The sequence below is a fragment of the Akebia trifoliata genome, chromosome 1 (genome assembly GCF_017979445.1).
Source record: "Akebia trifoliata isolate Shusen 1 chromosome 1, ASM1797944v1, whole genome shotgun sequence".
Taxonomy (NCBI): Eukaryota; Viridiplantae; Streptophyta; class Magnoliopsida; order Ranunculales; family Lardizabalaceae; genus Akebia; species Akebia trifoliata.
This window is the reverse complement of record NC_141375.1, coordinates 9,910,796-9,982,884: the sequence shown is the minus strand read 5'-3', so window position 1 is coordinate 9,982,884 and position 72,089 is coordinate 9,910,796. Positions and strand designations below refer to the sequence as shown.

Genomic DNA, 72,089 nt, shown 5'->3' with positions numbered 1-72,089 from the left:
TCCAAAAATTAAAAGTAAATCAAGCAGGACTGAGGTCAAGGTATTAAAGTCAATCAAGTGAGACTAAAGTCAAAATTAAAGTCAATTAAGCAAGACTAAAGTCAAGATATTAAAAGTCAATCAATTAAGACTAAAGTCAAAACATTAAAAGTCGATCAAATAAGACCAAAAGTCATAATAGAGTTCTAATTAAATAATAACTCAATCAAATAGAGTTCTAACTTAAAAACAATTCTACCTAAAACAATTCTAATTAAAACACAATTCTACCTAAAACAAGTCTACCTAAAACAAGTCTAACTAAAACACAACTCTAATTAAAAGAACTCTAATTAAATACTAACTCTATCCAAATCAACTCCTAAAAAAACCTATAAATAGAGGTGCTCACACCCTATTTTCGTATCAAATCATAAACCCTAAGAGAAGTACGTCTAGAAGCCCCCATAGCATCCCATAAACCCTAGTTTTGGAGTCCCAACTCCTTACCTAACATCCCTCCTTCAATTTTAGCCTAGAAAACACCTAAAAGTCTTCCAAAAACATCCCAAAATCTACAACAAACTTGAAGAGTTCAAATCCAAAAATAAGGAGATACCTTGCCTCGGAGATCCGAAATCAAATCCGGAAATAAAAGAAGCAAGAGAGTACAGTACAAGGAGCTGTTTTTGTCAGATCTGAGGGAACAAAATCCTTGCTATCGGAAAGGTATAAAAAATTTAATTTTTATTTTTATCTAGGTTTTTAGCAATGTGATTTATTTGGGAAGTTAGTAGAGACCGGCTTTGGCCGGGCGGGGTTGGTGCCTAACACCTTCCAACCCCGTAACGTGATCCCCGGACTCTTTTTCTCTTTAGTAGATTAGTTTGCCTTTTTTAGAGTCAGTTTGATTCCTAGACCTTAACAACTAGGTGGCGAATCCCAAACCTCAAGGGTCAAAAGCGGATACGCGCACCCCACGGATCGAGGGCGCTTTCAGTGGCGACTCCACTGCGCGGATCCGCTTTTGACCCTTGAGGTTTAGGAGTCGCCACCTAGTTGTTAAGGTCTAGGAACCAAACTGACTCTAACATGGATAAAAAGAACTAATCTACCATTAAAAAATCTGAATTCGGGGATCATGTTACGGGGTTGGAAGGTGTTAGGCACCAACCCCGCCCGGCCAAAGTCGGTCTCTACTAACTTCCCAAATATATCACATTGCTGAAAACCTAGATAAAAACAAAAATAAAAATTTCATACCTTTCCGATAGCAAGGATTTGCTTCCTCAGATTTGACAAAAATAGCTCCTTGTACTGTACTCCCTTGCTTCGTTCTGTCTCCGGATTTGATTTCAGATCTCCGAGATCAAGGTATATCCTTGCTTTTGGATCTAAACTCTTCAAGTTTGTTGCGGATTTGGGGGTGTTTTTGAGTGATTTTAGGTGTTTTCTAGGCTAAAATTGAAGGGGGGATGTTAGGTAAGGAGTTGGGACTCCAAAACTAGGGTTTATGGGGGGCTAGGAGAGCTTCTCACACCCTATTTTCGTATCATATCATAAACCCTAATAGAAGTAGGTCTAGAAGCTCTCCTAGCCCCCCATAAACCCTAGTTTTGGAGCCCCAACTCCTTACCTAACATCCCCCCTTCAATTTTAGCCTAGAAAACACCTAAAAGTCTTCCAAAAATATCCCAAAATCCACAACAAACTTGAAGAGTTTAAATCCAAAAATAAGGAGATACCTTGCCTCGGAGATCCGAAATCAAATCCGGAAACAAAAGAAGCAAGAGAGTACAGTACAAGGAGCTGTTTTTGTCAGATCTGAGGGAACAAAATCCTTGCAATCAGAAAGGTATAAAAAATTTTATTTTTATTTTTATCTAGGTTTTTAGCAATGTGATTTATTTGGGAAGTTAGTAGAGACCGGCTTTGGCCGAGCGGGGTTGGTGCCTAACACCTTCCAACCCCGTAACGTGATCCCCGAACTCTTTTTCTCTTTCGTAGATTAGTTTGCCTTTATTAGAGTCAGTTTGGTTCCTAGACCTTAACAACTAGGTGGCGACTCCCAAACCTCAAGGGTCAAAAGCGGATCCGCGCACCCCGCGGATCGAGGGCGCTTTCAGTGGCGACTCCACTGGGGACATTGAGGATCAAACTTGAAAAACCCCAAGTAGGGGAGCGTTGTTAAAAGTGGCCTAGAATGTTTTTATTTATTTATTTATTTTTTAGTTTGATTAGCTGGTTATTTTATCAATTTGTTTTTATTCCGGTTCGATTATTGCGTATGTGTTTGGACTTTGATATTTTGGCATATTGTTGTTGTGATTTGATCAAGCATTATTTATTATGTTTTATATCCAATTGAAGGTTGTTTACGGTAATTCTAAATGATGCAAAACTCCAAAAGGTTGAGGTTATTAATGGATTAATGGTGATTGAAGTAGGGAGATCGCCGATTTTTTTCTTCTTTTTAGGCACGCGTTGGTTATGTTTAAATTTTTTTTTTTTAATAAAAATAAAAAAAATCTTTCGATTAATTTTCGTAGGTGTGTGTAGTGTTTTTTTATTTATTTTGGTTTTTATTTCTATTTTTATTATTGTGATTGTCTTGCTTTGATAGAAGAACTGTGTTGTCCTTTGACAGCAAGGGAGATTATAAAAAAAAAAAGAATTTTTTTTTTTTTGGAGTGCTGTTGGCGACAGCAAGGGTAATTGAAGTAGGTGCGTTAAGTAAAATAAAAAAAAAGGTTTTTTTACTCTTAAAACCTTTTACTTTTAAAAGAAATTTTTCTCTTCTCTTCGTTCTCAACCGAGCCAGATCAGAGAGAATGGCTGAAACCCAGCCGATTGGCTGTGATTGTGCACGGCTGTGTTTGATAAAGCTTTGATCGATTGCTGATCTCTGAAAGGTACCATGCACCTTCGATGATTGAGCATGAAGCTCCAAGTCGATGGCTTCTCCATTGATTCGAACTTCGTCTTCTTCAACGAGAACCCACTGGTTCTAATCAGAAATCGATCGACTTACTCTCTCAAGCCTTATCGATTTGAGTTCTATAACTTCACACCCTCTGGCTACAAGAATCTTCGATCAATCGAGAGAACATGAGAGTTTTCTGCCGAAGGAAACATGTGTGGTATCGTAAGTTTCAGCGTCTTTTAAAATTAAAAAAAATCTGCAATGTCGTTTCCATGAGAGATTTTGTTGGTTTCTAACGATTTTCAAAGCTTTTAGAGGTTCGATTCAAGCTTTGCTTGAGCTTTCTCTGTGATTTTTATAAAAAAAAAAACAAACAAAACCCATCTGTTCTGCGTTTGGATTATCAGACATGTTCTTTCTGCTCGTTCTGATCTGGCAGAAGAAACTTGCTTTCTTATGTTCGATCTGCTACCAGCTGTTGCTCTAGTAAAATTTCTAATATGATTGAATCGCAAACAATGAAGTTTCGTGAGTATGTAATCACGGCTAGAGAGCCATTCTATGGACGGTTACCAGCACGGATTTTTTTTCATTGATTATCTCTTTTTAAAAAAAAAATTTCGGATTTTGATTATGGGATTGTTGTAACGATGCTGATTGTGAATTATGGCGATAGCGAATTTGACCGGCAATTGTTGAATAAGTCAAAAGATTGTGAAAGATTGATTTCCTGTGTTCCAAAGTATAAGTTGGTTTATTTTATTTTATTCTATTATTCTTTCATAATAAAATTGAAAATATAAAAGGAATAAAAGGATAAAAAATAATGGATTGACGAACAGACTTGAATTCGAATTTAAAGAAGTTTATTCATTTACTTATTGGGTTTATTTTGTTGACACACCAATTGCCACCCCGGGGCATTATGTTGAGGTTCTGTGTTTAATCCCAAACCCATGATTGGTATGGCAATAAAATTGTGATTGGACGGTGTTTTTGATTGGTCTTTAATAGTAGGTTTTTTTTTAGTTTTTTTAATTTGTTAAATAAAGGTCTTGGTTTTTGTTTGAAAAAATAAAAATCAATGTATTTGAAAAAAAAAAAGATGCATCGCCCCATACTTCAAATACCATTATCCTATTAGCGGCTCAATCTTGAACTATTTTAGATTACTCAAAATAACCTTTGGTTGGACTATAAAAATTACAAAATCATGCTTATTGCCACGATCAGATTTAATTCATTATCATATGCCATATTTATTAATTTACCATGATCTTGCTTGAAATACATGATTGATGTTGATCGTAATGTTAATGTGCTTATGTGATGGGAATAATGTGATCTTAATTGAATATTCATATGATTTGAATGATTTTGGTTTTGATTAAATGTATGATGGTATGATCAGGGCCATGGGCCCATTTGTTTGAAAAAAACCCCGGGCACACCCCACCCTGTTTCGCACACACCATATGCACGTTTACTGCTTTACTCACTTACACGTCTCATTTAGCCAACGTGGCACTAGTGCATGGCCCGGTCTCTTCAGAGATGCGACGTCATTCATGAAACCCACAACTCCAGTCACGTACCTTAGGGTATATCAAACTGGGGGCATCGATACCATTTGATCAGGTGATTCTGAGAAGTATATTGATGCACCCAGGCTGGAGCGACCTGAGCCTTTGACCTATTGTAAGCCACACAGTCACATGTCCCGATTGCCAACGTAGTACTAGTACGTGGTCGGTCCCCTCGTGGGATGCCAAACCATTTATGAAAGCTACAACTCTTGACTCGTACCCGTAGGTATAAAAGATAATCTAAGTATATCAATTGCACTTCTTGGTCAAAACCGGTGCCTAAGCAAGATCTTGCCCCGCTGTACCCTACTGTACGAGGGGGATAGACTACGTCTATTCTAGACGAGAGGTATTTAAGTGGGCCCTTGCTCAGCATTGTGCGCCACCTCTCAACTGGAGATCAAACTGGCTGTTTTTGGCTTCAGAGAAGTGAATTGAGGTTTTAGATTATCACCTATACGGTATATCAAACTAAGTCACCACGTATCGAAAGGTATATAGGTATGCTTGGGCAAGGGTGGCCAGATAAAAATGCATTGCACGTAGTAAGCTTAGAGTCTAGAAACCTTCCCTGTAGGTCACGACTCGAACTTATCGTGGGTGTTCCCAGGTTGTTTATTGAATGGAACCTTTGGATTTATGAATATATGTGAATGATGTGAATGATGAAATCAAAGTGTATGATTGTCCTCAAGGATCAAAAAAAAATTTTGAAAATTAAAATAGGTGCACCGACCCAATAAAGAATCCATTCTTTTACAATAATGACCCAGTCCATCCCGATCCAATAATCATGGTGGGTTGGGCCATTTAAATTGAAATAAAAATCAAATTTTCAAAGAAGAAAAATAGTTTACGAAGGGAAAGTGTTTTCTAGAAAAAGTATTTTTCAAAATAAGTATTTTCCAGAAAAAATGTTATTCTCTAGAAAATAATGTTTTCTTAGAAAAAGTATTTTCCAGAAGAAAAAGATTTTTCAAGAGAAAATGCTTTCCAAATAACAAACTATTTTTCAGAAGAAAATATTTTCTGAAAGAAAAGAAAATGAAAGAAAAATGATTTACAAAAGATCTATTTTTTGCATGAAAATTTTTTGAAATATGTTTTTTACCAAAAATCTATTTTTTGCATGGACCTTGTAAAATTATCAAAATATGTTTTTCTAAAAAGAAAATGATTGCAAAAAATAATCAGAATTGTGAAAATTGTTATTTAATAAAAACATTATTTTCAAGAGTGCAATAAAATTATTTTCCTTCTGAATAATCATTGAATGGATGAATTGTTTAATGGATTGGTGCACAAAATTCAATAAAATCTCAGGGTTCATTTAAAATGTTAGGAGGGGGTGACACTGAAATTGGTTAAATTCACCTTCAAAGAGGTTTAAGGGTTATCATTGTACCTAAGCTCAATCGTCCACCGTCTAGCTAGGGTTACTAGTCCAGTCAGTTGGAACGAACGTCAACGCCAAATCAATCCTTTAGAATTTCTCAACATCGCCCAGTTATTCCCTGAAGATCATAGTACTTTAGTCTTATCGATTATAAGCAATGTCTCAGTCCTCAGTCCTAATCAAGCCCGTTGTGGGTAGTTGTATTGAGTTTTCATGAGTTATTTGAGTTAGCTCGAGTCCAATTTTTCAATGTCATATTTTCTTTAGATCGAGTCTACTCTTTTTCTGTCGAGTCGAGTTAGTTTGTCGAGTCATAGAGGTGTCTGTCGCCCCTTTTGAATTTGATTGGCTAAAGGAAATATTTGAATATCTCGAGCGCATTAACGAATTAACTACTAATCTGGCTTCAAGGATAGATTTCTTTCTTGAGAAAGAAGATAAGAGTCAGGCTCAACGTTTAATCAAGAAAAAACAAGGTTATTGACCTCGGAACAGAAAATATTTCCTAAAGAGATTCAAATAGAAACCCTCCTATCCCTAAAGGAACACGATGGGATAATGAATTTACTCAGAAATTTCAAAAGACTTGTTCGTGTGATCTGATGAGGATGTGTTAGGTGCAAGCTTGGGTGTTGTTCAACACGGAATAGATACTCGCTTGATGAGATGAAAATATCGATAGAGATGTTATAAAATGTTTCAGTGCTATCCTCACTACATCTTGAGTTGCAAATCACATATTATCAGTCGATATGGGGGTACCATTTGAACTGATCCCTGATAATGGCTCGTACTTCAAAGCTTAGGTCATTATTCTGTGTACAAAGTTCAAGATCCGGCATCACAGATCATCCATCTACCATCCTCAAATTAATGGAACAGTTGAAGCAAGCAGCTAATATGAGTCTCAAAATAATCATCAGGAAAATATGTCAATCATACCAGGATTGGTCAGAGAAGTTACCATTCACACTAGGGGCATATCTACTTCAATACAGTCTTCCACTGGAGTCACCCCCTATTTTCTAGTGTATGATATGAAAGCAATCTTACCAGTAGAAATGGAAATTCCATATCTCAAGGTCTTCAAAGAAAGTCAATTGTTAGAAATAGATTGGGTTCGCCAACGGTATGAAGAATTAAACTTGATTGAAGAAGAACAACTTAGAGTTTTGTACCACGTGCAAACTTATCAGAGAAAAGTCACCCGCACGAAGGTCAAAGTTCACCACTTACAAGTTAAGGATTTAACCATCAGATTTCAAAGAGAATTGAGTACTTATTTTTGACCCTAGAGGGAAGTTCAAACCTAATTGGGGAGGTCCATACATCATCAAGGAAATATTACCAAGAAAAGCTGTCAGGCTTCAAGATCATGATGGAATCGAGTTGCCAGAACCAACCAACCTTGACCAAATCAAACGGTACTACATTTAAGGAGGCCATTTTTGGCCGAATCAATTTTCCTATTACCTAATTCTTTATCTCCTTTCTCAACCCCTTTGCAGTCTGTTCAAAAAGAGAAAAATTGTGCCTTTTATTTCTTAGCCTGATCACCTAACCTAGGGGAGGAAAAAATTTCGAACTATGTTTTGGTCTGATCCCAAAATTCTGGGGTACGTAGGCAACCTGAGAAGTTACTTCAGGCCCGATCACATCAAAATAAAAAAAATATAGTTCCCACACAATAAAAAAAATCAAGAAAAAAATTCAAAAGAAAAGAAAAATATCTTCAAAATGGGGAAGAAAATTTAAAGAAAAAGAAATAATTTAAAAGGAAATGCCACACAAAGGGCATTTGGGTTTTTGAGCCTCAAAATTCCTTTCTTTTTATACCCAGTCCTAAGCTTACCCATGAAAGTCCTCCTAAGTACCGTGTGAAAAGTCAAGGAAGATAGCAAAGCATGATCAAACAGCAACTCCAGAAGTTCAGAGGAGAAGAGAAAGATAAAAAATGATGAAGCCTGCTAAGTTGAAAACCCGAAAAGGGCGACTTAGGCAAAAATTAAGGCAAGCTCGCAAGGTTGAAAATCTGAAAAGACAACTTTGGCAACAATCAGAGTCAAGAAAAAAAAAGAGCTCGCTAGATCGAAAACCTGAAAAGGCGATCTAGGCAAAAGCTAGAGCAAGCTCGCTAGATTGAAAACCTGAAAAGGCGATCTAGGCAAAAGTTAGAGCAACAAAGAAAAACAGAAGAAAATCCCAAGCTGAGAGCTGTCCGAGCTAAAACATCAGAAGTCCGAATAATCAAGTTCAATACTTAGTTTAAACCAGGCATAGACTCATAAGCCACAAGTATCTTGTCTACGATCGATCTGAAAATTCTTACTTCCCCAAGTGAACCAAAGGAGAGAAGGATGAATTATATGATGAGTCTCAAAAGGAAATATTTTGTTCTCTTGAGCCTGACTCAAAATCTTTAATAAAATTAATCAAAATTAAAAGTTGAATCTTTATTGCGCTTGTGGTAATCAATTATTTCAAACCTTCATATAAGGGGCATTTTTTCTTAATGTAACTTTTCCCCCTTATACTAGGGGTATTTTTTTTAATTTTTGCATGATGTGTTCAATTATCTTCAATGCCATGTTCATTGTCAAACTAGGGGCATTTTGTTTTTGAGCAATGTTAATCCTAAGAGACAATAGGAACCCCAAATTTAATGTTACCCTCTTGATAATAGTTTTTTGAAAAAACTCTTGAGGTTCAAAAGAAATAAAAACTCAGGTTTTAAATTCATAAAACATTTTGATAAATCCTTGAGGTTCAAACAAAAACATTTTGGATCTCACATAAGGAGATATGACATTCTTTCGTTCTCCAGATTCTTTTCAGATCCGATCATTCTTGGAATCGATCATTTCTCTTCCAGATTCATTATCTTCCAAATTTATTCGTTCTCCGGTTCGTTCTAATCAGTTTTCTCCAAATTCGTTCATTATTTCCCAAAATTCATTCATTCCTCTGCCAGTTTTGCTCAGTTTCCGCCAAGGGCTAACTTGGATTATGCTTAGTTACCGCCGAGGGTTTTCTCGGAACTATCGAAACTATGCTCAGTTACCGCTGAGGGTTTTCTCGGAACTATGCTCAGATGCCGCCGAGGGTTTTCTCGGAACTATGCTCAGATGCCGCCGATGGTTTTCTCGGAACTATGCTCAGTTACCGTCGAGGGTTTCCTCGGAACTATGCTCAGATGCCGCCGAGGTTTTCTCGGAACTATGCTCAGATGCCGCCGAAGGTTTTCTCGGAACTATGCTCAGATGCCACCGAGGGTTTTCTCCGAACTATGCTCAGTTACCGCCGAGGGTTTTCTCGGAACTATGCTCAGATGCCGCCGAGGGTTTTCTCGGAATTATGCTCAGTTACCGCCGAGGGTTTTCTCAGAATTATGCTCAGATGCCGCCGAGGGTTTTCTCAGAATTATGCTCAGATGCCGCCGAGGATTTTCTCAGAACTATGCCTAGTTACCGCCGAGGGTTTTCTCGGAACTATGCTCAGATGCCGCCGAGGGTTTTCTCGGAACTATGCTCAGTTACCGCCGAGGGTTTTCTCGGAATTATGCTCAGATGCCGCCGAGGGTTTTCTCGAAATTATGCTTAGATGCCGCCGAGGGTTTTCTCGGAACTATGCTCAGTTACCGCCGAGGGTTTTCTCAGAATTATGCTTAGATGTCGCCGAGGGTTTTCTCGGAACTATGCCCAGTTACTGCCGAGGGTTTTCTCGAAACTATGCTCAGATGCCGCCGAGGGTTTTCTCGGAATTATGCTCAGATGCCACCGAGGGTTTTCTCGGAACTATGCTCAGTTACCGCCGAGGGTATTCTCGGAATTATGCTCAGTTACCGCCGAGGGTTTTCTCGGAACTTTGCTCAGTTTATGCTCAGTTTATATTCAAATTATGCTCAGATTATACTCAGATTTTACTCAAATTTATCTCAGATTTTAAATCACACACTTGCACAGTTGTTATATCAGTCAAGGAGAATTTTTTAAATTCAAGGATCTGACACTGCCAGTAAGAGCTCGCGCTCAAGGACTTGACAACCCTTTTAATTCGGGGAGAGCTTACCCTCAAGGATCCGAACACCTTGACGAATTGCTAAATCAGGCTGCAAAATGAACTGTCACTAGCTTTGGCATTCAGATATCGCACTATCTACCAAAATAGATTTGCTATCTAGTTTGTTTCAACCCTCTGCCAAAGAGGGGCATCTGTAGACACCCCATTTTTGCATCCGCCTGATTAATCAACTCGTCAACCCGATCGCAATGATTCCCAATGATAGATGTGTATTCCATTAATTTATTTTGTTACCAGATGTGTTTCAGAAATCCGGATGAGGTATCTCAAACTGACAAAATCTTAGAAACCACGCTACGCTAGGAAAATACGACCCCAGAAACATAGAAATCATCATCTTGCAGACCAAAAAGAAGCTTCACGATAAAAATCACTAAAAATTGACCAAATTACCAAAATACCCCTAACCTCAAAACAACCCTAGAGCCTACGTTACGCTTAGGAAAACTCTCTCAAACACATAAAATAACAAATCGAAACCAAATAAATCATTTCACTAATTTTAACAAAATTTGACGAAATTACGAAAATGCCCCTCATAAAGTTCACAACCATTTCACACAAAAAAATTCATAAATAACAAAAACTAAGGGCCTGTTTGGATACCAGGAGTAGAACTACTCTTCCAAAGAACAGGAGTTGAAGTACTCTATGGAGGAGCTGGAAAAGTAATTCTGTGCAGAAAGGGCATTTGGCAATCAGCTCTGTGAAGTACTGGCAGAAATACTTGTGTGCTGGAAGTTTGTTTGGGAACCATACTGACTTCTCATGACTTCTAGAAAAAAGACCAGAATACCCTTATATTATACTAGTTACTGTTTTTATCTTTTAGTGTCATAATATGCCTTCAAACCATACTGTTTTTGACATTTTAATTATAAATTTAATATAATATATATAATAAATATTAATATAATATAATATAATATTTTAAATATTAAATATTAATATAATATGTTTAAATCTATTATACTCAAAATTTAAAAAAAAAATTGACAGACGTCTTTTAGTGTCATAATATGCCTTCAAACTATACTGTTTTTGACATTTTAACTATAAATATTAATTAATATAATATAATATTTTAAATATTAAATATTAATATAATATTTTAAATATTAATATTAATATATGTGTTTAAATCTATTATACTCAAAATTTAAAAAAAAAATTGAACTGACTGTCTTTTAGTGTCATAATATGCCTTCAAACTATATTGTTTTTGACATTTTAACTATAAAATAATTAATATAATATAATATTTTAAATATTAAATTAATATAATGTGTTTAAATCCATTATACTCAAAATTTAAAAAAAAAATTGACTGACTGTCTTTTAGTGTCATAATATGCCTTCAAACTATATTGTTTTTGACATTTTATATATAAATATTAATATAATATAATATAATATTTTAAATATTAAATATTAATATAATGTGTTTAATCCATTATACTCAAAATAAAAAAATAAAATTAATATTAATAAATGTTTCTTTCATTTGATTTAAGGGTAAATGAATTAGGAATATTTTCATAGAAAATTAATAAAGTTAAGGGTATTTTGGTAAAACGAACCATTAAATTTTGACTCCCCGCAAGATGAGTTTTGAGAAATAGGTTTTCTCGACTTCTTCACAAAGAGTAATTTCTTGCTCTTGCGCGGAGTAACTCTTCGAAGGAGTTGTTTATCCAAATGCATCCAAACGACTTCTAACTCCCCGCAAGAGTCAGAAGTAGCCAAGGAGTCCTATCCAAACGCCTACTAATATTTCCATTGAATTCCTTACGAAAAATTGATTCTAAAACATCCTAGAAAATTAAAAATGGACTTAAAATGTGAAAAGTCCTCTCCGGGGGCAAAACGGTAATTTCATAATTTTCATAATTAAAAATTTCAAAATTAAAATATAAAATATTAAATAATTAAAGTGAAACATTGATGAAATTAATTTAAAATTTTGAATTAAAAAATCGATTAATCGGGCTTTCAAGTAAAATTGTCGAGGGTTCGTGAGATATTTCTTTAAGGACCCCTCCATTTGGGGGTCCAAAGAATTAAAGAAATAATGGAGGGGGGTTCTCCAAAAATTAAAAGTAAATCAAGCAAGACTGAGGTCAAGGTATTAAAGTCAATCAAGTGAGACTAAAGTCAAAATTAAAGTCAATTAAGAATGACTAAAGTCAAGATATTAAAAGTCAATCAATTAAGACTAAAGTCAAACTTAAAAGTCGATCAAATAAATCAAAAGTCATAATAGAGTTCTAATTAAATAATAACTCAATCAATAGAGTTCTAACTTAAAAACAATTCTACCTAAAACAATTCTAATTAAAACACAATTCTACCTAAAACAAGTCTAACTAAAACACAACTCTAATTAAAGAACTCTAATTAAATACTAACTCTATCCAAATCAACTCCTAAAAAATCTATAAATAGAGGTGCTCACACCCTATTTTCGTATCAAATCATAAACCCTAAGAGAAGTACGTCTAGAAGCCCCCATAGCATCCCATAAACCCTAGTTTTGGAGCCCCAACTCTTTACCTAACATCCCTCCTTCAATTTTAGCCTAGAAAACACCTAAAAGTCTTCCAAAAACATCCCAAAATCTACAACAAACTTGAAGAGTTCAAATCCAAAAATAAGGAGATACCTTGCCTCGGAGATCCGAAATCAAATCCGGAAACAAAAGAAGCAAGAGAGTACAGTACAAGGAGCTGTTTTTGTCAGATCTGAGGGAACAAAATCCTTGCTATCGGAAAGGTATAAAAAAATTTATTTTTATTTTTATTTAGGTTTTTAGCAATGTGATTTATTTGGGAAGTTAGTAGAGACCGACTTTGGCCGGGCGGGGTTGGTGCCTAACACCTTCCAACCCCGTAACGTGATCCCCAGACTCTTTTTCTCTTTCGTAGATTAGTTTGCATTTTTTAGAGTCAGTTTGGTTCCTAGACCTTAACAACTAGGTGGCGACTCCCAAACCTCAAGAGTCAAAAGTGGATCCGCGCACCCCGCGGATCGAGGGCGCTTTCAGAGGCGATTTCAGAAGAAGACCGAAGATTACTCCATCTCAGAAGAAGATTGAAGATTACTCATTCTGAAAAGAAGACTCGATAGAGCAATCAAAATATCGAGTTCCTATAACCTTGACCAAATCAATTAGCATTTCACCAAAGGAGGCAAATGAATCATTGAAGAGAGAGTAGTCAGTACATCAGTAAATCTATTATGTTCCCTTGATAGGTGTTGGAATAGGATGGTTTTGAACTTTCTTACCAAGTTTAGTAGATACTCATAATAGGGCTTCAAGTTCTCATCCCTAGTTTTCCATTCTTCCAACGACTGATATATAACCAAGACTGAATCCCTGAATACTTCAATTTTCATGATGCTTAGATTCAAAGTGACCTCAAGCCTGGTGATGCACACCTCATATTCAGTTGTATTATTGGTGTTAGAGAAGGCTAACTTAATAGCGATTAGAATGTGACATCCTTCAGGAGAAAATAGACCTGCCCCTAGTCCATGCCTTTTCTGATTTGCAGCTCCATCGAAGTATAGTTGCCATGTTAATTCTACAACTCTTCCTCAACATGCATGATGTTCTCATCTGGGAACTAATCAACATGCCATATTCCTTCTACTATTGGGTGATCTGCCAAGTATTCTGCCAAAGCTCTTCCTTGAATATACTTTTGAGTAACGTGAGTGATGTCAAATTTTGATAATAATAACAGCCATCGTGCATCTTCCTATCAGTATCGATTTTTTGAAGAGAAATTTGAGAGGATCCATCCGAGATATACAAGATAATTGAATGAGAAAGCATGTAGTACCAAAGTTTCTAAGTAGCCCACACTAGTGCTAGGTAGGTTTTTCTAAGGGTCGAATACTTTTGTTCATATTCAAACATATTTTTCTAATGTAGTAAATGGCCTTTTCTTTGCGATTGTCTTCGTCATATTGTGCCAACATACATCCATTAGCTTCTTTTATGACTGAAAGATAAAAAAGAAGAGGTTTGCCTAGGGTAGGTGGAACCAAGATAAGCTAGCTTCTTTTATGACTGAAAGATAAAAAAGAAAAGGTTTGCCTAATGTAGGTGGAACCAAGATAAGCTAGTTCGAGAGATACTCTCTGACTTGATCAAAGGCCTTTTGACATTGTTCATTCTACACTGTTGACTTATTCTTCTTGAGAAACTTGAAAATGGGTTTGCAAACATTGATGAGCTGAGCGATGAATCTACTAACATACTAAATTCTGCCTAAAAATCCTCGAATCTTCTTTTCAGTCTTAGGAGATGTCATTTCTTAGATAGCTTTAATTTTTCCAGGGTCTACTTCAATCCCTCTTTGATTGACCACAAATCCCAATGATTTTCTAGAAGTTACTCTAAATACACATTTCTATGGGTTGAGATGCAATTGGTACTTTTTGAATCATTGTGAGAAACTTTTCTAATGTAGCGACATGTCTTAGTCATTCTTCGGATTTAACTATCATATTATTTACATAAACTTCGACTTCTTTGTGTATCATGTTGTGCAATAAAGTCATAGTTGTTGTTTTGTATGTGGTCCTAGCATTCTTCAAATCAAAAGGCATGACTTTGAAACAAAAGGTTCCCCACTATGTGATGAGCGACGTCTTTTGCATATCACGAGGGTCCATTTTTATTTGATTGTACCCTGAAAATCCATCCATGAAAGATAACAAAACGTGTCCTACCGTACTATATATTAGAACATATATGTGTGGTAGAGGAAAACATCTTTTGGACTTACCTTATTTAGGTATTTAAAATCCCTGCACATTCTAACTTTTCCATCTTTTTTAAGAACTTGGACTACGTTAGCAATCCATTCAAGGTATTCTACTATTTTCAAAAATCTGGCATTAATTTGATTTGTAACCTCCTTTTTTATTTTCAGAGTCCATTCTAACTTCATACGTCGAAGCTTCTGTTTAACTAGTCGAGCATCAGGATGTAATGGATTTCGATGTTGAACAATGTTCATACTTACTCCCAACATATCTTCCTAAGACCACATGAACACATCTTTGAACTTTCTAAGCAAATCACTATCCTTTTGTGTTTATCAAGAGATAAGGTGACACCAATCCGAATCTCTTGAGGATTTTCTTTTGTTCTGAGGTTGATAACCTTTGTTTTTTCCGTTAGAGGTTGAGTCTGATGTTCATTTTCTTGTTCGAGTAATGTAATTAGTTCAGGGGGGAGGTTCTTCGTCAAAAGATTCTCCCTCCGAAGCTAGATTATTAGTTAAATTATTATAAAGTTCAGGGTAATTAGAATTATTTTTTATTTCATTAAAAAAAGATAGGGTGACAGGGCTCACTACAGACTTAATAGACTCAAACGACTCAACAAAAATAACAGACTTATCAGCCACGTCTAACTCAACAGATATAACAAGACTGACAAAACCAGTCTCGATATGAAACATAAGACTCATTACATGATAATTAGAAAAAAAACTCGACCATGGGTTTGATTACAGATTGAGGATTTGGGACCCCCTTCCCAACTGACAACATTAAAACACTATGATTTTCAATGAACAACCGATCAATACTAAAGGAGTCTATGCTGAGTTGCTAGTCTTCAGTTTTTCTTTCTCCAACCTGTTTGCTTGCTTTCTTTTCAGGCTAGTCCATACCAAAGAAGATTTCAAATCCTAACAGACGGAGTACCTGTGATGTGATCAATGAATGGCTCTAGGAAACCATAATGAGGAAAATTTTCCCCTATTTTCACGAAGTATCCATTAAGGGTTTTATGATAAAGCTCCATTTTAATCAGATTTATAGAGCGTCCTTGCCTTTTTGCATTTGCCTTATCCCATTTTGTCTTCCAATATTGGGCCCAATCTTCCTTGGTAGGTTCATACCCAAAATCAAATATGTTAATGACTTCTTTGATTACTGGTGCAACTTTAATACCTTGTTACCTACGACCTAGGCCCATACAAGAAAAAAATCTCATGTTCTTAAACATATTAACTATATAGTAATTAAATGTATTTTTGATAGGGAAATATTCCTTTATAGTATGGTCCCATTGAACTGAGCAGATCTTCTCGAATTCAAACCTGTTGAGCTCTACCCCCTGTTGTTATGTCTAAATCTCAAGTAACGGCTCACTTTTCGCTTTGATATATTTATAATCCCGACAATTCTGGCATCTCCGTAAAGGATAATCACTAGTCCATCTTTGATAAATTTGACCTTCTGGTGTAGCGTGGAGTGTATGGATTTGATTTGGTGTAGTCACGGTCTTCCTAACAACAAATTGAAAGAGGACTGGATATCTATGAGCTAGAACTCTACAGGAAAATCAGTTATGCTATGGACAATCGAAGGTGTAAAATTTTCAATACGTTTATTTTGGTGCTATCATATGCTTTGACACCCTGATTAGTTGGCTTGAGATCTTTAACTTTAAACCCAAGGCAAATAGTAGTCTTTAAGGGGCAAACATTCAGTGCAATCCCATTATCAATTAAAACAAGAGTTACCATCATCCTGTTGTAATCAACTGTAATGTGTAATAGTTTAGTATGGTTTATTCCCTCTTTTAGGAGGTCTAAGTCAGAGAAAGACAGAATGTTCTCCACATAAGTTGCCCCTACTATACTGGCCAACTGCCTAAATAGAGATATTGGCCCACGATCTCTTTAATTGCTTGATCATAGAGTCATCTTTTTCTATTATTTCTTTAATGGGATCTTTTGTCTCTTTTCTTGCTAAGGCAATAAGATTGTAAACATGGAGTTTTAGTGGCTTAAAGACTCTTCCCCCTCAAGTCATATGTCTGATTTCGTTGCAGGAGAGGAAAAAAGACTCATCATCTTTGGTCAACAAATATGAGTCTTCATCCATCAAAGAAATAGGGCTTTCTGGTTCATTTGAACCAAGATGTAACTAGTGAATGTGGGGCTACTGAAATGAGGTAGGGATAGATAGTATGACTCATTCGATACTAGATCAAATGGCTCATAGCTTGTGGTGAGGACTTCATTAGTAAAAGTTGTTCCAACAACATAGTGATTGGGTGGTTTTACGTGGATTAAATGGATGAGAGAAATAGGGGTCGAATGGTAATTGGATATTGGACACTATGTTCAAGGTTGGTGGAGGTAGATAGGTAGGTAGTGGATTAGTGGTGACATTTGGTGATGCTAGGCCAAGGATGGTAACCTTTTTGGCATCGATAAGATTTTTAATGGCATAGCAGAAAGTGATACATCGATCAGTGTGATGGTCAGAGTTTTGATGGAATTCATAGAATAAGTTAAAGTTGTGTGAGGCTGGTAGAGGGTTTGGTAAAGGTCGGGATTGGAGAGGGATAAGAAGCCCTTTTTCTTTAGTAGTTTCTAAAAAGTTACAGTAAGAATCATCCCTAGATTGGTAAATTGACACAAAGTTCGGGGTTGACTTGGATTAGCTTGATTATTAGTTCGGACTAAAGGTTGAGCTAGGGTGGCGGATGTGTGGGCTATATAAACATGGTTGGTACTGGGTTTGGAAGTGAAGGGTTTCTTGGACCTGTTGTCTGAGGAGTTGGAAAAAATCCTAGAGGCAAAAACGTCCTAAAGTTGGATTTCGACTTGTAATAGGGACTCAAAAGTAGGAAGATACTAGGCGACTAAGTGCTGAATATATCCTTGTGTAAGGCTTTTCAGGATAATTGCCACTTGTTCTTTCTTTGAGGGTCTATCCCACATTTGGGCAGCCTTGGCTCTCTAGTGGCCAATGAAATCAATAAATGTTTCTTCATTTTTTTTGCTCAGTCGACTCCAAATCGAGAAGTTTTGATCTCGATACTATACTTGTACTTGTGCCAGAAAGACTTTAACATATTTTCCTATGTTCCTATTGCATCTAGATCTTGAGACATTAGTCATCGCAGCGCTGATCCTAATAGAGTTTATTGGAATAGTAATGTTATCTATTCATCCCTGAGACCCATGATGCACATATTAGTGACATACACCTTGAGGTGTGTTATTACACAATCCACTCCACTGAACTTGTCCATCTTAGGCATTATAAATTTTTTTGAAAAATGAATCCTAGGGATACAATTAAGAGTTTCAATGCCTGCTGCAATTTCATCAATGCCCCTTATACTCTTCAAGGCTGACTCTAGCTGAGACTTCATGTTGGCTAACACAAGATTTTCATTGATGGGTTCTTCATCCCCATCAAGTTCAAAGACTTCTTGCATATTTCTTGTTGCACTTCCTTCTATTTTTTTCCCTTTGGATCATCAAGGGGATTTTCCATTGATTCTAAAATCTGTTCTAAGACCTCTACTTTGCTTTTTATATTGTTTATATCTGTAATAAAGACTGATAGAATCTTATGGATCTTTGAAAGTTTAGATTTTAAAGTCATTTCCAACTGTTGACTTGGTACTAACGTTCGTTATAACTGACTGGACTTACGACTCCAACTAGGTGATGGACGCTTGAGCTTAGGCGTAATGATAACTCTGAAACCCCATTGAAGGTGAATTTAATTAATTTCAGTGTCACCCCCTTAATAACATTTTAATGAATTCTATGCACCAATCCATTAAACAATTCATTCATGCAATGATTATTCGAAAGGAAAATAATTTTATTGAACTATTGGAATTATTGACAAATAATGTTTTCATTGAATAACAACTTTCAACAAATCTGATTTAAATTATTTTTTACATGGACGCTTGATTTTATTTTCAAGTCATCAAGATTATTAGAACAATCAGGCTTGCTTCTCTTGGCTCTATTAACTGGTTCCTTAAACTCTGTTGGTCCATTTGGATACCTTAAGATGCGTTTGTTCCAAACCTTCTCAATGAGATGTACTAACTTTTTAGCTAATGGCTCGGGAGGGAAAAACTCTTTATGTTAAGACAAAGAAAAATCTATAAGCACTCTATACTGTTCTAAGATAAAGTTAGGTTGGTAAAAAGATGTTTCCTCCAGTCCAATCAGATGGACATAATAAGACCCTTTGATACTTAAAACATGATAGTCATTCATCCAGCAAAGGCACCTCAAACAATATGACTAGCGAGGCGGGAATCCAACCATTTGCTTCAAGCCTTGATTGAGTTGTGACGCACTATTAGGTTTATTTGGAAAAATGTTCTAGCCCATACTCGAAGGTTGAAGGAAGGTCCACAATTTTAAAATGGTCATAAAGCCACATATAAATTAAGTATTGGCTTCCTTTGAAGCCTTTCCCCTAATTATCTTTCATAGTATCTAGACCCGTGAAGGTTTCAATTAGAATGAGAGATATAGGGTTGGCTTTTTCTGAGAATTGAGAAGCTATGTCAATAAAGGACTAAGGGATGGTTTGACAAACACTTTTAGAGGTCAATATGTATTGGGCTAAGATTTCTAAGCACAACTGATAATCTTTACTAGCTCACAAAGTTTTTGGTTTTACATCGATAGGATGACTACAGGAGTGGTAAACGGGCCCAAGAAAGGTACTAAATCCAATCTCTATTATGGACTAAGGTCTTGGCTTCTTCTTTTGAGATATCGAGTCTTGTGGCGAGGTTAATAGAATATCCTATCTTCAATGATGGCCTGACTAAAGGTCTTGAAGTAAATATTCCTATGATATCACAATACTCTTCATGAGTAAGACACAAGCGCATATGCCCAATATGAAAAATATGGAGATAAGGGTTCCAACGCTTAGCTATAGTGTACAAAAGGTTTCAATATATCTCAAAGTCATGGAAGTAAAAAGCACATCTCAACATGAATTTTTCAAAGTTGATTTTCTCTACGGTGCATCCCCATGATGGTTGTTTTGACGAACTGATCGATTAGGTTGTTGCCTACAGCTAGCATCCTGAGTTGACACAAAAAGGTATTTTCAGTATTTTTCCAAGGTCCATGTAAAAAATATATCTTTGTAAATCATTTAAAATATATATATCACTAATTTCCCAAGATCCATGCAAAAAATAGATCTTTTGTAAAAGTCTTTTTTTTTTCTTTTCTTTTCCTTTGGAAAAACATTTTTCTTCTTTTGAAATGGGGGACCCAAATTAGAAAAATGTTTGAATACCATTTTGATTTGAATGATTCGGCCCATCATGATTGTTGGATCGAGATGGACTAGGTCATTATCAATTATTGCCACAATTAAAATGGATTCTTTATTGGGTTAGTGCACCCAACGATATAATAGCCTTGAGTTAAATTAAACAAAAGTTTGATCATCTTGAGGACAAAATTGTAATTTTCTGAACTCAACATTTAAAAAGTATCTTTCCAAATAAGCAACTCGGGAATACACCGCAATAAATTCGAGTCGTGACATATGGGGAGTTTCTAAACTCTAGGTTTACTATGTGCAATCCAATTTATCTGGCTACCCTTGCCCAAACGCACCTATATACCTCTCAAGCGTATTCAATCAGACGGTACGTGGTGACTTAGTTTAATATATCGTGTAGGTATGAGTCTAGGGTGTAGCTTTCATAAATGGTTTAACATCCCACAAGGGGACCGGCCACGTACTAGTACTACGTTGACAATCAAGACATGCAACTTTACAATTTACAATAGGACAAAGTCTCAGGTCGCTTTAGCGTAGGTGCATCGATATACCTTTCATGGTCACTTGATCGAACGATACTGATGCCCCAATTTTATATACCATAAAGGTACATGACTTGAGTTGTGATTTTCATGAATGATGACGCGGTTCACGAGAAAATCGGGCCACGCACTAGTGTCACATTGGTTATAAGGGACATGCAAGCGTGCAATGCAGTGTAATATAAACATGCTAGTGGTGTGTGCAAAATAGAGTGGGGTGTGCCCAAGGCATTTTTCATATGAATGGGCCCGAGAGCCATATCAAGCTAACAACTTTTGGATGTATAAACATTGATATAAAATCCATAGCATCGAAATCTAGATCAACGCATGCACATAATATATATATATATATATATATATATATATGCATATCAGATGGATAATCAATTAGCATAACACAAAAAATAATCAATCAGAACTAACATTGAAATAGGCACAATTCCCCCCCCCCCCCCCCCTTTTTTACATGAACAAAATAAAAAGATTTTTTTTATTAAAAACAAATTGATTTTTGTTTTACCAAACAAAACAAAAAAAAAAACCCTGCTTTTATTGAATTTTTTTTATTTATATATATATATAGGGAAATGTTCAACACCCTAAGCTTTACCCTACACTTTAACAAACGTGTTTTGTCCTACATGGGTTAGAAGTTTTGGAATGGGCTGATTTTTGGTGAGGATGATCTCTATGATTAGAAGATCATCCTCACCAAAAATCAGCCCATTCCAAAACCTTTAACCCCATGTTTACCAGTTGAAAAATCGTGGACCGTCCATTTTTTGTAAACCATTTTTTATGGGGTTAGAAGTTTTGGAATTGGCTGATTCTTAGTGAGGATGATCTCCTCACCATAGAGATCATCCCCACCAAAAATCAGCCGATTCCAAAACTTCTAACCCATGTAGGACAAAACACGTTTGTTAAAGTGTATGGTAAAACTTAGGGTGGGGAACGGGACCCATATATATATACATATATTTTTGTTTTAAACTACTACTAATTATTTAAAGAATCCTAAAAATACTGCCAAATAAAAAAAAAAAAAAAATTCTACTGCCATACCAAAATTAAAAAAGAAAATTTTAGATTTTTTTTTATATATTTATATATACATATATTTTTGTTTTAAAACTATTACTACTTATTTAAAGAAACCTAAAAACATTGTCTATTAAAAAAAGAAAAATTCTACTACCACACCAAAGTTAAAAAAAGATTTTTTTTTATATGTATGTATATATATTATATGGTTTTTTAAAACTTCTACTAATTATTTAAAAAAACCTAAAAACATTGGTCCAATAAATTTAATAAAAAAAATTCTACTGCCACACTAATTTTTTTTTAATTTTATTTATTTATATGTATGTATATATATATATATATATATATATCATTATTTAAAGAAACCTACAAACACTGTCTAATAAAAAAAAATATACCATATATATATATATATCATTATTTAAAGAAACCTAAAAACACTGTCTAATAAAAAAAAAGAAATATACTACTGCTACACCAAAATTTAAAAACAAAGAATCTTTTTTATATAAAAAATACCATGGCTCCTCATCTTAATCCCATCATTCCATCATCAATTCATTATTATTTTTGAAAATTAAAATTATTATGAGTCACCAAACGTGACCCTAAAAAAATCACTGAAAAAGAAAATGTCTACAAAAAAGCAATCAAACAATTTACAACTATGCCAAAAGAATTTAAAAATAAAATAAAATAAAATAAAAAGAAAAAAAATTAAACCAATTTTGCAATGCACTAAGATTAGGGATTTTTCAAGTTTGATCCTCAAACTACCTCAGTGGAGTCGCCACAGAAAGCGCCTTCGATCCGTAGGTGGGGATTCACTTTTTGTTATTTGGGAGTCGCCATCTAGTTTTACGGTCTAGGAATCGAAACATAACTCTAAACGGATAAAAGGAACTGAATTACAAAAAAAAATGGATTCGGGGATCACGTTATGGGATTGGAAGATATTAGGCACCAATCCCGCCTGACAAACACCGGTCTCTACTTTTTCCAAAAAAGTTTTATATTACAAGAAAAAATGGCCTAAAAAATTACATTCTTTATCTAGGTGATTGCGATGGTTGATTCCCTCAGAACTGACAGAGAGTGTTTCTCGTATGAATCTTTCCACTTTTATCTCCATTATTAGACTTGCTTCCAATCTTCAAGATGAGGTTTTCTCCTCTTAAATCTGAATATTTTTTAATTTTTTAGGATATTTTTGAGAATTTCTAAGTGTTTTTTAGGTGAAAACATAAGGCTCAAGTGTTAGATATAGACTTGGGGCTTTCGATTTAGGGTTTTACAAAGTCTTGAAAGAGTTTTTGGCCTCTCTTTCCTATGATTTTTCTTGACTTGCGAATTTAGGTGATGGAAGCTTATTTTTAAAGAGCTTTTTGAGATATTAGGATTTTAATTTGGTCTCTTAGAGATAAAATTAAGTTGTATCAATTAGGTTTTATTTGAATTTGAATTTTAAATTTTGACTTACGTAAAATGAAGATTTTTTAAGTTTTTGGAGAACCTCCTAATAGATGGTTCTTTATTAAATTATATTTTTAATTTTTGAGACCCTCGATGGACGGTTCTTTTTTAAATATCATGTGACCTCACTTAAGTAAATAGGTCACTACTTAAAATTTGGCCCGTGAACTTAATTAATTGGTTTTATTTGTTAAAAAATTTTAATTTAATTTATTAAGATTTTACTTTACATTAATTAATGTTTTAATTATTAATTTTAAAATTATGTATTTTTAGGGTTGAAAAATTATCGTTTTGCCCTCAAAGAGGACTTTTGAGTTGAGAAATTATTTTTCGATGTTTTGGAATGTTTAGAAATCAATTTTTTGTAAGAATTTTATGAGAATATTGGTTTTTGTCACTTATGAGTTTTCGATGTGAAATGATTGTCAACCCTATGAAGGTCGTTTTCGTAATTTTGTGAAAATTGGCGAAATAATTTATTTGATTTTATTTTGTTGTTTTATATGTTCAAAATGATTTTCTTAAGCATAATATAGGCTTTAGAGATGTTCTAATGTCAGGGGTATTTTGATAATTTTGTCATTTTTTGATAGTTTTTCTCATAAAACTTCTTTTTCTCTAAAAAAATGATGATTTCTAAGTTTTTAGGTCATATTTTCGTAGCGTAACATGATTTCTAAAGTTTACTTATTTAAAATATCTCATTCGAATTTTGAAAACACATCTAATAATAATAAAAAATATTGGAATATTCATCCATCATTAGGAACTGTCGCAATCAGGTTGACGAGTTGATTAAATGGACGAGTGTGAAAATGGGGTGTCTACACCCAGAAAGAAAAAAAATCTACAAAAACCTCTGCAAAAGATCAAGCACAAGCAAATCTAGTGTCCAAGCAACTTTCTCAACTGATAAAGTGTGAAGCCTGGAGAAAAGGAAAGTTACATACGTCATCTTTTTGTACTTGACTGTTAATCAAAGGAAAACATTGAGATTTGTATTCTCATTTTTATCAAAATCAATAAAATTATTTGTGATGTTATTTCACGAATCTTGAGGTAGATTTGTTCAAATTTATTGTTGACAATTACATGATTCAAATTCATCAAAATTAATTAAAAATATGCAAAAATATCCTAATTAACCTAAAATCATTAAATTAAATTAAGAAACCTATTCTAAGAAATTATTTATAAAAAATAATACTTTAGGATGGATCTTTTGATAAGTACCCTACGAATTGATATTAAATTATATATTTTATAGAACTTAATATTTACTTTTAAACTCTATTCAAATTTTTGCAAAAAAAAAAGCGATAATTGTTCCCTCACACTTTTTGATCGATGTTAGTGATACCCTTGTGATTGCATCCCTTCTACTCACTGAACTTAAAAAAAAAAAAAAGAATTGGTTTTTTAGCTCCCCATATTTTGATCGATATTAGAGGTACCCCATATGTTTTTCAAACTAGCAACACACATCTATTGACCCAATCTTCCCAGACTAATGGACAATGACCTAAGGGACCTCACCTTTCACTACTATTTAATCTCAAGAAACAAAGTAACAAAGTAACAAAGTAACAAAGTTAGGGTTTGGTAATTATTCGAAGGATATTCAATTTGGTTAATTTGGATAAAATTTTGTAAAAAAATTGAAATTTTTTTGGGGAATATAAAAAATGATGTTTTTATGTTTCTTGCTAGAATCCATCATCTTCAACTCCTTAAAAAAACACTTTTACTCTTGAGATTTAGTATCGAAGAAAGTAAAATTTTGAAATATTAAGTTTAAGCCAATTTTTTTGCAAACCATAATATCTATGGCTTTAGTGGGAATCTTTGATTAGTCTGTTACTCTTAGGGAGAAAATTTTTCAACCATCATTCATTGTGACAAGTTCTAACATTTTCATAAAATGAAACAAAGATTATTGATTGACGATCATCACTACTTAGCTTTCACTAAACAAAATCCTGGTTGCACCCTTGATTGGGACATGCTTGGTACAAGACCCGATCTAATTAATTTGATAATTAGACCCTTAAATAGAACTAGAGTTAGGGGTGACAATCTTGACACTACTCGAAAACAACATGAAATTAATGGATTTGGGTCATAATTGTGTTAACCTATCTAACACGATTATTAAATGGGTTGGGTCCAGGTAAGGGGTGTCAACCCACTTAACCCATTTTGACACGTTGAATTATTCTCTCATTAACATGTAGTTTTAAATAGATCAACAATTATTTAAGAATTTTTTAAATTACCAATTTTTTTTCTAGATTTTCCTAGAATTTTTTTTTTTTTTATAATTTTTTTTTCAAATTCTATAAAATATAGGGGGTGTTTTAAGATAAATTTTAAATAATTAATGATTAAGGTTTTAGTTTAGGAAAGAAGAAACACTTTCATTTCTAAGTTATTTATATTTTTTTAATCTATTTTTTCATTGATATCTAGAGGCATGTAATGTTTAATTCCTAATATGGTGATCCATGTGGACAAAACGACCATCTGTATGATTTAAGGCTAGTATGTCCATGTGATAATGAAATACACTTTGCTTAGCAAAAAAAAAAATAAAATAATAATAATAATAATAAATACTTTTCTTATTAAGTTAGTAAGGAAAGTTTTCCGACCACATCACCTTATGACATCCAAAAGCATGATTTGATGCTATATGGTTGTAAAGGAAGAAATTATACGAACTTTGAATTTTTTTTTCGAAAGAAAGTTACTTTTCACTACTGAACTTAGTTTATGGTTGTGACTTTATTTTTAATGGTAGAAATGAAACTTATTTTTTTTAAATAAAGACTATTAAACAAATTATATATGAGTTGGGTCAGGTATACCTATTTATAAATGAGTGGGTTTAGATTTAAATTTTTGACACGGTTATTAAATGGGTCGAATTTGGATTTGATAAATTTTCAAAATACCTTTACACGACCCGACCTGTTCCATTGCCACTAATATTGGCACTAGGTCGGGTGAAGTTATTTCCACATCCTTACCTAACTCTATATCTTGTTATCCATATCTGATTTTTTACCTACTTATGCTAAGGATGGATATCCATATCCAATTACTTACCCACTTTTTTAAAGGATATCTGGATATCCAAATCAGATGTATACATATCATTGTGGAGATGATGGAAAAACCTTAATTCTAAGTATACATAGATTTTATTTTGAATTTACTGTATTAAATTCAGATAAACAAATATTTGGATTGGATAGGATGCATATCCATATTCGACCCTAATACTACACGGATAAAGATAATTCCGGATGAGTTTACCTGAATTCTCATTCAGATAAATTTTTTTTCCATACCCAAATAAGTCGGGTAGAATGAGTTAGGTAAGTGTATATTATTTGACCATTACCAGCCCTAATTGTCACCCCTAAGTGAGGTTATTAGATTCTAATACTCAAAATTCTTTCCAAACAAATCTAGAGGAGCTTCCCAAATCCCAGCCGAGTGGGACATGGGAAATGTTGCCGTTTCCCTAAGAACGATTATCCAAAATACCCCCTTCTAAGTCCCATGTGTCCGATTACCTGGACAAAAATACCCTCCTCTTTGGAGAAAAATTCTTCCGCCCTATTTATTCACTCTCTAATGCCAATAGAGCTCTAAGTTGCCCTTTCTGCAAGTAAACATCTCTCTCTCTCTCTCTCTCTCTCTCGTGTAAGCACAGAACTTCTGCAAATATGCCTACAGGTTAGAGACATCAAACTTATTTTCCTTTTTTTTTAGTATTTCTGAGTTTCCAAGATTATTGAAGACACACTTATTTCATTTCTAATGATCTTGGTGTGGTTTAATTTTTTTTCGATGATTTAGATGGATTTCTTATTTCTAATTGTCACCATTCACGTATTTTTGATCTGGGTTTTTTGGGGCTAATTGATTCCAATCTTGAACATTTCTGAACGTGGTCGTTGGTTGATTATAATAAACGTTTTTTGGGATCGAGATTATTGTTCAGTTGGTTTATGTGCTTTGGATTCAATCTGGGCTTGCAAACTAGAAAAAAAAACAAGATGGATGTTTTTTTCCTTTATTATTTCAAAATTTATGAAGATTCATTTATTTTCTTGAACCACATGGTGATGGATTGATTGCTTTTAATTATGTTCCATGATATTAAGTTTAATTTAGGACATAAATGAACGTGGATTCCTCTGTATGGAGATGAAAAATAGTTTATCTTTTTAGTGTGAAGTACCAAAGTTGAAACCTTGAACTTAGTGTACATATACTTATTTTCCATAATTTTTCTTTGTAGATCAAACTATTGATGGAGAAATCAGCAAAAAATATATAACTATCATGTGTGGTGGTTAAGCAAGAATTGATCCCCACAACCTCATAGTTGGTTTGAAATATATGTCAACCAACTGAATATAGGTCCAAGCCCTAATGATTGTTGAAGTCTGTCAGAGTTAGTTAGTAATTCTTTGAATAATTTGCAAATTATACCCGAATTTTTCGAATGATACACAAAACGATTAAAACTTCCGTCCAATTCAACTTCTTGTAAAAATTCACGACTTTTTGAACTTTTTTGAATCATTCATGATTTATTCTTTTCCTGAATTAAACAAATTAAAAATACTTTATGCAAGGAGGGTTAAAACACAAATTAACCTGTATTTTTGTAAAACAAATTATATCTCAACATCGCATAATAATATTTTCATTATTCTCTCTTTACACTTAAAGGTTTCATAATTAGACAATAACTACCCATTGTTTGTTATAGAATATCATGGTTATCGATCAACAATTAGTCTTTTCACTCCTTTTATATATCTTCTCTCTCTTCTCAGATTTTTTGAATATGAGTCTTAGTAACTCGATTAAGTAAGATAGTATGTGCTTTTCATTATGAAGATTTGTGTTAATAGTATGATTAATCATAAAAAATATGTTCTTAATTTTAAATATATTTTATGCATGCTATTTAAGAATGAATATTAAAATGTAATTGGTTTGTAGTAAGGCTTAAATGTTTGATATACATGTATAAAAGTATCATATGTTCTTAAGTTACATAAGGATGGGTTCAAAGATGAAGGGTACTCGTGGTGATTTTGAAAGATGAGATATAAAAATAATAAATTTTAAAAAGATAGGAGAGTTCTCTAACTATTTGGATACGAGTAGATGAAGGGTACTACTAGTGGTGATTTTGAAAGATGAGATGTAAAAATAATAAATCTTAAAAAGATGGGAGAGTTCTCTAAATATTTGGATATAAGTACTGTGAAAATTTTAATATGTATACACACAAAATTTTGAAAGTTTGTTAATAAGTACTGGAAAAGTTTTTTAATATGTATACACACAAACATCTGAACTGTTGTACTTATATTAGTTTTTTTTAGTTATAGGAGTTTTTTTTTTTTTTTCCTCTCGTTTTTATGTAAACAATTCTTTATTGTTTGTCAAAAAAAAAAAAAAAATTGAAGTTTTTTATTTTTTATTATTTTGATTTCCAGCGAGCTGCAATTGCTGAATCTTCATCCATGTTCCTCTTTCGTACTATTGATAATGAATATTTTGTACTCATGTCATGATTTAAAGTTTGGCACTGTTTCAGATGTTTTTTTTGAGACATTTGGTTTCGGGCAACACTGAAATGAAACATTGGCCCCAAAACATTGAACGTTTCAAATTGCCTAAAAAATGTTTCAGAATGTTCAGATTGAGACTATCTTTGTTTTTCTCCCAACGGAAACATCGCATTGAGACGATGTTTAAACCTTGCTCATGGGGATCGTGGTTCACACTTTGTGAAAGGTTGTCAAATACTGAATGAAGTTTTGATTGCAAATGTGTCTATTTACTCAAGGCTGAGATTTGTAGTTTCGGGATGATTGGCAATATCTCTCTCGATAAAGCATATAACCATGTAGATTGGGAGCTTGTGAAAAACCTGTTGATGTGGATGGGCTTTAGGAGGAGGTTGGTTGGGTGTTTCGTGGAATGCATTTTTTTTACTTTATTTTCTATTTGAACCTTTTTGGAAGTCTACTAGAAGGCTGATGCAAGGAGATCCATTATCCCCATTTATCATTGTGGTCGAGGCTTTTGTTTGGCTAATGTTGTGGGGCTTGGTGGCTATTGGGAATAGTCTTTTATTTTTCCGAAAGAAAGGGTCAATGATATCACATTTGTTTTCCTAGAGACCTCACTTGGCGAGATTAGATTTCTTAGAGGGTTATTGTGTCGATTTGAGGTGATTTTTGGGTTATCAATCAATTTCTAAAAAAACAAGGTTATTGAGTTGAAGTCCTTTTCTAATATTGATGATTTTACTACCATAACGGATTGTTAGATAGGGTTTACCTTGCTTCATAACTTGGCTTTCCACTTAAGGATGTAAATCCTGGTGAGGTATTGAGTTGAGATGTGTCTTCAATCATGGAATATGAGTTCTTGTCAAAATGGGCAAATGTACTCATAACTTTAAAAGCACGCATGCGAACCTTTCTCTAGAGAAATCTGGTCCCATTTCTTTTCATTATTCAAAATTCAGTAGTGCTTTTCTTCCTTAGTCTTAGCTTTATTTCATTGTTGGCATCTTAATGTAGACTCTTTCAAAAGAAAGTTCTGTGGTCGTTGATCCTTTTATTGTGTGTTGTGGGGTTTGGTTGGAGAGGAACAATATGATTTTTGAATAATCCCTTGTTAATGCGGGATGCAAATCAAACCAACATTCATGGGTTCCGATGGCAATTTTGCCACTTGTTTGGGTTTATTTTTATTTTTTATTTTATTTTTATCACTTTTATGTTATTGAAATTAGTTTTAGATTAGTTATTCTTTAAAAAATTAGATATTTTTGATTATTTAGGAGTCAGATATGAGTCTAAGTATTATTCATGCCATTTTTCTTTAGGCATTACTTTGAGGTTCCAAAACTTGTCGAATTTGATTAATTGTTTAATGTGAAAGGTTTTTCAGTTACCTATCCAATGAGTTCAAGATTTTGCGATTGTAATGAGTTTTGAGAAAGTTATGATTAAAATACTGATAGGATATCAGTTTTACACGAGATTTGCATCTCAAGATCAAAAGTGTCAATATCAAGTCATGTAGGAGGAAGTTTTGAGTTTAATATGTGCGATTATATTTATATATATATATACACACATGGCTATCGTAATTTATTTTTAAGACTTTATTGAATAAAAAGAAATTTTATAGCTCTCTTCTTGAGATTTCTACATTGATTGGATATGGTGTGAGGCCATCTTGGTGTGATGCTAAGAATCCCTGCTGTGATTCCAAGGTAAATACATCAATTTTTTTTCTCCTTATCTTCTTCAATCTTTTTGCTACATTTTTTTTGTTTATTGTGAGAGATCAACCTATCCAAACTCTTCTTGATCCACAAGAAACCACCCAAACTTATTCTAGTGCATTTAAAATCTATCCAAACTCTTCCAAATCTTAGATTTGAAATCTACAATCCAATCTACAACTTTCAAACCCCCCATTTACCAAACCTGACCTGTTTTATACCCTTTAGCTTTATTACAACATATATGTAATATCAAAATTTTGTGTTTATCCTTTAAAGTATAACCAATTGGCCTTCTGAAACCTTTCACAATAAGCAATAGAACCTTTTGAGTTTGAATTTTTTTCTAATAAACCTTTCAAATTTTTTTTCCTTGTTCTTCATCACCACCTAGTTAGCCTTTTCACCACCTTCCTAAGTAGATCAACCTTAGAATCAATAAAACTTATGTTTTTCTACATCACTTGTGCTCAGTTATCATCTCTATTATGGCACTTATCTTTTCTTCGAGCAAGATCTTGAAGGATTATAAGGGGGATCTTTTTCGAAGACTTTTTGTTCAAATGGGATTCTTTATGTGATACTTCGAGTGTCTTGATGCTTGATTGGTTTTTAGTTTGTGTTTTTTTTCCTGTTGATTGTATTGTTGGATGGCCGTCTTAGGCTCCCTTCCTTTCTTCTTTTTAATAACTTTTTTTTTGATGGGTAACCTAGACTTGAACCCATGACCTTAAAGTTGATTTGCTATGTGTCAAACCAATTAACCTCAACATTAATAAATATTTTTTGCATATCAAAAGAGGAATGTGGAGTTGTGTTTGGACAAATTGTTCCTTAACTTTTTGTGGAACAATAATGATGTGCCTCATAAATTCCATTGGTTAATTGGAATATCATTTGTAACCCTAAGAAGAGAAGAAGTCTAGGCTTTAGGAAAATTGGGATAATGAATCATGCATTTTGCTTGGTAAGTAGATTTGGAGATTCCTAATGGATTGTGATAGTCTGTGAAATAGAGTTCTCCAAACATAATATGGCTTGGGGAGTTGGAGGTGGGGAGGGGGTCTTGTGATATCATCATATGGATGTGGTGTGTGGGAAAGCATTGTAAAAGTACTCCCAAATTTTCCTAAAAAAAGGTGGTTTTTAGGGGAAAGAATATGATTTGTTTCTTGCGGGATTGGTGGTGTGGTGATACTCCGCATAAGGTGCAATTTTCAAATTTTTACTCTTTCTTCCAAGGCAAACTTTTTGATTCAAGATTTTTTGGTTCAATTAGAAGCTTTGACCTCTTTGGGTTTTTGGGCTTAGAAGGAACTTCAATGATTGGGAAATGACATCCATTGCTTGTCTGTTTGGTCTCTCAATCTTTTTGTTGGAGGAAGATCAAAGGGTTTGGGGTGTAAAGTCGGTATGGGTTCTTTTTGGAAAATTGTTTTATCATTCTATGGTTCAGGGTATGTATTCTAAATTTCCAACCTCGGCTATTTGATCCCAGGGTTTGATAGAAAGTAGTCTTCTTTAGATGTGCAACCACCTTTGATATGATTTTCACTGCTAATCTTATTGTTGTATTTGGTGTTGCTCTTGTTTATTTTTATCTTCTTTGAATTGCTTTCGGTGAATTGGTAAATTGCCTTCTTATTATTCATTATTCTTTTGCCAAATTCATGTGGTTTTATTTTTTTTTTTGATTGATAAAGATAATTTGATTGATAAAGATAAATTCATGTGGTTTTATTCTGTTTCTCTTTTGTGTGAATTGGACTTTCTCGCAGTTTATTCGAAATCTTTTTCAAAATTGGCAGTCCTCACATTTTTTTAAGTAGGAACGGATCTTGTAGTCGGTCGGTGACCTTTGCTATTTGTTGGGGCATTTGGTTGTAGCAAAATTGCCGTATTTTTGCATGAAAGGTGCACCCCACAAATGAGGTTATGATTTCTATTTTGGCAAATCTAACTCTATTGATGCGAGATATCTTTTAAAATTCCAACCTCGGCTATTTGGGATCCTAGGGTTTGATGGGAAGTAATGTTCTTTAGTTGGTCAACCACCTTTAAGATGGTTTTAAATGCTAATCGTATTGTTGTTCTGGGTGATACTCTTGTTGTTTATTTTTATCTTTGTATTGCTTTCAGTGAATTGGTAAATCGCCTTCTTATTGATTATTCTTTTGCCAAAGTCATGAATTGGACTTTCCTGGGGTTATTTTAAATCTTTTTCAAAGTTGGCAGTCCTCACATTTTTTTAAATGGGAAAGGATCTGTATTCGTTGGTGGCCCTTGTCATTTGTTGGGGCATTTAAATGGAACAAAATGGCTGTCTTTTTGTACAAAAGGTGCACTCCACTAATGAGGTCAATATTTTAAATTTGTGAATCTTATTCTATTGGTGCAAAGCTATTGATAAATCCAAAGAAGTTCTCTTTAAGGAATTTCTTTTCAAATGGTATCTTATGTGCTAGAAGAGATTGTGAACTTGTGATATGGTACTGGTGTATCTGGTTGCTTCTCCTTTTCTTTTTTCCTTCTTTTATTTTGTAGGTCCTCTCAATCTCTGCTTTTTTTTTTTCTTTTATAAAATAAATTGAATTTTGTTGTTGTTGCAGTGAGTGTAAAATGGCAAAAGGAGCTCTTTCCAGCTGTTGAAATTGACACAAGCCAGCCCCCTTTTGTTTTTAAATGCCAGCTGTATGATCTAACTGGGGTCCCCCCTGAACGACAAAAGATTATGGTTAAAGGGGGCTTATTGAAGGTATGGAAGAGTTTTATATGATGCAACCAAGAAAATTGTGCAGTATTCCATGTCCAGAATTCTCATTGTGTGCCCTCAGTTTATGTTTCAGATAATTTGTTCAAACTTATTGAGACATTCTCTTAAATGCAGGATGATGCGGATTGGTTAGCGTTAGGACTGAAAGAGGTGACTTCTTTATTCAGTATTTGAAACTTCAAAATCCTTAATTTGGACTTGTATAATCTGTTACTAACCATCATGCCCAATATCTGTTTTGGTTAGGGTCAAAAACTGATGATGATGGGAACAGCAGATGAAATTGTTAAAGCCCCAGAGAAGGGCCCTGTTTTTATGGAAGACCTTCCGGAAGAAGAACTAGTTGCTGCTGTGGTGAGTGTTATGACTTGTGAATGTTATACTCTTACCGATAAAAAAAATGTTATTGCTTTTCATTCTTATTCCCTTTGTATTTTTTTTTTCTTCGTTTCACTTCTCTCTCAAAAAAAAAAAAAACCTAGATCTTTACAAATCGAATGTGACATTCAGTCTTTCTGGTTTCAAATGAAGCTATCATATTGGGCTTCTGTTTTGCATGATTCACATAACAGTGTTACTCCTATTATTCTACTGTTTTGCTTGTGTGGCGTTGATGCTGGCATTTTTTTTAAAGATCATGAAATAGATGCCTGATTATTGGTTAAATTTTTCTTTTTCCTCATTTTCTTATTGATGGACCTCTTAAGGCACCATGCAGTTCTCAATTCTCGTCTGGTCTTCGTTCAGGATTTCAATCCTAGAGGACCACCTTAAAATGACGATTAAGTTTATACTTTATAGAACTTCAATGGGGTGGTAATTTTCGGTGGGATCTTAAAATGAAGTACATATTTATGTCAAGTGGTGTGTTTCTTAATGCAACTATAATGACAAATTGTTTGATATAAGTCACTTCTTCATTCATTATAATGTAAGTTTAAACAGCAATCTCAAGGTTTTTGATATAAGTATGTGTTCCACTGATAATGACTTGGCTAACTATTAAAGCAGTCCTGACTACCATCTTTTTCTTTTATTTATCCATAAAAAAAGGAAGGAAAAACAAATATTAAACCAGTGCAAATTTTATTGAATCTGATTTTTGATTACCAAAACTATTCTAGTCACTAGATATCTATGTTTTTCTAGTAAATATGTTTTACAGTTTCTTTTTTCATTGTCTGGTTTTGTTAGATGAGATGGTTTTCTTTCGCTTGATCTTTTTTATATTTAATTTTTATAAATAAAATAAAAACCAGTACAGATTTCATTAAGGCCTAATGTCACACAACACGGAAAAATGCTTGGGGCTTATTTCCAGTTAGTAGAAGGTTTGCAGTTATTTCCTGTCTGTGGATGTGTACTTCAGAGAAAGGAACAATTTTATTTTATTTTTTGAGGAAAAGAGAGCTCTACCTAGGACATGAAGGGGTTTCTATTTTTTATTTTTATTTTATTTATCGATCAAAAATTTTTTTTTTGGTGAAAAGCTTTTGAGAGTTTAAAGGTGTCCTGCTGTTTAGATGGATCAGGTTCACTTAGAGGTTTCATATAGTAACATCAATTGGGTGTTCTGATTTCTTATTATTTTATTTGTAGTTTTTCTGTTTTCTTGCTTGTTTGTAGGTCTCTCGATCTTCTTTTCTTTCTCTAATAAAATTCTCTACTTATCGAAAAAAATATTATTTCATGTTTCTAGTCTAATCATGCTCATGGCTTATCTTTAGTTTTTCTTTACAATGGATGCCTTCCCAATTTCATAAATCTGTCCACACCAGTTTTTTTTCTTTTGCTTTGGATGTGGAAACATGGTTATGATTATTTGCATATTTTGTATCATTACTTCCATTTTGGAATTGTTTTGGGTATTGATAAGTGAAAAATAACTCTCCTAAATATTGAAAAAATCACCGGGACATGAATTTCTATGTTATCTTGGAATCTTGGTCTTTATCATTTGCTGTAGCTATTCATAGAATGTTGGACTGAATGCTGGCCGAAAATGATTTCTTTCCGCTTAAGTCCTGGCATGAAATATTTTGACAAATAATGACAATAAGATTATCACAGAAGTTATTCCAATTCATGCCATGGTTTCAAAACTCGGTTAGACATCTCATCTCGGACAAGATAAACCATTTAACTCGCTTTGCAATTATTTAAACATACATATATTTATATGAAAATACTTGTAATTTTTTTATGGAATAATGCTGAAGTGACCTCAAGATTTTACCTCCTATCGCACTTTCCTGATGTGGAAGTGTGTAAGAACCATAGATGTTTTCATTGAGATACGTGTGAAAAAGCATCTATGATTTCTACACATTTGTACAAAGGAAAGTTTGATATGAGGTACAATCACCCCAGCACGTCTCTTTTTTATGAAATAAGGTGGATTATAAGATGTTTAATAATAAAATCATATTTTATTTAGATAATAAATATTAAAATTTAAAAAAATTATTTTAATTAAAATAGACAAAATCCTGTTGGACTCGGACGAGATTTTCAAAATATCAGCTGAGTCATCTCATTTGTCTTGTGAGATTTTGCACATGTGAGATGCCTGGTCTATCCATCTTGCTCATGGATAATACATGATTCATGGTAGAAGAAGCTTATTATGCCCTGAAAATATGGATGGAAGAAGTTGAGTTGTAAGACAATATCCTTGTCACCTATTAAAAACTGTCCTTTTATGTGCCTTCTGTGACATTTCTATCTGGCCTTTCTTATATAAAGGTAGCAACATGTGACACTTAGCTTTTGAGATTTATACTCTTACTATAATTTAACATCTTAACATGTATTTGATTATTGCTAGCACCTCTCTGTTCTACACTCTTTAAAACATAATTTCTGTTTTCAAGGGTCATACTGCTGGTCTGTTCAATCTTGGAAACACCTGCTACATGAACTCCACGGTACAATGCCTGCATTCGGTTCCGGAGTTGAAATCAGCACTACTTAAGTGAGTTCCCTTCTTTGAAGTATGATGTTGTCATAAAATGCCTGTCAAAGTCAAAGTATGCTGCCACAATAAATGGTTTTGTATGTGATGTTTGATTGACATTTTCTTTTCAACGTACTCTTTTTTGTCAGGTATCCCCATCCTGGAAGAAGCAATGAATTGGATCAGACTTCACATCTCTTGACTGTTGCAACACGAGATTTATTTGGTGAGCTTGATCGAAATGTTAAGCCTGTAGCCCCAATGCAGTTTTGGATGGTTAGTTCCCTTTGTTTTGCTGTTTTATCCTCTTTGTTCATCCATTTTACACTTGTTTATATCAATCAAATTTCTTTTCCACATGCTCCTCTTTTGTTGTAACAAAGTTTTCTGTTATCACGAAAAAAATGAAAAAAGAAAAAAGAAAAAGAAAAGAGAAAAGAGAAAAATAGAGAATAGAAAAGAAAATGAGTTTCTATCTGATTTATTGCATGGCAGTTTTGAGTGTATGAGATTTCTGAGGAAGTTTTTAGGATATATCTCAATGGAGGGGTGTAGCCATGGTTTTTATTTATTTTTTTTAATTTTTTATGGTGGGGTGGGGGACTATAGTTAACTGGTAAGGATGAAGAGCTTCAAGATGACTGGTTTTCAGGAGAAAATTCAAAGGTTTTTGGTTAGAGATTGAAGAAAAGGGCATTTAGCTCGGTTCTCATTGGTTTATGAAAAGATCTAAGTCAAGGAGACCATGTTATTAGGTTAAATATATAGCAACAAATGCCTGCATGCCCCCTTGACCTCTGTCTTCTCTAATAGAATAATGCAAAATGATCTCAATATCCTCGTCTCCAACTTGAAACCAAAACCCCTTGTTTTTGATAAGCAGATACCAAAAACCCCTTGAATTGTAATCAGTTTCTTTCCATTTACAATTTTTTTTGGTAAAATTTGGGTGCACTTCTTATCCTTATACCATGCTCACTGTGATGCAGAACTGATGTATGACATCTACAATCCTAGTTAGAGCTTTACTAGTATTTCTATTTCTATTTCTACATCTAGTAGGATTTCTATTTCTACTTCTAGTAGGATTTTTATTTCTACTTTTAATAGGATTTCTATTTCATAATTATGTTAGGAGTACAATTCCTTGTTAGTTTCTAATTTGTTTTAAATTCGTTTTTATTATTTAGACTATAATTAGAAGCGCTTAGAAGTCTTCAATTTGAGTTTTAATAGGATTAGAAAGTTAGTATTATGTTATAGGTAGGTTAGGAATATTAATTTTTAGTATTTCAGTAGGATTGCAAGTTGTTATGATGGAGTTATCTATATAAAGAGCTCCAAATCCGAAAATCAATAATCAATTCAATTGTCTTTTCTCTTTTAATTACTTTTTTTAGCTTTATGCTTTATTTTCTTTCAAGCTATTGTTTGTTTATCAATTGAATCTATTGATTCAAATTGATTTTAAGTGTTCCATTGAACACAATCTATCGAATCTATTGATGCCCACGCTTCCACTATGTCAAGTGGTATCAGAGCTCTTGTTACAATCCACAAAAGATGGATGGTGAAAGTGATTTTATCACATAATCTTATCTAGATACTCAATTGGAAGTCAAATTGGAGAAGTCTGAAGAAAGAATCACCAGCAAAATTATGGCCATGTTAGAGTCCCGTGTTCAAGGCATGGTTTTCAACACCATTGAGAAGGAGAAAGGTAAGAGAACTTTTGGAGAAGAAGACCCAAAGGATTCCCACCATCCCTCCCACAATTCCTCTCATAATTCAGCCCCTAGAAACTCTTCTAGAGAGGTCGAATTCCCTCAAAACCAGAACCTTACCCATAATTTTGGTTTTGCCCAAACCGTACTACTTCCCACACCTCAGACCACTCTCCCTCAACTTTCTAACCATACTGCATCACTCCTATACCTTCAAAATAAAATCCCTCACCCTCCAATAACCACATATCCGCTCCCACAAAACATTTCTCCTAACCCTCAAAACCCATCAAATAACTTCAATGACCCTTCAACAACCATAACAGCCCCATATATGGATTACTTAGATAAATTGGATCCTTATATTACCCCTCCCCCAACTAAACATCCCTATTTTAACCATGATAGACTTCTCCCTAACCCTCCCCATACTTACCCACCTCCATATTGCAAAGCCAATGCAAGACGGGCCCATTATCACCCACCCACAAATCAACCCTTCCATGATTTTGAAGAGGTTGAACGCATGTTAATGGGCAACAAAAGCGGTCTTTTGACTATAGGCTTAAAGCGGATATTCCTACCTTCAATATGCACATTGAGGACTTTCTTGATTGGATCTCCAATGTTGAACGATTCTTTGAGTACATGGAAATTTCGGAGGATAAGAAGGTCAAATTTGTGGCTTTTAAGCTAACCGGGGCAGCCTCCTCTTGGTGGGACCATCTCCAACGAGATCGACTACGTCAAGACTTTCGGCAAGTTCAATCATAGCCAGCCATGAAGCAATTGCTTAAGCAACGATACTTACCACCGGATTACATCCAAACCTTGTTCATCAACCTACAAAATTGTAAGCAAGGGTCTCAAAGTGTATAAGAATATGTTGATGACTTCTCTCGACTTCTCTTAAGGAATGAATTTCAAGAGAATGAAGACCAAACTATTGGGCGTTTCATCAATGGGTTGAATAGAAGAATTCAAGAGAAATTGGCCACACATCAAAACACAAACTTGCACGCAGCTATAAACAATGCCCTAAAAGTAGAATCCTTTATGCTTGATTCTCGTACTTCTTCTCGTCCTTATACCACCAATCGAAGGTCTAACTATTCACATTCTGCCCTCCCATCTCATCAACCTTATCCATCCCACAATCAACCCCCTTATGACAACAATGACCATGTTTCCACCTCTCAAGCTCCACCTTCACATCCTAAAACCCACCAACCTAATTCTTATGCTTCCACCTCTCAAGTTTCACCTCCACATCCTAAACCTCACCAACCTAATCCCTATGCATACCCAAAACAAAATAAGTGTTTTAAGTGCGGCAAAATGGGTCATACCTTCAAAGTGTGCCGTAGGAATCACACATTAGTAGCCGAGGCTAATTATGAAAAAAATGAAGATGATCACTATGTTGATAATGATGCGACTATCTTCTTTGAGGCTTATGAGGAGGACGAAGGTGAACATCTAAGTTGTATTATTCGCAACTTATTGTCGGTACAACATGTTGCTCTTTCAACTAGATATAGTCTTTTCCGAACTACATGCAAGGTGCAAGACAAGTTGTGTCAATTAATTATAGATAGTGGAAGTTCAGAAAATATAATTTCAAGCTACATGGTCGATGCACTCAAGTTACCCACTACGCAACACCCTACACCTTATTCTATAGGTTGGGTGGATGATGAGTGCAAGAAGAATGTGTCAAATCAATGCTCTCTTTCTTTTAACATTGGACAATATAAGGATGTTATTTGTGACATCGTCCCAATGAGAGCATGTCACATCCTCTTAGGAAGGCCTTGGCTTCATGATAATGATGTCACCTACCGAGGCCAAGCCAACACCTATTCTTTCATGCATAATGGTGTCAAAGTGATTCTACATCCTTCCTATGCCAAGTCCAAGGCTTCCCACCTAGTCAAGGAGAAGAGAACATGTTTTCTTTCTCCCAACATCAATGAGGACTTAAAAGAAGCAAGCCAAGTGTTCGCAGTGGTAGTATAACCTTCCAATCGGGACCTTCCTACTCAAGTTCCTCCTCTCCTTGAAGAATTTTCTTGTGTTCTTCCTTCAGACTTGCCAGATTCATTGCCTCCTATGAGAAATATACAATACCACATCGATTTGGTACCCGGTGCAAGTCTCTCAAATCTGCCCCATTATAGGATGAGTCCAAAAGAGCATGACATATTGAAGGAACAAGTGGAAGACTTACTTTCCAAGGGTCTCATTCAACCACGTCTTAGTCCATGCGTGGTTCCGGCCGTATTGGTACCTAAGAAGGATGGTACATGGAGAATGTGTATTGATAATCGTGCGGTGAACAAAATTATTATAAGGTATCGCTTTCCGATTCCAAGGCTTGATGACATGTTCGACATGCTAACGGGTTCAACCATCTTCTCCAAATTCGACTTGAAAAGTGGCTACCATCAAATACGGATCCGACTCGGAGATGAATGGAAAACGACCTTTAAGACCAAGGATGGCTTGTATGAATGGCTAGTTATGCCGTTTGGTTTATCAAATGCGCCTAGCACTTTTATGTGTCTAATGAACCAAGTACTACAACCCTTCATTGGTAAGTTCGTTGTGGTCTATTTTGATGATATCTTAATCTACTTCAAATCAGATTCGGAGCACCTTTTGCATCTATGGACTATTTTTGAGGCTTTCAAAGCCAATTATCTTTACAAATTTGAAGAAATACCACTTTTTCACGTCTTCGGTACTTTTCTTGGGTTACATAGTCTTCAAAGAGGGCATACACGTGGATGAAACTAAAATTGCAGCCATAAGGGATTGGCCTTCTCCAAAATCAGCCTCCGAAGCTCGAAGTTTTCATGGGTTAGCATCCTTCTATCGGCGTTTCATCAAGGACTTTAGCTCTATCACAGCACCTTTAACTGACACATGGAAGAACAAAAAATTTACTTAGACCGTTGATATCAAAGCTAGCTTTCATCTCTTAAAGGCTAAACTTACTTCCGCCCCTATTTTGGCCCTTCCTTGTTTTGAAAAACTATTTGAAGTCCATTGTGATGCTTCCATACATGGAGTAGAAGCTCTTTTTTCTCAAGAAGGAAAGCCTATTGAATTTCCTAGTGAGAAGCTAACGGAGGCAAGGCAAAAGTGGAGTACATATGAAATTCAAATTCTATGCCGTTGTTCGTGCTCTTAGAAAGTGGAGGTATTACTTGATCCAAAATGAATTTGTGCTCTATTCGGACAACCAGGCCTTGAAATTCATCCAAAATCAAAGTTCGACTAGCTGCATGCATTCTTTATGGATCACCTTGCTTCAAGAGTTCAACTTCACTATTCAACACAAATCTGGCCTCAACAATAAAGTTGCTGATGCACTAAATCGTAGTTCTTCTCTCATGCCTCGCAAAATAGAGATTCTTTGCTCATTACTATAAGGAGCAATGTGATAGGCTTAAACTTCCTTAAAGAACTCTACATTGATGATCCAAAATTCCAAGTTATGTGGGAAAAGTGCAACTCGGGACAGCAAGGTACTTCTAACTTTGTGGTTCAAGATGGGTTCCTCTTCAAAGGAACAAGGTTATGCATTCCCAATGGTTCTATTCGTGAGCATCTTATCAAAGAGTTACATGGTGGCGGACTCTCGGGACACTTTGGACGGGACAAGACCATTGCACCTGTGGGAGAACGGTACTTTTGGAAGTCTCTCAAGAAAGATGTTGAAGTTTTTGTCCGTCGATGCTTTATATGCCAAAAAAGGAAAGGACAAGCACAAAACACTGGTTTGTACACACCTTTACCAGTCCCTAATGGTCCTTGGGAAGATCTTTCAATGGATTTTGTGCTTGGACTACCTCGAACACAACGAGGTAACGATTCCACCTTCGTTGTTATTGATCGCTTTTCTAAGATGGCACATTTTATCCCTTGCCACAAGACTCACGATGCGGTAAATATAGCCAAGACTATCACTTCAGATCGTGGCTCTAAGTTTTTGAGTTGGTTTTGGAAGATTTTATAGGCAAGATTGAAAATTGAACTGAAGTTTTCAAGCACCACCTATCCTCAAACGGACAGACAAACAGAAGTTGTGAACTGTACTCTTGGCAACTTGATTCGATGCCTTTCCGGTGACAAACCGAAAAAATGGGACTTGGCACTTGCACAAGCTGAATTCGCTTATAATTTAGTCCCTAATCGCTCTACAGGTTACGCACCATTCCACATAGTCTATTCCAAAGCGCCTAATCATGCTTTGGAATTGGTACAACTTCTTTCTCTCCCCAACTCCAATGTGATAGTCAATGATATGATTGAAAACCTTCACAAGCTCCACGGACAAGTGAAGAAGAACCTTGAAGCTTTTAATGAATAGTATAAAGTAAATGCCGATAAGCATAGACGATTCAAGAGCTATGAAGAAGGAGACTTGGTTATGGTTTATCTTAGTAAAGATCGCTTCCCTGATGAAACTTACAACAAGACCAAGCTAAAGAAAATTGGGCCCTTTCGTATCTTGAAGAAAATAAACGATAACGCTTATGTAGTGGATTTGCTTGATGATATGCACATATCCCCGACATTCAACGTCAAGGACATCTATCCTTATTTTTCGGAGGATGATTTTTCTACTCCTACACCAAACTCGGAGACAAGTTTTCTCAAAGAAAGGGAGCCTGATGTACGACATCTACAATTCTAGTTAGAGCTTTACTAGTATTTCTATTTCTACTTCTACTTCTAGTAGGATTTCTATTTCTACTTCTAATAGGATTTCTATTTCATAATTATGTTAGGAGTACAATTCCTTGTTAGTTTCTAATTTGTTTTAAATTCGTTTTTATTATTTAGATTATAATTAGAAGTGCTTAGAAGTCTCCAATTTGACTTCTAATATGATTAGAAAGTTAGTATTATGTTATAGATAGATTAGGAATATTAATTTTTAGTATTTTAGTAGGATTGCAAGTTGTTATGATGGAGTTATCTATATAAAGATCTCCAAATCCGAAAATCAATAATCAATTCAATTATCTTTTCTCTTTTAATTACTTTTTTTAGCTTTATGCTTTATTTTCTTTCAAGCTATTGCTTGTTTATAAATTGAATCTATTGATTCAAATTGATTTTAAGTGTTCCATTGAACACAATCTATCGAATCTATTGATTCACACGCTTCCGCTACGTCAAGAACCAATAAGAAATATACTTGAGATAGGGTTAGATAAAAAGGAATCCCGTTGGAAAATAATTCAAATAATGGGTTCGGGCACAAGTGCGAACACGGACTAAGAAGAAAGCAACTCTGAACAAGTCCGATGTCGATGAATAGTATGTTTAAATGGATCTGTTAAAAACATATCTGAATCTTTTTAATGTGGTAGAATATGAAAACCAAGATGAATAGTATGTTTAAATTGATGAAATTGTACTTCAACTAGGGATATCGATGGGGATTGACCTCTACAACAGCACTGGGAGAAGCATAAAGCCATTCTTCATTTTTATTGGGCTGATCCTGATTTATTTTAATATCCATTGATTAGTTGCTTTCGGTAAAGGGTGTGGCATAGTAGTAATTTTTTTAATTGAAGGAGTTGAAGAGTGGTCTATGATTATAGGTATCTGTTAGGACTTTGGTGTAAGTTATCTTTTATTATTTTTGAGGCCCTTTAAGTAGGGGCAGATTAGTTACTTTAAGGAATGGCTGATTAGGGTATGTTTAAAACAAGTTTTTATTTTTATTTTATTTTCTATATATTTTTTTAAAATTCAATTATTGAAAGAAGTGAAGAAATCTCCGTTTTTGCAACAATTTATTATTTATTGAAGTGTGAAGCTTCAAACCTTACGTGATCTGTGATTTCATGTACTTACCCTATTGTCCATCTTTGATTTCTCATATTCTACCTCAACGATTGGTTCTTAATTCATTAAGGAATGGTCAAATATCTTAGCTATATTAAACAAGAGTTCAGGTCTCTGCCTATCATTTCCCTGGAAAGTTTTGCCACTTCATGTAGCCATAAGAATCAGAGATTTGATACTAAAATAGCAGAACAAATTGGAAATATACTCGAAATAGGATTAGGGTATGTTTGATTGCATGGAAAGTCACTTTCCATGGAATTTGAAATCCATGGAAAATTAGTTGTGGAAAATAGGTAGGGTTGGAAAATCAAATTCCATTGTTTGATTTCACTTGGATAAAATCATAGAAAAATATGAGAAAAAAGAAGAAAAGGAGGAGGAAGAAGATGAGAGGAAAAAGAAGATGACGAGGAAGAGGGAGGGGGGAGGATGTGGTGATGGTGGCGACGAAGGTGGCGGCGGCGACGACGACGGCAACGGTGGCTGTGGCGACGATGACGACAGCGACGGTGGCAGCAGCGACGAAGATAAGTGAGGAAGATGGGGGGAGAACGTAGTGGTGGTGGTGGTGGTGGCGGTGGCGGTGGCGGAAGAGGTGAGGAATGGAGAAGAAGGAGAAGAAGAAAAAGAAGAAGAGAGAGAGAAGGTGGTCGGAGACGGAGCCGACGACGACGGCGATAGTAACGACAGCGATGACGATGACGGCAAGGTTAGTGTAATGGTAGTGGTGGTGGTGGTGGTAGTAGTGGTGGTAGGGAAGAATTGAGGATGGAAAATATGGGTGGATTTCATTTTCCCACCCATATGGGTGGGAAAGTGAAATCCATGATTTAGTAGACTTTTTGAATGAGGTGGAAAATGAATTTCCATTTCCATGTGCAATCAAACACTTGAAAAATGTCATTTTCCATGAAAATTGATTTTCCACCCTATTTTCCATGTGCAATCAAACATACCCTTAGATAAAAGGAATCTTGTTGGAAAATACTTCAGATTACGGTTTCAGGCACAAGTGTGAACAAAGGTTTAGAATAAAGCAACTCAGAACAAATCTTATAATTCTGAAATTGAAACAAGTAATGGGTCTATCTAAGAGCAGATCTGAATTTTAGAAACAAATAAGAATCTGAAGCAATTACTGATTAGTGTTGAATTAAAATCAATCACGGTGGTACAATATGAAAAATCAAGATGAATAGTAGGTTTAAATTGATGAAATTGCTGATCAACGAGTGTCAAAAAAATTGCAGTTGCAGCCAAAAGTCAAGATAATTTAGAGTATACTCAAATAAAATAGCAGAAGCTTCAACTACAACTGCTTTGGAAGAGATCTAGGCATTACCCCTACTGTTTGAAGCCTCACTTCAATAAAATAATGAAATGCTGCTGTAACAGGGTCCTTTCTCAACTTCTTCGATAATAATGTTTTAAAGGAAGTTGACCAGCCACCTCTAAAAGACTAATTTGCCTCTATTAAAGGCCCTAAAGAGAATAGAAAGAACTCTAGTTATGTGTCACTCTTATACTCCATTATTTAAAATAATAATACTACAATGCCAATTTAATACTGAAAATTACTACTATGCCCCTCTCCTTTATTTAGAAACAACTAATTAATAACTACTAACATAAGTTATTTTTTTTCCTAAGAAAAGAATCCTTTGGAACCTGGTGCCTTTTCCATAATTTGGGGCATATGGAAGGAAATGAAGAAGAAATTATTCGGAGGAAAAGAGCATACTTTCCATGAGATGACTATTATTATTGTTGATTTTTTGTTCTCTTCTTCAAAGACATTTTGTTTAGATGGGATGTCGTTTGTATCGAGTGAGACGTTGATTGAATGCAATCTCTATCTTATGTTTGAGGCAGGTCCTCTTGACTCCTTTTTTTTAAAGTAATAACGTTTTGCATATTAAAAAAATGATATTGAAATGTCGCAAAGAAACAGCTACCAATGTAGAATTGCACATAAACTAAAAAACCAATCAGAGAAAGAGTAAACTTTGGAATCTTGTGAAGTTACATAAGTTATAAATTACTAGATACAATGTACATTGGGGATCTTTTATTATTTTAAAGGAACAAGGGAACTCATAACATTCAAGCTTGTGCTGTAATATGAACTATCAGGAATCTTTTCTTTATATGCATAATGTTTTGTCATTTTCAGCAGTTTCACACTTTTCTTATATGGAGTTGGAATTATGATTGTCATTATAACTTATATAACTGTTGCGCTTTTCCCATTTATTTTAATTGGGGGAAAGAGACAAAAATTTAAATGTATCAATAAATATTATACCGTTTCTCAAGCATAATGACTAGTTTCATTCATTTGATTAGGTCTTACGTAAAAAGTACCCTCAATTCGGTCAACTGCATAATGGTGCCTTCATGCAACAGGTTCTTATTTCGTATCTCGTGTAGTCATAGTTATACAAGTAATTTAAATCCACTGTTCTGCTGATTAAATCTCATATTTGAAATAAATGACAGGATGCAGAAGAGTGCTGGACACAACTTCTGTACACACTTTCTCAGTCTCTTAGAGTTCCAGCTTCCAGGTATTTTTCTCCATCTCTAGGTAGGATTAAGAGGGATGAGTGCATTGGTTTGACTGGTTCTAGTCATTGAAGTTGTTTGATTTACTCTCTCAGAATATTAACCTTGAAGCCTATCCTTCACCCTTTTAAAAAAAATAAAAAATCCATGGGTCTTACAGTAGCAGAAATTTCATAGTGAGAAGTTACCTTCAACAGTGTTGGAGACTTTTCTTTCATATGATTTTTAACCATGACAAATGACATACCTTCTGCTCTTCAATCAATTACCACGAATTTGGATAAACCCTTTGTACATTGAGGCTCTGGTTGGCTACACTTCAACCACACGTATTTATCCATCTACTTTACGTTGAGAATTTGGGTCAGCTTTGCTTTGCTCAATAGTTTCTAATATAGCAAAGAGGGAAATGATTGCTGAATAGTACTTTAGTGTGTTAGGTTTATCATTAAATATCAAGTAATGGTTTATTATAAGGGGCATGTTTAATATGTTGAGGGTGTTCCTGAGGGACAAGTATTCTGCTCCGTAATGGGTAGGGTTTCCTGTTATTGGATGAGAACATAGTGGTAGCCTTTTACCGGTCTCAGATCCTATTCCCCCTGCTGTAATTTTGCATGTAGGCCATCTATTGACCTTATAGCATATTGAAATAAGTAAACAGAGCCTGGAGTGGGGATGTTTGAGAACCCCAAGTGTGATGAGCATCTTCCTTGTGGTCTCCTATATCAGAACTTTTCACTTTTTTTTTTTTTTGCTATTGAAAAATTGCCATAGATATTTTTTATTTTTCCAGGCATTTCACCTCGAAATAAGAAATTGTATCGATAACTAGGTGTCAAAAAAATAGTCAATTAAAATAAATGAATAACATTCCTATTGAGCATCCTACTGTTTTCTGTTTTGACCCAACTCAAATAGCAACATTGCCGTTGTTGGTCGCCCTTTTCTCCACCCACTTCACCATTGCTATTTGATCATACCAAAACAACATAACCTTTTACAGCTAAAATCTGATGATATGACCAAAAATAAAACAAGATTTATTTAAAAAATTGGGCCATGAAAAATACAATCAAGATTTCACTTTACAAAATGCATTTCGACGTCAAATTAGCTTGGCAATCTAGTCAATCCAATTCTCTGAATAGGAAGAACGATAATTTAATCATTCTTATAAATTGTTAAGTAATTTAATTTATTTTTATCTCAAATAGGTTGAAAACGTGATCAAATAGCCTAGGTTCAGCCCAAAACAATCCACTGGAACCAGTACCTAATGGCAGCAGCAATCAATGTGCAACCCTACACAACAACAGTGAAGGTGCAGATATCTAATGACAGCAGCAGCCAAGTCGCAGTAGCCCCATAACTGATTTATCGCAACATGTGATTAGGAATCTAGGGCCAAAAAAACAAATAATCGAAAGAAAAAACCCCCCTGAAGGGGAAACCCTCACATGTAAACCTGTTGCTAGGTTTAGTAGTAAGATTGAAAGAATGGGAGGGAGAAGAGAGGAGCGAAGAGAAAGGGTGACGAGGGAAGTGGAGATTCAAGAAGAAATCCAAAAACAATCGATGGGTTTTTTCTTTCCTGCTCTGATACCACAAGAAGAATTCCAGAAAAAGTTTGTCAAGTCTCATAATGAGAGTTTGGCAGGAATTAATATTAATTGATGAAGTGAATGGACATAAATGCCTTTACATATAAACATAGAAAAAAAAAAAAAAAAAACTAATATTACTAAACTAAATTATTTCCAATAAAAAGGTGTGTAGGTTTCAAGAATCAAGATTCAAGTAAGGTTTTCAAGAATCAAGAATCAAGAACAGGCTTTTGAGAAAATAAAAAACAAGGAACTAGAAAAAATCAAGAAAAATAAAAGAATAGAAAGGAAAAATAAAGATTGGAAGAAAAGAATGTTATATTAGACCCACTCCAAAATGACCTCACACCACACACATTGTTGGGAAGCTCAAGCTCAAGCTTTCTTTTTATTCATCATTTTCATCATTTAAAAAAATCCTAATACAATATATATAAAAAATAAATAAATTAAGAATCCTAGTCAAACTAAAATACCAAATAAATTAACTTTATTTTCGTAACTTTCTCTCTACTAATTTTCAAACCCTAGATATAAGACAAATTAAAGTTACAAAATTGCCCCTAGATATTATATTAAGATCATGGGCCAATAAAACATTAAAATAAACCCAAAAAATAAATAAAATTAAAGCGCTAAAACATAAATCTAATTAAAGACTAAAATCTACTCTTCAAGATTTGATGTACCCATCACTTATACTAGGAGGTGGGGACCCTGCCTTATGACTGCCATTTTCCCCCAAAAATCCTATTATGTTCTTGGGGTTTGAAGGAGATAAAATCTCAAAATTGAACATAGGGAATTTTTTTTACCCTAGTGGGTTTTGGGAGAAAAATCAACGGTTTTTGGCTAGAGTTTGACGGCATTTAGATCGTTTTGATTAGTCTCTTGGATAAGACTGAGGTTGGGCAGTATGTCTTCAGTTTGAAAACACAAGTGTTATCTCAAATATTCATTAAAAGTGGAGGGGAAACCTTATATGACCCTCCCTAGAAATGGTCACTGTTCTGACTTGTTCTCTCTTTATTATTTCTGATTTGGTTTCATCATGTTTGGCTGAAACATTCCAAGACAAACTGGAACATATTGAAACATTTCAAGACAAACCGTTCCAGACCAGAACAATCATCGAAACTTTTATTCCAGAACTCTTTACTGTGAATATGTGTAGTCAGTCTCCTAGAAATTATTTTATTACTTTTCTTAATGCTTAGGCTTTGTCCATGTTCCTGTATTTTTTGCCCCCAATCTTTTGTGTATAATTTTACTTAATTTTTTTAAACCTTTGCCTGTTTTGATTTTCAACACATTAATTTGTTGTTGACCTTTTCTAAATTTTCACTTGCAGTGAAAATCCGGATACTATGAAGGCACTTTTTGGAATTGATCTTGTTAGCAGGTATTGATATCTGCCAATGATTTTGTCTGTTTTCATGTTGTTATCAGAGTGTTCGGCTTATTATAAATTGTGATATAAAGTCTATCTTGTTAAATGTCATTTTCAAAGCTCATTTTAGTTCTGCCTCAGAGAATTTGGCTATAAATTGATATGTGTAGATGAATTTATTTAGTTGCTACTTTTTCTTTAATTTATTTATTATAAGCAAAAAGATAGAAATTTTATTAAAATATCAGATGGAGGCCGTGATGACCTTCCTTACAGACCCTACAAACCCAAACAAACTAGCAAATCCTCACTGAGGTTACAAACCCTATCCCATCTTACTAGAAAATATTCCCTTAAATATAAAGAAAAATAATAACGCCAAAACAGAGATTATCAAATCCTGAACAGATTGTTCATTCCCTTAAAAAATGGGTTATTTCTTTCCTTCCATATGCCCCAACAGATGGGAAATAGGAGAATCCCCCATAGAAAATGCTTTGATTTCTTGAGTGAGAATCCCCAAGCGAGCCAAGCTTTGAAGAGAAAATGCATTGACAATGGAAAGTACCCTACCACTCCAAATAGGGATGAAAAATGAGTCCTCAGTTGCCTCATCAACGAGCAATGGAAGAGAGTGTGATTAGCGAGTCCCTTACAAAGGAAGCAAAAGTTAGGAGCTAGCAATCCCCTCCAAATGATCTGGTCTAATGTCGGTAATTTCCCATAGACTGCTAACTAAGAGAACACAGATACATTAGAAGGCACCTTTGCCCCCCCAAGATTAGAGAAGGAGGAAAAAGACGAGCGATCCTGAAATCCTTGCAGATAACAAGATCGGACAGGGAACACTCCATCCCAAATCCTACAATCCTCAGCATGACCCTCCAAGGGGATATTCTCAATACACGAGCAGACTACACAGGGGACCCAACGCCTAATCATTAAAATCCTACGAAACCCCAGTCCCAAGCCACCTCTCCTCCCTTCCTACTCCTAAAAGAAGAAATGGCTTGCCCTCTCTTTAAAGATACCACATAGAGGCCCAGAAAATGGTTCTTTAAAGGGGAACTAGCATACCAACCTTCCCAAAACCTCACCTTGTTACCTCTCCCAACTCAGTCTCTGGGATATCCCCCTTTGCCACCACCATCAACTCAAATCATGTATTTGTTCTACACAATGTGTAGAAGATTCATGGGAGTGGCACCTTCTTGTCCTAATGCTGTTACATTGGTGCTGTCATTGTTGAGCATCTTTTAATATTCAGTTGATGCAATTATTCTGGCACATGTTCGTCTTCTATCAAATTGTCTCTGCTGCATTAACGTTCCATTAATTGACAGTGAATTCTCCCCCAACCTTATACCATATGTTGAGCATCTTTTGACATTAAATAATATGTGCAAAATATCGAATCTCATGCATCTGCATTTTGACGTGGCTTAATAGTGCTTTTAGCCACTCGTGGGTTACCAGAAAATGCAATGTTAGACTGATGGAGTTACCTGAATAAGTACAGGAATAGTCTCTACAATTCCCCGATTTTTGGAGTTACTGAACTTGTAGAAAAATAATGCAGCAAAGTTGAGATTTCAATTTGGTAATGTTGGCTCATAAGTGAACTGATTTTAAAAGGAACATTTGAATAGGTACATCAAATGACAGTCAAGCATCCGCAAAACATGATCAGATTTAGCTCTAAAATAACCAAAGATAACTTTACATGAACTATCAAAGAAACAAAATATGAGTCATAAGAAGCTAATCACTGCAAACATGTTCTCTTAAAGTGTAGTGTTCCTCTGCAAGGTTGTTAAAAGTGCTAGGTGGCGGCATAGGCGAACTCCCTTAGTGCTTAAGCGGGCCAAAAAAAATTATTGTTTGAGTTTTTTGTACTTAATAAAGATCATGCTAAAAAAGGAGGAAAAAAAAAACTATATAAATATATTACAAAGATGATACAAACTACCAAGCAAGTTGGTAACTCAACATAAATAACACGTAACCACCAATATACCCACCAGGGGTTAGCTGAGATGGCAAGACTGTCTAAGTTTGCTCCCCAAGTCATGGCTTCGAATCTCTATATGCCCCTCCACCAAAAGGTGGCTATTTAACTGCTGTACATGTGCCGGGTGGGATAGTACACGCGCGCCAAAGCAAAAAAACAAAATACAAAAAATGTAACCAGCAATATTCAAGCGGTTTAATCTCCCCTCAAATGTCCTTTAATTTTAGACATTCCCCTCAAAGTTTGGGTGAATATTTGAAACACATTCTATGTTCTAAAATTGATTAAATATCCTTGGATCATAGTTTCTACAAAAAAGTTACATAAAGTTACTGTTTTTTTTAAACCATGCTCAAAGAAGTTGGAGGCCTAGGAACCCAAAGTGGGGCCTAGGCACAGTTTTTTACGACATTGTTCTTCAGATTTCTATTGCTTTAAGGAGCATAGTTTTTATAGGTGTTGTGGACGTATGCTTCAAGGCAGCATGCCTTAGGGAGAGGTCTACTCAAGCACCCAAGGCGTGAGGTAGGTGTAGTCCTACAACCGGAAGTACATGTTGGCAGCAAGGTGGTGGCCAGTCGGTCACCTCACATCTCTCCTTAGCATCTAAAACACTGATACAAATTTCATGTATGAAGCATGATTGGGTTGCTAAAATGCCTAGGCAGGGATGTTGATGCAGATAGTAGTACAGGAAACAAGCTATGCTCATCGTTTTCCAAAATCCAAGACATGAATATATGGGTATTTATGTGGGACACAATAGAAATTGATGTTATTCATTGAATTTCTCCCATTCAACATTGATGGTATCAAGTTACCTAGATACACATAACATTAAAAAATATGACACTTTTTTAGGGTCTGTAAGCGAAAAAAAAAAAAAAATTTGAGGTTTAAAAGGTCATTAGTCACAAAATCTTGAGATATAGAGTACAAATCAGAATTTCATTCAGATTTATCTTTCAAATTACTTAATTTAATTCTTCTCTAATCTACTGTCCATAAACAACAGGTTCCACTCAATTTGTGAAGATGTTGCGGTAGAGCAATGTAGATTTTGTTCTGCCTCAGTTCCATTTGAATCTCTTGAATTTGCTTTCTGCAATGGTGTAAAGTGCAACAATAGGATTGGCCAAATCCATAAACTAGTTGAGCTATCTAAACATTCCAATCCAAACGTTAGTTCGTACAAACTAGAGTTGCGTTACGCTCTAAACATTAGTTCATACAAACTTGAGTTGCGTTACGCTCCAAACATTAGTTTGTATGAACTAGAATTGCATTACACTTCAAACGTTAGTCCGTACAAACTATAGTTGCCTTATGCTCCAAACATTAGTTCATCCAAACAAGTGTTGCGTTATTATCTAAATGTTAGTTCATACAAACTAGAGTTATGTTACACTCCAAATGTTAGTTCGTACATTTGGAGTGAAGAAGTATGCCAGCATTTTATCTTGTTTGGAAATATTTTGCTAATTTATTTTATTTTATTTTTTTATGCTAATTTTTGTGTAGTGTTTTAGCTAATTAAAGTAGAGTTAAATATTTTCTATTTAATCTAATTTTTTGGGGTAATATTTTTGTTCTACTATATTGCTTTTATATTAGCAATTCAATTATATATATCATCTTCAACCCCTCTTCCTCAAAAATTATGGTTGAACAAATCTTGTTATATATTAGAGGAAATCCAAGGTGTTGGTCTCAAATCCCTATCCTGCTAATTGGTCACATCAAATATTTCCATGTAGCACATTTATTTTTGGGAATATTTAACGCAACCTTTGCTGAACCTAGAGACCAATAATCAGCTGATAGGTGATTCGTAGCATCTGGATTTGAGCAATTTTTGTCAAGGGCTTGAAACTTAATGTTTTCCTATTCATGATTCTGGTTCATGATAAATGCTTAGATTCTACAACTAGAATTCGTCAATCATGCTGTCGGGGAATGAACATGGTAGAATAGAATTATGCAAGCAGTATCAGGGTACTAGTGTCAGTATCGCATCATATGATGCAAGTACAGTGACCAATTGAGCATGTTGAAGTACATGGATTGTTGACACCCGGAATTAGGTTCATGCTTTAACGATTGAATATCAACACTTTATGATCTGTTAGAGATACTACATTTTTTGTTACTGTAAGATTTGAAAGAAATTCATAAAACTTTTGTTACCAGGGTGCATTGCGCAGAAAGCGGTGAAGAAAGCTCAGAAATGGAATCCGTGTACTCACTTAAATGTCACATATCACAGGATGTAAACCATTTGCATGAAGGACTAAAACATGTGAGTTTTATTTCCATACGAATATGCTTTTAAGATAACTCTTCTATTCAGTTATTGATATATCTAATATTTTTTACATTTATCGAAAAGTACATTTAATATTTCTTTCATTTCTTTTCTTTTGCTGTATAGTTTCATTATTGTGCTTTTTCCAGCTGAATTTGTATTTCATTTAGTTACACTGGCTCTAAGCTAATGCAGTGCTAATAAACTTTTCATATGAAGGAGGAAAAAAAAGGTGCTAATGATGTGTGTTTTTTTTTTTTTTTTTTGGGTTCCTGCCTTTTGTTTTACATTTTGTACACAACAGATGCGTACCCTATACCTGATGGGAAACTGGGCTATTTTTTAGCCTGATTTCTGGTATCTGTTTCAGTACCCAAACTGAAACTGAGTATCCCTGATCCACCATGTATAATTCATAGGTTATGGTCCTGGGTGGTACCGGAACCATTTATACCCTCACCATAATCCCATGTTTGTTTGTCTATGTCATATCTTCTAATAATTGTTTCCACCTGTGATTTTAATATGCGTGCAGGGTCTGAAATCAGACTTGGAGAAGGTTTCTCCTTCCTTGGGGCGTAGTGCAATTTATTTGAAAGAGTCGCGTATCAACGACTTGCCAAGGCAAGAACTAGTATTTTTCTGAGAGATCATCCAATAACTCAGCACCCACCAAATCAGTGGTTTCACTGACCTGGCAATCAAGAGTTGGACGGGATCCAACTTGTAGTTTGTTTCCTTTTTTTTCCGGAAAGGAGAGACTGACATCTGTTGCTTTTCAGGTATTTGACTGTTCAGTTTGTTCGTTTTTTCTGGAAAAGGGAATCAAATCAGAAGGCAAAAATTTTGCGGGTAATTAGTTTCTCTCCTTATGATCATTTTTTAGAGAAATTCTATTTCCACACCCACTTTTTTTAATGCTACCCAAAGATTCGGTTTGTTCTTTGGTGATTTACATATGAATTGGGGTGGCATTAGCAAAATTTGTTGTGGCAATAGAATCTCTCTCTTTTATTGTGCAAACTTTATGTTCTGCATGGCTGAAAAGTTGTTTGCTTTAGAGGTCAAATTAGTTGGTTCGTTTGAACTATTTTTGACAATGCTTTTATCACTCTTTTGTTCAATTATAGTGTAGATGATTCCAAAGAATTTTTATATTTTTGGTTAAGCATCCAAGCCGAAAGACCTAATAATGTTTCTTTCTGCCAGAAAGTGGATTACCCATTGGAGTTGGATGTTTATGATCTATGCTCAGATGAGCTTCGCAAAAAATTGGAAATTCCTCGTCAGGTTTTGATTGTTTCTTTATTCGTCCACTGCTTTGATTAATTTCAATTAACCTTTCTGACCCACCATACATTTTGGATCAGACATGATTTTTGGTTCCTCCTTTCTGTTTGTTCAATTTTAGGTTCTGAGAGATGAAGAAGGTAAAAAGCTTGGGTTGAAGACTAGTGTCAAAGATAGTGGTTCCAAAGAAAATGATGTCAAGATGGTTGATGCAGAGGTACTACCCAATCCATCTCCCATATAAACTTTTAGTATATATGAACATGTAGAAAAGTCATCGTTATAATTATCTCTATTACTACTTTTTTCCTTAAAAATTATGTTTGATAGATGTCAAGACTCCTGTATGTCACAGGGATCATCAAATGGAAGTGGAGAAATTTCTACAACTACATCGCAAGAAGGTAAAAGGAAAAAATCTTATAAAAATTGAGAGATTGCATTAGGGGTCCTTGTTTTTTTTCTGCATAGATTCCATTCTCAGATGCATAGACCTTAATGCACATCGTTTTCCATGCCCTTAGATATTTTGAGGCTGTGTAACAAAAATCCATGTCTGGTATTGGCGAGGTTCACAACTTTGGAGTTTAAGGCTGTATTCCTTCTTTTTTTTAAATCTTGGGTTGCTGCCATAATCAGATCAACTGAGTATTCTTTTTGTTTCTTTGTCCTTTAGCATTAAAATTATTTTTCCCGTTAAGAAAAATGCACATGGGTTGGCTGTAGCAATTGGGCAGCAGCCTTCCTACGTTGAAACTTCAGAAGAATCCTATGGCATCTTCGTCAAGTTTGTAGAAATTTTCAATTTAGTTGATGCTTAATTGCAAAAACTAATTGCATATACTTTGAACGACCATGTCTCAGGTGCTCCATCTGAGAAGCAGGAGCAGTTGACCGGAGTCTATGACTTGGTTGCGGTGTTGACCCACAAAGGGAGGAGTGCTGATTCCGGCCACTATGTTGCTTGGGTAAAACAAGAAAGTGGTGAGTTGTCAACCTCAGAAAATCTAAACTCTTCAATTCGTCGCAAATCGCTTGTTTACTTCTAGTTGTTTTTGCCTTTGTACTAGTGAATATGCCAACTTATGGTAAAATCATGGACTTGGCCCTCCTAAACCTGGTTGCTTATTCCCCTCCTCCCACCAAAATAATAATAAAACAATAAAATAAAAAAATAAAAAAAGAATTGTACTAGCAGTTTGTTCCATGACCAACATTCTCACTAAACAAATGTCTATTGCTGGTTACAGGGAAATGGATTCAGTATGACGATGACAATCCCATCCCACAACGAGAGGAAGACATCACAAAGCTTTCTGGTGGAGGTAAGCAACCAATTTCCGAAATGCCTGTCAAATCCCAACCTAAAATGTTGTGTCGTCTTTCTCCCATATATAATTCATTTTATTTTTATTTGATTTCAGGTGATTGGCATATGGCATACATTTGTATTTACAAAGCACGTGTTATTTCTATTTGAATCATCTTTCGTTCTCAATATAGTCTGGTGTTTAAAAATATTAGTCTGTAACTTTCAATTTGATTTGTAGAATAGTCAAGAGAGCAGCTCTCTTGTATTATCGAAACTATATGAAATACTCCATTCCTAGGATCTTTGCATTGATATTTAAGAGTGCGGTGCAATGAAAAGGAAAAAAAGAACCAATTATTCCTTGTTTGGTGTTTATGTTAATCTCAATCTCCTTTAGTGGATAAGTTTGAATTTGAATATATGATACTAGAATCCAGATCTGATTGTATGACAGGAATAAATCATGGTGAATGTGCTTGTGATGGATGGATTGTTGAGGTTAAGGATTAGGGTTAAGATCATGGCCTCTATTTATGGTTATAGTTAGGGTTTTGGTTGTGGATAAGGTTTACTGGATCATACTTTAGTAATCAAGTTCAGATAGCGTGATCGGGTGTTTATCAACAAAAAGGAAGCTTAAAACCATCTTGGCTTTGACAATTGAGATGAAGAAACTAGTAGCGAATTTAGAAAGGGATAACACCACGTTTTCACTTGTCTCTCCATAAAATGCGGGTGATGAATGCCAGGCTACTACATGGACTGGATCTGTTAACAGGCAAAGCTAAACGAAGCTCAGAGGAAGTAGATCATCTTAGAAGGCTTCTTTCCTTTGCGTTCTCCAGTTGGGATAAATCTTAATTAAAGCTATAGTTGGGATTTTAAACTGGGGGAGGTGGTGGGTGATTTGGTTTTTTTTGGAATGAATGAATCTAGAAAATTTATTTTCAAACAAAAAGAGAATTTAGAACATTTCGGGAAAAAAATTGGGACTATGTGTTGGAGAGACTTATAACCATCTCATATTTGCTTACATGAACAGAATCTCTCGTATTTGCTTATGAACAGAAATGAAAATCACTCCCGACCTGTATAAGCCTCTTCTTTGTCTCCTCTCTTTTGGAGTATGGGGAGGTGAGGCTCTATCTAGATATTATACAAATAATATTTTTGGGTTTCTTCTGAAAAACTCTCCCTAAAATCCCTAGATTGAAAGAGATTGAATCTTGAGATTGCAAGGTAACCTTGAGGTTGAAGATTATAACGGTTTTTAAAGAAAATTTAGATTTGCATAAAAGACTAAAATTGAAATGAAAAAGAAGTCCAAACTCTTATTAGAGAGGATGAATTAATCCATAATTAACCTATTAATTGATTTAATTGGTCTGGTTCCATATTTGATGAATTTTGTGTCATCTAGTAGTCGTCCAATGCAATTGTAGTGTGTTGGGAAGATCTCTTTAAAACCAATTGTTACTTGTTACTTCCTTGTTAGCTTTCATTCTTAATTATAACAATGGATAACCCCATCTAAAAACAGAAACAATCGAGCAAGCGTTTTAATACTCATCATGATTTTTTTTTCTTTTGGTATTGTATTCTCACTTCATTCCAAACAAAATGCAAATAGAAAATATCAAATATCTTAATCGTGACCATGATGGATCCACAAACACCAATGTATCATCTACAAACTGAAAGATGAGAAATCGTTGGACTCCTTTTACCCATAAACCTTTTATTGAATTATTCTTGGTGCATCAATCCTATAAGAATTTTAGTAGTCCAGCCATGAATTTTAGGAGAAAATATTTATATTCTAAAAATATGTTTTCATAATGTCAGAAAGAGAGTTGGTTTTCAACTTTGGAGTAGACTTAATTGTGAAATGATAATATTGGGACTTACTTGCCTTAACCAGAAGAAGCATTTATTCTAAGGGGTCATGTGGGAGAATATTTTCTTACCAAAGACATGAAAATCGTGTTATCGAGAAAATTGATTTTCTTTCAAAATGCACAAACATACATGTAGAGGGTAAAATGGTATTTAATCAAGATCCTACACATGCCCTCATTTAAACCACGCTTAGACGAGTGGTTGGCAAGGGCAAGTAATACCCTGGTCAGGTCAATAACTCAGACCTGCCCGGTAAAGAGGTCAGGGCAAAGATAGGTGTCTGCCCTGGTACCAGGGCAAAACAAATATGCAGATCTGGATCTGCACTCCAACCTCTGAAGCATAAGGAAAAATCCCAAGTATCCGGGAGCCTGAGTGGAATAATTCTAATTCAATTGAGATTCCTTTGATCACGGGACTCTCCATGATCAAATCCCGGACAAACAAGAATCAAAGAGGAATTCATATTCTCGGGATACACGATTGCACTATTCCATAAAAAAAGTGTATCGCAAGGGAGCCATGTATCCCGAGCATACGGATCTATGGTTCTGAACTTGTGCATGTCAGGGAGTCGATTGAGTATTATCACGACTCTTAGATAATATGATATGATATATTTTATATTTTATATAACAAATTGGATGATCTGATCCATGCCCAATCCAAGTGTTATTGGATCGAATAAGATAGACCTCAATTCGACCCGATCCATTGACAGCCCTAGATCAAGTAAAACCTAGGGCCTAAGGTCAATTAATGATGATATGCTGCTACTTATGCTCATCATAGTTGATATGGGCCACCTCAACCAAACCAACTTGATCTCCACTTGCGAACGTTAAAAATAAGATGCAGACTTTGTAACTAACACACAATATGTAGTAGAATGTGGGCCACCACAACTAGCCAACTTAATGATTCCCCCAACTTCCCCTCTTTGGAAGGGTGATATTAACTTGACAACTAACATATACGGAGAGAAAAGAATTTTGTTGGCTTGTGGTTGAAGTAAGGGATGTCAATGGATTGGATCATACCCGAAATCCAATTCGATATTTAGGACCGATTTGTGTTTGTTGTTGGCTTCTGCTTTCCCAATAATTACAAAAGAGCTCTTCCCCATAATTGTTGTGTATTCTGTAGGGGGTTGCAGAACGCCCCCTACTGTGGGTCTTGTTGCCCGTTTTTTAATTTTGGGGTTTCACAAATTGCAAAAGAAAAAAAATTTGGAACTAGAACCAATGAAAGTACTAATGCAAAATTACAGTTTGGTAAGAAGTAGTTTTCGGGAAATAACTTCTTTTGACATATTACTAACCACTTCTCCAATGTGGGGAATACATAATGAAAATAGGAGTCCTTGGGATGTCCTAGGATACAGATGCTAGGAGGGGGGATTTTGTCCTCAACGATCAAAATTGATGTCGAGATACTTTCACAGCCTTCCAACCATGTGGTTCCCCAACTGCTTTCCTCACTCGAAAGTTAGGGACTATCTCGCAGTTTGGGTTTCTTGTACGAATGATTCTCCCCGAGGTAGGAATTCATCCCTCCATAACTACTATGGAATTCCCAATCAAATTCCCAAATTAAAAATTATAATTTAACGGTGAAAATTTACATTTTTGAGTGTTTTTTTATATTAAAAGAGTAGAATTTTGTCCTCTACATCCTCATGACCTTGGATTATGTTTTTGAATGTCACAAGTTGAATTCAATGACTCTTAATAAGATTTGAAATATTACTAAGTTAATAAGATTAGACTTACTCATTGAGAATTGAGTTTAATTGATTCAATTGAAGGGCATCCTAGTAGGCTGATTCAATTCAAGTTGAGGGCTAAGGCGAAAATTCTAAATGTGATCTTCTTAATACTAGGCATATCAATATAAATAAATATTACTTTTAGAGTGATTTACGAGGCAAGCCTATCTATTGCCTTTTTTTATTACAAAAAACCCATTTGGAATTCAGACAATTCAAAGAGAACTTTACTATATAAAGTTTGTTACTAAACATATATTAAAGTGGGACTCACGTCATTTTAAAAGAATAAATACTTATAATACCCTTTAATATTAAAATCTAATATGTATTATATCATTTATTCTCTAATAAAATAAAATAAACTTCCACTGTGGGACATTCTTGGGTTGGGTAGGGACTTTCTATCAACATGGATCTGTGGATCCAATTGAAATTACTCATAGTCTTAACTCATTGACTCAAAACTCGTCTGAAGAAACCTGATTTTGTTGGATTTTGATGTAACTCGGCCCTAGAATTGGTGCGACCAACTTACCAACTCGCGACTTGAAAAATATTAAGAGAGTATTTGATAAGCGAACGTTGAACAAGAGAGTTGGCACTCTTACAAGGTTCTAAAGATTGTGTGTTTGTAAAGTTCGAATCATGAGAGTTCTCAACTCACCAACTCTCTAACTTCTTAAAATCAAAGCATTTCAACTTTCACCCTAAGAGGTGAAAGTTTGCAACTCTCGCTCTCATCTCATTTTTAATAAGAATAATAATAATAATAATAATAAAACTTATATACTATTTATTATAATAATGAGAAAAGAAAATATAATTAAAATAATAAAATAATTAACAATAATAATAGTAATAATACTAAAATTAATTTATATAAAAAAAACCTATATTATTATAAAATAAATAATAATAGTAATAAAACTTATATTATTATTTTATTATAGTAATGCGGAATGAAAAGATAATAAAAATAAATAATTATAATAATATTAATAAAGAAGTTATAATATTATTTTATTATATTAATAAGAAAGGAAAAGGTAAAACAAATAAATTTTTTTTTATAAATGAATAATAATAAAAAAACATAAATTACTAATTTTTTTGTAACAATAAAAATTAATAATTAATAATTAAAATATATTAAAATAAAAATAATAATAAAGAATTTATTTTCAACCTCAATTAGGAAATTGGATTTAAAAAAAAAAAAAAAGGTTCTTCCTATCTCTTAAGAGAGTTGGAGCTCTATATCACGACAAGGTGAATTCTTGTAAGTAATCAAACACAAAAATTATAATAAACATTCATCGTCAACTTTTAGCAGTTGCATTTTCGAGAGTGGAACGCGTGAATGTCCAACTCTCACGATGAACTCTCACTTATCAAACAGATTGTTATAAGTCAACTCATCAATTCAACCAAATCAGCTGAAAAATAAACTATCTTGAGTTAAAAACTATATTTAGTTATGCCGCAACATCCCTATATACTTGATATTTTTGTCGAGAATAAAAGAGAAATTATTATTATTTATTTCAAAATAATAAAAATTGTCTTTTAATACTTATAAATTTAATTAATTTTCATTTGATTGGATCAAGTCAAGTTACAAGTTATCAACTTGACTGGACTCTTTTATTATAGTTTTAAGAATCGGTGAATGAAAAAGTAGGATTCATAGGTGCCAATCCTAATATCTGGGACAACACCTAATATTTGATTATCTAAGTTGAAAATTTGAATTCATGTCCATTCCAACTATTTTAAATGGGCTACGTGAAGATTAATTTTCACATCACAATTGTCAAACGTTCCCATTTCAATGCCATAATTGCTTCGTTTCGACATTGAAGCAAGATATTTTATAGTCAAGGCTCCTTGCATAGGTTTGGTAAAATGGTCTGCTGGAAGCAAGAATTTTTAGGAACATTGGATCGTACAATTTACACTAAGTCGAAAGCTATTTGACTCTGGTACCAGCTCAAGAAAATTTATCACAACAACTTGGGGCCAAATTTACCGAAACATGTACCCAAAATCGAATAATTCCCAAAATGGAGCACTTTTTAAAAATACTTTCAAAAACAGTAATTTTTTAATTTTGAAATTATTATTTTTATTAAAACTGTAAAAATAAAACTTTGAACAATAAATTAGTAATTTTATATACCGAAATTATCATTTTTTAATAAAAATTTAGTGTCAATAGGATCCTTTTGACATTATGTAAAAATAAATTCTGATCTCATGTCAAAAAGATCTTGTTGACATTAAATATTTAAAAAAAAAAAGGTTTAGTTGCAATGCACAAAGATCTTGTTAACATTAGGTAATTTTTTTTAAATGTTCTTTGTTAACAGGATTCTTTTGATATTGTAAAAAAACTAATTTTGATCTCATGTCAAAGGTAAATTTTTATTTTTTATTTTTAAATACTCAATGTCAACAATATCCTTTTTGCATGATATTAGAATTTATTTTTGTATAGTTTCAAAACGATCTCATTGAGACTAATTTTTTTTTTTTTTTTTTTTTTAAAAGAAGGTATTTTTGATAAATAAAAATATCAATTTACTATTAAATTTTTTTTACCGTTTTGGTAAAAAAAAATTTCGAAAACAATAAATTACCATTTTCTAAAATAAGTTCAATTAGTGCCCCCCTTATGGCAAATTTCTCAAACAAATAAACCTTGGAGGCTAAACATTCCCTATCAAAAGGAGATTAAAATTTCAAACAAATAAAAAAATTAAAAAAATTATGTTTAAAGATTTCTAATCAAGTTCCTAATTCCAAGTTGCTCATTTTTTTTCCCAATGAGAGCTGATGGTTAGAAGAAGAGAGATCTACCTCCAAGAGATTTCTGTTCATCAGGGAATTCAATTGGCTGCAATAATGCAAGTTGATGTAGCTAGAACTTGCCATTGTCGATCATCTACTTGATTATTATTTATATATTTGTTGACGTACCTTAATCTCAATCTAAAAGCAATTATTAATATTCAAATAATTGAAATTGAAGCAGTAGCCACCAACGTTACATTTTCTTGATGATTTAATGGTGAAATTTTGATTTTGATTTTGTCACAATATTCTTCAAATACTTAAATCTATAAATTAAAATTTGGAAAAAAAATCAAAATTTCACAATTAAATCATCAAGAAAAAAAAAGTAATATTGACTTATGGTCAAGGGGTGTAAATTGAATCTTGCATTTTACAAAAGGTTAAACCTAGGCGGTGTTTGTTTGTGCTATTTTTTAATGTTTATTGCTGAAAAAAATTAAATTCAGCACTTTTGTCAAAATAACGTGTTTGTTTACTCTATATTTTCAGCGCTTGTTACTGAAAATAAGTGAAAAAAATTCTGCACTATTTTGATGCTGAAAAAAAGCTGATGAAGCGGTAAGTACTTGCTTTTTCAACACGGACAAGTATGCCCTTTGTTTTTTTGAGCATGGACAAGTATGCCCTTACTCTTAAAAGGATATTACCTATTATATCCCATGGATAAATATATAAACACCCCACAAATTAATAAACCCATACCATAGCTAAATTATTTTGTCTTATCTGGGTTAAAAGTTTTGGAATGAGTTGATTTTTGGTGATGATGATCTCTACAATGAGGAGATCATCCTCACAAAAAATCAGCACATCTTGAAACTTCTAATCCTATCAAAACAAGTTCTAAAATCGTAAATTGTCCCTTTTTTAAAATTAAAAAAAAAATTTTATTTTTGACGAATTAGAAATTTCAAAATAGATTGATTTTTGGTGAGGATGATCTCTAGATCATATAGACCATCCTCACTAAAAATTTGCTCATTCCAAAAACTTTAACCCATATAAAACAAAACAAAAAATGGTTATAGTGTGAGTTGCCCTTATTAATTCATAGGGTGCTTTTATAATTACACATCCTTCATTTTTATCGAAAATTATTCATCCAAAATTAAGTTCTTTTAAAGTTGATTTCAAATTATAGTGATTTGTATGACATTATTATTTTTAATCCGAATCTTTGTGGGCTTTTATAAATAAAAATTATTATTTATAAATTGAAGATTTGAGTATTATTTATTATTTAAAAATAAATTATATTTTAATTTTATAAAAAATAATATATTTTATTATGTTTGATAATAAATAAGCATTTGAAATATGCAAACAATGTATAATATGATTGTAAGAGTTAGAAAGACAATTTACAGTTTCAGTAATGTATAACAAACATGATTCAGCATCTAAACAAACAACTTTTTCAGCACTTAAATTTAGCGTTTATAATTTTCAGCACTTATTTTTTTCAGTTTAACTGGACGTATTTCTAAAATACTTTAAAAAAATATATAATACATAACCCAGCCGAGTTTCTAATCCAGCTTCGTGAATTTCTGAGTTGACTTGACAAGATTTAAAACATAGATTCCAACTTCCAATGCGTTAACTATAATTTACCTAACCAACTCTGTGTTATGTATTATTTTGTGCAAAAGTAAACATAGAAAATCTATGAGACAAAGGAGAAGGAAAGAAATTGCCGTAGCTATGTCGGCATATCTATGAGTATGACATTACTTCCCACTAACCTACTACATATCGTAATCAGAGTGGAGCACAAAAGTATAAACATCACATCATGAACAATAATCATTTTTAAGTCCTCATGCAATCAAAAGTCAAATACGTACATACATAAATGCATACAATACATTTGGCATATACAAAACATATATGCACCACACGCCCAAATGGCATATACAAAACATGATCATAAGATCGTTTGCCTCATGGATATTAGGGGTGCAAGTTAATTCAGTTTAAATCGAAAATCGAACCAAATCGTGTATTTTAAATTAGTTTGATTCAATTTAAACTAAATACAGTTCGATTTCAAATTTAAAATATGAAAAATCGATAGGTTCGATTCGATTCTCAATTTAGATTTGATAAAAAATTGAACCAAATTGAAAATCGAAGCAATAATTATTTTTAAATAAAATATAAGTTTTTTTTTTTTTTTTTAAAACCCTAACTATACCCCCTCTCTTTGTTTATCGTCTCTTGTAGCTGAGGCTGAGGGCTGCAGGTTGCGATATGTGCACTGCGGGCTGCTCTCAACTCTACGTGGCTAGGCTCTCTCTCTCTCTCTCTTTTGCGATTGCAGGTGTGCAGTTAGTGGCTAGCGGTTGCAGGCTGCATCTCAACTCTGATGATTGATGGGTCATCTCTCCGTCTCTCTCTCACTCTCAGTCACATTGGGCAAGGGGGTAGATAACGATGGAGATGGCCATTCCACTTCAACTGGTCTCTCCATCTGCAATTGCTAAAGAAGGTATGTGTTTCCATCATCTGCAAAATTATTATTTTTTTCAACCCATGGAATCGAATTAAGGTTGGTTTAGGTTGGTTCGTTTCTAGATCAAATCGATTTGGTTCTGGTTCCCATATAATGGAACCGATCTTGATCGGTTCAATTCTGATTTTGTTCTAAACCAAACCAACCCGAACCAAGTTACACTCCTAATGGATATATATATATATATATAGGGAAATGTTCAGCACCCAATCATTTGCCCAACCATTTTTGTCTTACATGGGTTAAAAGTTTTGGAATGGGCTGATTTTTAGTGAGGATGATCTCTATGGTGAGGAGATCATCTTCACCAAAAATCAGCTCATTCCAAAACCTCTAACCCCATCACAAATGATTTATAAAAAATGGACGGTTCACGATTTTTCAACTTGTAAACATGGGGTTAGAAGTTTTGGAATGGGCTGATTTTTGGTGAGGATGATCTCCTCACCATAGAGACCATTCTCACAAAAAAATCAGCCCATTCCAAAACTTCTAACCCATGTAAAACAAAAATGGTTGGGCAAATTGTTGGGTAAATGGTTGGGTGCCAAACGGGACCATATATATATATATATATAGTACAAACTTCTAAGAACTCTGAAAAATAAGTTTTAAACAAATATATTTTTCCATCCTTAAAAGCATCTGCAATCGGTCTCTATATTTTGAAATATTAAATCCAACTCCAATCAATCTTCAAATTTTAAAGGGTCCTATATAATATTGGTGGTAGGGGTGGGATCAATATAGGTCTCGAGGGGATCTATGAAAGCCTTTTCATATTACTATTTACTATTCTCTAGTTGGAAATGCTTTGAAATTTTCGATGTCTGTCTGTCCAAGCCTTTCATGAGGGTGAAAAAATGAGTCTAGAATAGATTGCATACATCCACGGAAGAGGGTTGAAATACTACTACTGCAAATCTTGCCAATGGATCTCTCATTAGAAGAAAGAATCTCCCTTTAGGCAAGATTTGAGTTTGGTGTTTATGATTTGGAATCAAAATTGACATAGTCCTTTATTTATTTATTTAATGTTTTTGAACTTAATCTAAAACCAAGAAACCTGTTGAGTATCATTTGGGCCGACATGGAGGATGCTAACGTACAAGGGGACCAAGTTTGATTTAAATGTTTTACATAGTAAGAGTCGTACGAGACCACACATGGTTGCCACTACCTTGGTTTTCTCTTATATACTAACTAGAGTTTGCTCATTCCTATAGGCACATATATCCTCTTTGGGGTTAAGGGGGTGGAATAGAAAAAATAATACAGTTGCAGTAGTTTTATTGGAAAAGGTGTAATAGAAGAAAGATAATGAAGTTGAAGGGGTATATTTGGAAAGAGATAGAGAGGAAATATAATAAAGTTGTAAAGGCATTCTTGAAAAGAAAGAAAATTAGAAGGTCAATAAAACTAAAACTTGTTCTCGAGATTTATAGTAAGATTAAATCTCAACCCCTCTTACTATTATGAATCTTTAAAAATATTTATAATAAATATAAATGTGTTTTTTATTCTCCAGAAAACTTATTTTATATAATTAAATAACTCAGTCAAGTTTTTTGAACTTACTCGGTACATTTTTTAGTTGACTCAACTAAGTTAAGTCTGAACGTTGGTTCCACTAAGTTTGGTACCGAATCATTGCAAAATCAAACCGAGTTGATAGACATCTATAGAACTTAGTTGGTTGAGTCAAATCAATTAGAATTTGTAGTAACTTGGCCCCAAACATTGTGGAATCAACTTGCCAAGTCAACTCAAAAATGCACTTAGTAAGGTAAATTTTTTTTATCTAGTTATCATAATATTTTTTTTGTGGGGAGAACAAGAAACATCTTTTATTTATTTTAAATTTTAAAATTATATTTTAATTTTCATAAAACTAATATAATTTTATTTGACTCATTTGAGTCCACTTTCGATTTTTCAAGTTGACATGATTTGATGAGGTCTAACTATTTTAGATCTTACATTGGTCTACCTACACATTCCAAATCAATTGAATGATGATGATGATGATCTCGTTGCATCATAAGAAGGTAAGATAAATAGTTTTGGGAAGAAAAATTAAGAGCCATTTTGCCATTAGGCCATTTTTCATTAATCTATATGGATTTATGGGTAATACAAAACATGTAAACTTCTAAAGGTGTTGTCACAAGGGTAGTTAAGGGATTATGTAAAATAATGCTTTAGTGGTTCCTTGAGAGTCTATTCTTTCGAAGAGGACCTTTTGGTACATATTTTCAATAAACTAGCCTTTTCAGTCATTTCCCTTAGATTTTTCTTTTAAAAACAAATTATCTTTCAAGTTCTTCAATTTCTATAGTAAATTATTTTGAATCCATTTAACCTTATATTCAATCCATCATTTTAATCCAAGTCTCAACCCTTTGTGGAAAATCCTAGATTTTCTACTCAAAGTTCCATCATTATATACTTCCTCAAAAGTTATCTTTCCTCGAGCTTTGAAGGTTGAACTAGATAGAATCTTCAGGTTGAAGATGGTTGATTTTGAAGAACAAAAATCAATGAAGGTCTCGGTTTGAAGGGAAAAAAATTAGGATTTTTCTAAAGATCGAAGATGATGATACTTCTATTAGAATATCTCAAGTTTTCTCAAAAACGTGGAGTGATTGTTTCAAAGGCTTGTGAAGCATGCATGTGTAGCTCAGGGCCGGCTCAACACAAGTTGAGGCCAAAAGCGAAAATTCAAAATGAAACCTTTTTAGATATTTAATATATTAATTATGTACTATTATAATGAGAAGGCAGACTTTTAGAAATGGTTTGACACCAAAATTTGGATCCCACAAATGCCTTTATCCTTATATTTAAACGTAATAAAATCAAGGTCATATTGGTCAAAAATAATAAAATTACAATTGCAATTGCTCAATCATATAATCACGTTAGTTAGTTTTCAAAATTACAAACATATCCTTCTTTAAAATACCTATGTCCAAAATAATTTTCTTACATTATAAAATTTAAGAAAATTTATCTTTTATTTTTATACTTATTATTATTATCAAGGGGTTTTTTTTAGTCCAAAATAATAAATTTACAATTCCACGATTCTGGTTAGTTTAGTTAATATTTTAAATTGTAATTTATAGAAACACCCTTACAAGTCCATTAATTATGTTATCTTCAAAAACACCTTAGTTAATATATTGAATTAAATTAGATAAAAGTCCTTACACACCCATGACACCTTTGACCAAACTAGTTTTCTTAAATTATAAAAATATCTTTTAAATTTGCTATTTGCAAAATCAAAATGATAAATAACAAAAAATACTTAAAATATAAATTAAATGATGAAACATGACATAATGTTTTTGAAATAAGTATAATTTTTTTTATGGCCAATGTAGACACCCCATTTTTGCCTAGGTCGAACTCGAGAGTACCAAAAACCTTTCGAGAAAATATTTGACTTAAGTCGATTTTCAAGTAGTCATAAGAACCCCATAATAAGCCAACAGATAAATTGCATTTATGTTTTTAGTCTGGTATGAAGGTAGCCAATGACCAAGCTTAATTTTTAGTCTGACTATAGGTTACCAATAGCCAAAAGAGAAAAATGCACTATATAGAGGTAACCAACGATCAAACTTAATTTTTGAGCCTGGCTATAGGTTATTTAAGGTTAGAAGAAGAAATTACTCAGTATGAAGGTGACCAACGGTCAGAAGAAAAATTTGCATTAGCCATTGGTCATCTAAGGCCAATTCTATTAGGCAAATTTGAGTCTTATGTGCATTCGAATTTGTTAAGGGTTAATTACCTTTTAACCCACTTATTAATCATTTTTTCCTTAATAAATCCCCTCATTTGACATTTTTACCCATAGTTTAATTCTTTAATAAACTCATCACCAAGGTTCTTTTGTAAATTTTTTTTTTTTTTCTAATAAAAACCCTTGATCAATTAGGTCCCCACATGAGTGTAATTACTACCCTAACCTCAAATTGTTAGAGCCTAATCCATGTAATTTACACTTATACCCCCTAAGTCTATCCTCAATCCTATAAGAATCAATGTAATTGGACTAAATTTTAGAGGTTTTGCCAATTTTGCCAAACCCATATATTTCTCTAGAACCTATGAGCAAAAACTAGACTAACTCTAGGTTGTTAGAGAGTTAGTTGAGTTAGATGACATTAATACCTAAAATTCTCATTTATAATTACTTGTCATCTAGCCTAATTCTCTAGAATTTAACCTAAACCCAAAGACCTAAGACTCTTTTATCCTCCTCAAAATTATTTCTAGAAACTAGGACCTTTTACAATCTTACTATTTTAATTACTATGATTGGTAAAACCTTAGGTGAGTGAAAGACTTTTAAATCCTAGGAGAGTAGAAGTTATTTGGATTTTCTATAGAGTTTTATTTGTAAATAATAGGACCTTAGAGTTTAGGACAAGTTTATCCTTAAAGGTCCCCCAAACTCTTATAAATAGGACCTCCATTCAAGGCAAAAGGGAGAAACTCATTTGGTGATTCAAAATTCTGCCCAAACCACTCTAAGCCTTCCTATTCTCTTAAAACCTCCCTAAAAATTCTTAAAAGCTCAACCCAAAAACAATAAGAAGAAGAAGAAAGAGAAGAAGAAAACTAAGGTGGGGTTAACAAGAGTATAGGTCTCTATAGACCTATATTCAACCTTTAGAGCTAATAGAAATAGTTAAAAAATGAACAAAATCTTTTGCATATAGTCTTGATTCCCACATAGTGTGATTCAAATCATGAACCTCACCAAATGATCAAACTAATAAATAAAGTCTCCCTAAGGAACACATAAACTTGTATTGAAGTTTTTGGACTGCAAATGAGGAAATCCATGTGGGTTTCCATCAAAATTCCAAGCTCACAAAAAGTTCTAGCAAGCACCTACTTTTAGTAAGGACGTGCTCATCATATTGATTTGTTCATTTTTCAAAATAAAATTATATCCTTAGTTGTTTTATAGTTTTCTTTGTTTACTTAAAAAAAAAAAAAAATTTATAATCTTTACCTATGGTCATATATTGGTAATAATCTTAGAATGGGTATGATAAGATGCCTAACACTTCCTTGTCCATCAACCGAATCTCCTTACCATAAATCTCTAGGTAGACCATTTCCCCTTATCTTTTGGATATGTGAGTCACTACAAGCCAACAAATCAGAATTTTAAAAAAATCTTTTATAGTGTCTATTCACACTTTAATTGAATGGTGACGACTTCTAAACCCATGTAGATGAACTCAAAATCTTTTCAAAGATTTCGAAGCCCGCATATCTATAATCAAGTATAAATTTTTAATAATAAGTTAATCCTATTTTTATGTAATGAGTAGTGATAATTTGACTCCACCATGTGGCATGCACAATTGCACAAATTTATGGGATTGTAAGGTTGTGTATCCCGAGGCATAAAGTCTATGGTTCTGGCACACCCCACACTATAGGGGAGTTGATCAAGTATGCCACGTGGGTGGAGAGTCATATTCGTATGATTTTTTTTTTTTTGAAAGTTCATTTTTAGGAGAAGATCACCAATACAACGTTGGGGAAAGATTTTCTATAGAATATTTTTTTGAGAAACTAAGTTTTTATTCCTTTTGGGATATTTACAATGTAGAAGGGGCCTTAATCTATTTATTTTTAGACTTGTTTCAAGTCAATAGGAGCAAGGATCCAAATAATTTTTGTGGGAAACTAGAATTTTTTTAGAGAACTCCATCGTTAGAGAGGCCTTCCAAGTAATTTTTTTTTTTTTAAATTTGGATTTTGAAATTTAAAAGTGGTAGTGATGGAAATAAAACTTCTAGTTTTTTGGAAACTAAATTTTTAGAAATCTCTTACTTAGAAAGGGTCTTCCAAGTTTTTTATTTTCCTTTATTTATTTATTTATTTATAATCTTAAATTTATCTAAAAGAGTGTTTTAAGTTTCTTGGACACTAAGAATTTTCAATGTAAGAACCATTAAATAAAAAGGTTTTCTTGGAGAGGGGCTTATCTCAAAGTGGAGGCCGCAATTGGATAAGTTGTCTTAGGGTTGAGCCGGTCTTGGTGTGGCTTCACGTAACTCATATTATGAAAAACCTTTGCATCAAGCCTCCCAATGAAGCACTAGACATTAACCTTGAAACTTTAGTTATTCAAAAATTCATCGAAATGCATTCATTATTTCATTTTAAAATACAAAAAATAAAGGTAATTTGATTATTTGTTATAAATTATTTTACAAAAATGTCATTGTTGTTCAAGGATCTATCCTTATTTTTTGTACTAAATATAAAATAATAAACACAATTAAAGGATGCTGTTGAAAATCAAAGTTTTAGGAGATGCTAACTTCCTCATTAATATTTTGGACGTTAGAAACCCCATATACAAGTTTAGGTTCGCTTGACTAAAGAAAAACATACAATCTTAATTGTGGAAGCACGAAATCCAACAATTGAGATTTATACATATTCGTTGATACTTGTTGCAAGGATAAGTTCTGATAGTTGGATTTTAAGTTTACATGATTAGAATCATGTATTTTTATTGAGTCATTTTTCATTATACGTAGGATTAAAATCTGTGAACACACGGAAAGAGACTCATATATATACACACAATCCTGATCATTAGAACATTAAACCTAACACCCGACATGTATTTTGAGATATGTGATAAGAAAAAAATACATGTATGATAATCAAGAAAAGACATATCTAAAAAAATTCATCACATACCTATAGAATAAATCTT

At 33.9% G+C, this 72,089-nt stretch overlaps 1 protein-coding gene across 1 annotated transcript; it reads left to right on the top strand.

Annotated features, from left to right (window-relative positions):
• The first annotated feature begins 26,727 nt into the window (after nucleotides 1–26,727).
• On the top strand, nucleotides 26,728–56,644 carry LOC147410670 (ubiquitin carboxyl-terminal hydrolase 6-like). Its single transcript, XM_086438254.1, has 18 exons — nucleotides 26,728–26,883; nucleotides 33,085–33,230; nucleotides 33,363–33,398; nucleotides 33,495–33,602; nucleotides 36,122–36,222; nucleotides 36,354–36,480; nucleotides 46,149–46,208; nucleotides 46,302–46,369; nucleotides 49,326–49,376; nucleotides 53,566–53,674; nucleotides 54,216–54,304; nucleotides 54,463–54,532; nucleotides 54,890–54,970; nucleotides 55,092–55,187; nucleotides 55,326–55,374; nucleotides 55,835–55,954; nucleotides 56,221–56,295; nucleotides 56,395–56,644. Exons 1-18 carry the CDS (start codon nucleotides 26,874–26,876, stop codon nucleotides 56,448–56,450), a joined length of 1,452 nt encoding a protein of 483 aa, XP_086294380.1. The 5' UTR covers nucleotides 26,728–26,873; the 3' UTR covers nucleotides 56,451–56,644.
• Nucleotides 56,645–72,089: the final 15,445 nt, after the last annotated feature.

Coding starts and splice junctions, on each gene's coding strand:
- LOC147410670 (XM_086438254.1), top strand. Junction 46,370..49,325: donor CTTAGAGTTCCAGCTTCCAG/GTATTTTTCTCC, acceptor TTTCACTTGCAG/TGAAAATCCGGATACTATGA. Junction 56,296..56,394: donor CACAAAGCTTTCTGGTGGAG/GTAAGCAACCAA, acceptor ATTTGATTTCAG/GTGATTGGCATATGGCATAC.